The sequence below is a fragment of the Pseudophryne corroboree genome, chromosome 10, assembly GCF_028390025.1.
Source record: "Pseudophryne corroboree isolate aPseCor3 chromosome 10, aPseCor3.hap2, whole genome shotgun sequence".
Classification (NCBI taxonomy): domain Eukaryota; kingdom Metazoa; phylum Chordata; class Amphibia; order Anura; family Myobatrachidae; genus Pseudophryne; species Pseudophryne corroboree.
In genome coordinates this window covers 30,306,940-30,379,028 of record NC_086453.1, presented here as the reverse complement: position 1 = coordinate 30,379,028, position 72,089 = coordinate 30,306,940, and the positions used below count along the sequence as shown (strand labels likewise).

Genomic DNA, 72,089 nt, shown 5'->3' with positions numbered 1-72,089 from the left:
CTGCCAAGGCTTCTACTACATCCATTTTGGCTCGCCGGATTCTCTGGTTATGGTCCTGGTCTGTGGATCTGGACTCTAAGAAAACCCTGGAGGTACTCCCTTTTAAGGGAGACATTCTTTTCGTAGAAGACCTCAACAAGATAGTAGCTGACTTAGCTTCTACTAAACAGCATGTCTACCTAGTACTGCTCCTTCGGTGCCGAAGGCTAAGAGTACTCCCTTTCGCTCCTTTTGTCCTTCAGAGAATACAAAAGGTCAGGCGTACCCGAAACAGGTTCGCACTTCCAAACCCAATAAGCCCAAACCCAAACAGGCCTGGGCTGCCCGTCAGCCTGCTTCCAAAACTGACAAGACTGCCGCATGACGGTGCAAGCCTCCCTCTGGGGGATCCCAGGGTGGGGGGCCGACTTCTAGGGTTTACCCAGGAAGACCACTTCCGATGCCTGGGTACGGGACGTCATCACTAGAGGTTATGCCGTATCCTGCAAGAATCGTCCACCTCATTGATTTTGCCTGACAGACGTCCCTTCGGATCAGGTGAAGGCAAAAACTCTTCATTCGGTGGTACAGTCCCTCCTGGACACAAGAGTGGTAGTACAGGTGCCTCTGGCTCAGAGAGGCAAGGGGTACTATTCACTGCTGTTCCTAGTCCCGAAACCGAATGGGTCCTCCTGGCCCATTCTCAACCTCAAGTCCTTGATCAAATTTGTGAGGGTCTCCAAGTTTTGTATGGAAACTCTTCGCTCTATTGTTCTGGCATTGGAACCTGGGGATTATATGGTCTCCCTGGATATACAGGATGCTTACCTGCATATTCCCATTGCAGTGTCGCATCAGCAGTACCTGAGGTTTGCGGTTGGCAACCTCCATTACCAATTTCGGGTGTAACCTTTTGGTTTGACCATGGCTCCGCGAGTTTTCACCACGGTCATGGTGGTAATTACAGAATAATGAATATAGTTTGCCGCGCTTGTGGAAAAAGCTGCTCAAGTTGTTGTTTGACGTGTATGGAAATTGGACCGAGCGCTTATGTGTGCAAATGTGTAATGTTCTGAGAAAAGTAAAAATTGATATGAAAAAATTGATGTGAAAAAAATTAAAAATATGTATATTGATTTAAAAAAATAGAAATAAAAATAAAAATAAAAATAGAAATAAAATTAAAAATTAAAAATTGAGGATGGGAATCGGATGGGGAAAGGGAAGAAATGCAATGTTTACAGCTCCTTTTTGAAAAATTGTGGAGCTTGTGGACACTTTTATGAGAGGGTACAGTCTGTTCTTTTGTAATGGAAACTTTCCCTGACTTACCCTATTTTGCTGTGCAGATGCGGCTGGAGGCTTTTTGGTCTCTCTGACAGCGTTCAAGTGCTGTAACTCACGATCTCCTCCTCTTAGCCGCACTGTAGCCGCTGCTCCGTTCGTCAAACCGGAAGTTGAGATGTTTACTTCCGGTATTCGGGCGCTGGCGGCAGCTGGCTTCGTGTCCTTGGTGTCCTCGGTGTTTGCTTTGTTCTTCTTATACTCCAACGTGTTTCGAATCGCAGCAGGATTCTTTTTCAAGGAGATAGTACAAATGTTTGACGAACGGAGCAGCGGCTACAGTGCAATCAGTGGAGGCAAACATTACAGGAAAAACACACGGTGGGGTGGAAGAGAGGAAGAAAAAAAACAGGGGGGGGGGATAAACAGTAGCAGGTAACTAGTGGCAGAAGTAAAATTGGGATAACATTATTTTGATAAGATCATAGTATGGGTAGGTATGAGAATGTGGGGGGCATACTCAGAAGCAATGGAGATGACAAGGGGTCAGGATCCTACCGTACCTGGACGACTTGTTGATCCTGGCAAATTCCCCAGAAATTCTCCTACGACATCTGGATCTGACTATCCAGTTTCTGCAAGCCCACGGGTGGCTCATCAACTGGAAGAAATCCTCCCTGGTCCCTGCTCAGAGCATGGTGCACCTGGGGGCGTTGTTGGACACTCACAACCAGCGGTTGTTCTTGTCTCAGGAGCAAGTCCTGAAGCTTCAGGACAGGATTTGATGCTTCCTGTCTCGTCTGCAAGTGTCGATACATTTGGCAAATGCAAGTGCTAGGTCTCATGGTGTCGGCTTTCGACATGGTGGAGTACGCTCAATTCCATTCCCGCCCTCTACAAGCTGATTCTTGCCAAGTGGGATGGCCTGCCTCACCGGATCAGGTCTCAAATGATCTCCTTGTCTCCGGAGGTCCGTCTGTCACTGAGCTGGTGGCTTCAGGACCAACGATTGAGCAGGGGTCGTCCCTTCTGGATCTCCAACTGGGTCCTTCGGACGACGGATGCCAGTCTGAGAGGTTGGGGTGAGGTGTTGGAGCAACACTCCCTTCAGGGTCGGTGGACCAAGGAGGAGTCTCTCCTCCCGATAAACATTCTGGAACTGCGGGCGGTGTTCAATGCTCTGATCTTGGCCCAGCATTTAATACAGAACAGACCTGTTCAAGTACAGTCGGACAACGCCACCATGGTGGCGTACATCAATCATCAAGGCGGCACTCGAAGCCGCATGGCAATGAGGGAAGTATCATGGATTCTTCAGTGGGCAGAACGCCATCTGCCAGCCATATTGGCAGTATTCATCCCGGGGGTCCCAAACTGGGAAGCGGACTTTCTCAGTCGTCAGGACGTACACGCCAGAGAGTGGAGCCTCCATCCAGAAGTGTTTCAACTCCTCGTGGACAGGTGGGGCCTTCCAGATGTGGACCTGATGGCGTCTCGGCACAATCACAAGGTTCCGGTCTTTGGAGCAAGGACAAGGGATCCTCAAGCAGCATTCGTGGACGCACTGGCAATTCCTTGGAACTTTCGGCTGCCATATGTGTTCCCTTCGGTGTCACTCCTGCCCAGAGTAATAAGGAAGTTCAAGCAAGAAGGAGGAACCCTACTTCTGATCGCTCCAGTGTGGCCCAGACGGCACTGGTTCTCAGACCTTCAGGGTCTCTCGATAGAGCATCCCCTTCTACTTCCACAATGCCCAGATCTCCTCGTTCAGGGCCCCTGTGTATATCAGGATTTAGCCCGGTTGGCTTTGACGGCGTGGTTCTTGAAGCTTCCGTCTTGAGGGCCAAAGGATTTTCAGAGGTGGTCATTCAAACTATGTTGAAGGCCCGGAAACCGGCTTCTGCTCGGATTTACCATAGGGTCTGGAATTCTTACTTTTCTTGGTGCGCATCTAACAATCATGATGCTTACAAGTTTAGTACGGCCAAACTTTTGACCTTTCTACAACAGGGCCTGGATTTGGGCCTTCGTCTGGCCTCCATCAAGGTTCATATTTCTGCCTTGTCGGTTTGGTTCCAGAGGAAAATTGCGACGTTACCTGATGTACATACGTTCACTCAGGGTGTGTTGCGGATTCAACCTCCTTATGTCCCGCCTGTGGCCCCTTGGGACTTGTTGGTGGTTTTGGAGGCCTTGCAAGGGTCTCTGTTTGAGCCTCTTGAATCTGCAGACCTTAAGTGGCTTTCTCTTAAGGTGTTGTTTCTGCTGGCTATTGCCTCTGCTAGACGGGTGTCGGATTTGGGTGCCTTATCTTGTAGGTCACCATATCTGATTTTTCACGTGATCGGGCGGTTCTTAGAACACGTCCCGGGTATTTACCTAAGGTGGTGTTTTCTTTCCACCTTAATCAGGAGATTGTGGTTCCGGCCTTTGCCTCTCCTGAATTGTCTTCCAAAGAGCGGCCTTTGGATGTGGTATGGGCTCTCCGTATCTATGTGAAGAGAACTGCCTCCATCAGGAAGTCGGATTCTCTTTTTGTTCTGTTTGGTTTTCACAAACGTGGCTGGCCTGCTCACAAGCAGACCCTAGCCAGATGGATTAGAATGGTGATTGCACATGCTTATGTACAGGCAGGACTTCCAGCTCCTGCTACCTTCAAACCCCATTCTACTCGGTCTGTTGGACCTTCTTGGGCTGCCCACCGTGGTGCGACCCTTGAACAATTGTGCAAGGCGGCAACGTGGTCCTCAGGGAACACGTTTCTAAGGTTCTATGCCTTCGATACTTCCGCCTCCCAGGATGCTTCCTTTGGACGCCGGGTTCTTGTGCGTCCCCTCCCTTAAGGAACTGCTTTAGGACATCCCCAATGTCATTCCCTGTGGAGCCCAGTGTACCCTGCAGCAGAAAACGAGTTTTATGGTAAGAACTTACCGTTGTTAAATCTCTTTCTGCGAGGTACACTGGGCTCCACATGGCGCCCACCATGACGCACTTAACTTCTTTGGGTTGATATGGCATTAGCCGCTGACACTTTCTCCTGTCGTGAGAATGTGGTGTATGTGACTACTAACAGTTGTCGTCTCTTTTACCTGCTACTGCATTGAACTAGTTAATAAAAACTGAGCTCCTGTGCACGGAGGCGGGGTTATAGAGGAGGCGGCGCTAGGCATTCTGGGAAGGAGGTCAAAGCTTTGAGCCTGTTGGTGCCTCGGATCAAGATCCTACTCTACACCCCAATATCATTCCCTGTGGAGCCCAGTGTACCTCGCAGAAAGACATTTAACAACGGAAAGTTCTTACCATAAATCAAGTTATAGCGCATTACCGTTATTACTCAGGTACATTATCATGTATGGATTAGCAGTATTTACTATATTTATTTATCAATGTATATAGTAAGTGTCCATGCACTCTCTATTTGTTAGCCAAGCCTCTGTGGTGGCCTCTATCGGTACAGTAGTCCACTGCTCTACCTACCTCTGTGTCATCAAGTATACTATCCATCCATACCTGTGGTGCATTTTAGTTGTGAGCAGTATATATAGTAGGAGGACAGTGCAGAATTTTGCTGACCACCAGTATATAATATATAGCAGTACGGTACAGTAGTCCACTGCTCTACCTACCTCTGTGTCATCAAGTATACTATCCATCCATACCTGTGGTGCATTTTAGTTGTGTGCAGTATATATAGTAGGAGGACAGTGCAGAATTTTGCTGACCACCAGTATATAATATATAGCAGTACGTTACAGTAGGCCACTGCTCTACCTACCTCTGTGTCATCAAGTATACTGTCCATCCATACCTGTGGTGCATTTTAGTTGTGCGCAGTATATATAGTAGGAGGACAGTGCAGAATTTTGCTGACCACCAGTATATAATATATAGCAATACGGTACAGTAGGCCACTGCTCTACCTACCTCTGTGTCATCAAGTATACTATCCATCCATACCTGTGGTGCATTTTAGTTGTGTGCAGTATATATAGTAGGAGGACAGTGCAGAATTTTGCTGACCACCAGTATATAATATATAGCAGTACGGTACAGAAGGCCACTGTTCTACCTACCTCTGTGTCGTCAAGTATACTATCCATCCATACCTGGGGTGCATTTTAGTTGTGTGCAGTATATATAGTAGGAGGACAGTGAAGAATTTTGCTGACCACCAGTATATAAAATATAGCAGTACGTTACAGTAGGCCACTGCTCTACCTACCTCTGTGTCGTCAAGTATACTATCCATCCATACCTGTGGTGCATTTTAGTTGTGAGCAGTATATATAGTAGGAGGACAGTGCAGAATTTTGCTGACCACCAGAATATAATATATAGCAGTACAGTACAGTAGGCCACTGCTCTACCTACCTCTGTGTCGTCAAGTATACTATCCATCCATACCTGTGGTGCATTTTAGTTGTGTGCAGTATATATAGTAGGAGGACAGTGCAGAATTTTGCTGACCACCAGTATATAATATATAGCAGTGCGGTACAGTAGGAAACTGCTCTACCTACCTCTGTGTCATCAAGTATACTATCCATCCATACCTGTGGTGCATTTTAGTTGTGTGCAGTATATATAGTAGGAGGACAGTGCAGAATTTTGCTGACCACCAGTATATAATATATAGCAGTACGGTACAGTAGTCCACTGCTCTACCTACCTCTGTGTCGTCAAGTATATTATCCATACATACCTGTGGTGCATTTTAGTTGTGTGCAGTATATATAGTAGGAGGACAGTGCAGAATTTTTGCTGACCACCAGTATATAATATATAGCAGTACGTTACAGTAGGCCACTGCTCTACCTACCTTTGTGTCGTCAAGTATACTATCCATCCATACCTGTGGTGCATTTTAGTTGTGTGCAGTATATATAGTAGGAGGACAGTGCAGAATTTTGCTGACCACCAGTATATAATATATAGCAGTACGTTACAGTAGGCCACTGCTCTACCTACCTCTGTGTCATCAAGTATACTGTCCATCCATACCTGTGGTGCATTTTAGTTGTGCGCAGTATATATAGTAGGAGGACAGTGCAGAATTTTGCTGACCACCAGTATATAATATATAGCAATACGGTACAGTAGGCCACTGCTCTACCTACCTCTGTGTCATCAAGTATACTATCCATCCATACCTGTGGTGCATTTTAGTTGTGTGCAGTATATATAGTAGGAGGACAGTGCAGAATTTTGCTGACCACCAGTATATAATATATAGCAGTACGGTACAGAAGGCCACTGTTCTACCTACCTCTGTGTCGTCAAGTATACTATCCATCCATACCTGGGGTGCATTTTAGTTGTGTGCAGTATATATAGTAGGAGGACAGTGAAGAATTTTGCTGACCACCAGTATATAAAATATAGCAGTACGTTACAGTAGGCCACTGCTCTACCTACCTCTGTGTCGTCAAGTATACTATCCATCCATACCTGTGGTGCATTTTAGTTGTGAGCAGTATATATAGTAGGAGGACAGTGCAGAATTTTGCTGACCACCAGAATATAATATATAGCAGTACAGTACAGTAGGCCACTGCTCTACCTACCTCTGTGTCGTCAAGTATACTATCCATCCATACCTGTGGTGCATTTTAGTTGTGTGCAGTATATATAGTAGGAGGACAGTGCAGAATTTTGCTGACCACCAGTATATAATATATAGCAGTGCGGTACAGTAGGAAACTGCTCTACCTACCTCTGTGTCATCAAGTATACTATCCATCCATACCTGTGGTGCATTTTAGTTGTGTGCAGTATATATAGTAGGAGGACAGTGCAGAATTTTGCTGACCACCAGTATATAATATATAGCAGTACGGTACAGTAGTCCACTGCTCTACCTACCTCTGTGTCGTCAAGTATATTATCCATACATACCTGTGGTGCATTTTAGTTGTGTGCAGTATATATAGTAGGAGGACAGTGCAGAATTTTTGCTGACCACCAGTATATAATATATAGCAGTACGTTACAGTAGGCCACTGCTCTACCTACCTTTGTGTCGTCAAGTATACTATCCATCCATACCTGTGGTGCATTTTAGTTGTGTGCAGTATATATAGTAGGAGGACAGTGCAGAATTTTGCTGACCACCAGTATATAATATATAGCAGTACGGTACAGTAGTCCACTGCTCTACCTACCTCTGTGTCATCAAGTATACTATCCATCCATACCTGTGGTGCATTTTAGTTGTGTGCAGTATATATAGTAGGAGGACAAAGCAGAATTTTGCTGACCACCAGTATATAATATATAGCAGTGCAGTACAGTAGGCCATTGCTATTGATATATTACTGGCATATAATTCCACACATTAAAAAATAGAGAACAAAAATGTGGAGGGTAAAATAGGGAAAGATCAAGATCCACTTCCACCTCGTGCTGAAGCTGCTGCCACTAGTCATGGCCGAGATGATGAAATGCTATCAACGTCGTCTGCCAAGGCCGATGCCCAATGTCATAGTAGAGAGCATGTAAAATCCAAAAAACAAAAGTTCAGTAAAATGACCCAAAAATCTAAATTAAAAGCATCTGAGGAGAAGCGTAAACTTGCCAATATGCCATTTACGACACGGAGTGGCAAGGAACAGCTGAGGCCCTCTCCTATGTTCCTCATGAGTAGTGGGTCAGCTTCACATGAGGATGGAAGCACTCATCCTCCCACTAGAAAAATTAAAAGAATTAAGCTGGCAAAAGCACAGCAAAGGACTGTGCATTCTTCTAAATCACAAATCCCCAAGGAGAGTCCAATTGTGTCGGTTGCGATGGGGAAGAGGTGGCGCCTTCCACCATTTGCATGCCCCCTGCAAGTGCTGGAAGGAGCACCCGCAGTCCAGTTCCTGATAGTCAAATTGAAGATGTCACTGTTGAAGTACACCAGGATGAGGATATGGGTGTTGATAGCGCTGAGGAGGAAATTGACAAGGAGGATTCTGATGGTGAGGTGGTTTGTTTAAGTCAGGCACCCGGTGAGAAACCTGTTGTCTGTGGGACGAATATGGCCATTGACATGCCTGGTCAAATTACAAAAAAAATCACCTCGTCGGTGTGGAATTATTTTAACAGAAATGCGGACAACATTTGTCAAGCCGTGTGTTGCCTTTGTCAAGCTGTAATAAGTAGGGGTAAGGACGTTAACCACCTAGGAACATCCTCCCTTATACGTCACCTGGAGCGCATTCATCAGAAGTCATTGACAAGTTCAAAAACTTTGGGTGACAGCGGAAGCAGTCCACTGACAACTAAATCCCTTCCTCTTGTAACCAAGCTCCTGCAAACCACACCACCAACTCCCTCAGTGTCAATTTCCTCCTTAGACAGGAAAGCCATCAGGACTGCAGGCCATGTCACTGTCAAGTCTGACGAGTCCTCTCCTGCCTGTGATTCCTCCGATGCATCCTTGAGTGTAACGCCTACTGATGCTGGCGCTGCTGTTGTTGCTGCTGGGAGTCGATCGTCATCCCAGAGGGGAAGTCGGAAGACCACTTATACTACTTCCAGTAAGCAATTGACTGTCCAACAGTCCTTTGCGAGGAAGATGAAATATCACAGCAGTCATCCTGCTGCAAAGCGGATAACTCAGGCCTTGGCAGCCTGGGTGGTGTTAAACGTGTTTCCGGTATCCACAGGGAACTAGAGAATTGATTGAGGTACTGTGTCCCCGGTACCAAATACCATCTAGGTTCCATTTCTCTAGGCAGGCGATACCGAGAATGTACACAGACGTCTGAAAAAGAGTCACCAGTGTCCTAAAAAATGCAGTTGTACCCAATGTCCACTTAACCACGGACATGTGGACAAGTGGAGCAGGGCAGACTCAGGACTATATGACTGTGACAGCCCACTGGGTAGATGTATTGCCTCCCGCAGCTAGATCAGCAGCGGCGGCACCAGTAGCAGCATCTCGCAAACGCCAACTCGATCCTAGGCAGGCTACGCTTTGTATCACCGCTTTCCATAAGAGGCACACAGCTGCCAACCTCTTACGGAAACTGAGGAACATCATCGCAGAATGGCTTACCCCAATTGGACTCTCCTGGGGATTTGTGACATCGGACAACGCCACCAATATTGGCCCTCATTCCGAGTTGTTCGCTCGCAAGCAGCGTTTAGCAGCATTGCACACGCTAAGCCGCCGCCTACTGGGAGTGAATCTTAGTTTATCAAAATTGCGAACGAAAGATTTGCAATATTGCGAAAAGACTTCTCTGTGCAGTTTCTGAGTAGCTCCAGACTTACTCTTCCAGTGCGATCAGTTCAGTGCTTGTCGTTCCTGGTTTGACGTCACAAACACACCCAGCGTTCGCCCAGACACTCCCCCGTTTCTCCAGCCACTCCCGCGTTTTTCCCAGAAATGGTAGCGTTTTTTCACACACTCCCATAAAATGGCCAGTTTCCGCCCAGAAACACCCACTTCCTGTCAATCACATTACGATCACCAGAACGAAGAAAAAACCTCGTAATGCCGTGAGTAAAATACCTAACTGCATAGCAAATTTACTTGGCGCAGTCGCAGTGCGAACATTGCGCATGCGCAATTAGCGGAAAATCGCTGCGATGCGAAGAAAATTACCGAGCGAACAACTCGGAATGACCACCATTGTGCGTGCATTACATGTGGGCAAATTCCAGCACGTCCCATGTTTTGCACATACATTGAATTTGGTGGTGCAGAATTATTTAAAAAATGGCAGGGGCGTGCAATAGATGCTGTCGGTGGCCCGAAGAATTGCAGGCCACTTTCGGCATTCAGCCACCGCGTGACGAAGACTGGAGCACCAGCAAACACTCCTGAACCTGCCCTGCCATCATCTTAAGCAAGAGGTGGTAACGAGGTGGAATTCAACCCTCTATATGCTTCAGAGGATGAAGGAGCAGCAAAAGGCCATTCAAGCCTATACAGCTACCTACGATATAGGCAAAGGAGGGGCAATGCACAGTGGAGAATGATTTCAACGTTGTGCAAGGTTCTGCAACCCTTTGAACTTGCCACACGTGAAGTCAGTTCAAACACTGCCAGCCTGAGTCAGGTCATTCCCCTCATCAGGCTTTTGCAGAAGAAGCTGGAGAGATTGAAGGAGGAGCTAAGGCATGTGGGACTTGTGGATGGAGCCCTTAATTCGCTTAACCAGGATTTACGGGTGGTCAATCTGTTGAAATCAGAACACTACATTTTGGCCACCGTGCTTGATCCTAGATTTAAAACCTACGTTGTATCTCTCTTTCCGGCAGACACAAGTCTGCAGAAGTTCAAAGACCTGCTGGTAAGAAAATTGTCAAGTCAAGTGGAACGTGACCCAACAACAGCTCCTCCTTCACATTCTCCCGCAACTGGGGCTGCGAGGAAAAGGCTAAGAATTTCCGAGCCCACCCGCTGGTGGTGATGCAGGGCAGTCTGGAGCGTGTGCTGACATCTGGTCCAGACTGAAGGACCTGCCAACGATTACTGACATGTCGTCTACTGTCACTGCATATGATTCTGTCACCATTATAAGAATGATGGAGGATTATATGAGTGACCGCATCCAAGTAGGCACGTCAGACAGTCCGTACGTATGCTGGCAGGAAAAAGAGGCAATTTGGAGGCCCTTGAATAAACTGGCTTTATTTTACCTAAGTTGCCCCCCCTCCAGTGTGTACTCCGAAAGAGTGTTTAGTGCAGCCGTTTAACTTGTCAGCAATCAGCGTACGAAGTTACTTCCAGAAAATGTGGATAAGATGATGTTCATCAAAATGAATTATAATCAATTCCTCCGTGGAGACATTCACCAGCAATTGCCTCCAGAAAGTACACAGGGACCTGAGATGGTGGATTCCAGTGGGGACGAATTAATAATCTGTGAGGAGGGGGATGTACACAGTGAAAGGGGTGAGGAATCGGACGATGAGGAGGAGGTGGACATCTTGCCTCTGTAGAGCCAGTTTGTGCAAGGAGAGATTGATTGCTTCTTTTTTGGTGGGGGCCCAAACCAACCCGTCATTTCAGTCACAGTCGTGTGGCAGACCCTGTCGCTGAAATGATGGGTTTGTTAAAGTGTGCATGTCCTGTTTATACAACATAAGGGTGGGTGGGAGGGCCCAAGGACAATTTCATCTTGCACCTCTTTTTTCTTTCATTTTTCTTTGCATCATGTGCTGTTTGGGGACTATTTTTTGAAGTGCCATTCTGTCTGACACTGCAGTGCCAGTCCTAGATGGGCCAGGTGTTTGTGTCAGCCACTAGGGTCGCTTAGCTTAGTCATCCAGCGACCTTGGTGCACCTCTTTTTTTCTTTGCATCATGTGCTGTTTGGGGAGGGTTTTTTGAAGTGCCATCCTGTCTGACACTGCAGTGCCACTCCTAGATGGGCCAGGTGTTTGTGTCGGCCACTTGGGTCGCTTAGCTTAGTCATCCAGCGGTGCAAATTTTAGGACTAAAAAAAATATTGTGAGGTGTTCAGAATAGACTGGAAATGAGTGGAAATTATGGTTATTGAGGTTAATAATACTATAGGATAAAAATGACCCCCAAATTCTATGATTTAAGCTGTTTTTGAGGTTTTTTTGTAAAAAAACACCCGAATCCAAAACACACCCGAATCCAACAAAAAAATTTCAGGGAGGTTTTGCCAAAACGCGGCCGAATCCAAAACACGGCCGCGGAACTGAATCCAAAACCAAAACACAAAACCCGAAAAATTTCCGGTGCACATCACTAATTTCAGCATTATAGTAATGTTATGACAATACTAGAGATGAGCGGGTTCGGTTTTACTCGGATTTACTCAGTTCTCAAAGCGGCATCTTATTGGCTCACGGATGTCACGTGTTTTGGATAGCCAATAAGAAAAATCCAGATAAAACCGAACTGGCGTTAATTCTGGCGTTACATCCGAACCCGCTCATCTCTACACAATACCAGGCATAAGTACAAAGCACAGCACACTTGCATTGTTTGGCCAGTAGTTCATACAGTGATATAGCATGCACCTGGGTTTAGGTAAAATATTGCCCCTTGTTTCATCACAAGGTACTTTTAACTGTTGTTGCCTAGGCGACTACAGCCCCGTAAGGTATTGGGTGCCATATCGTGGCACATAAAGTACCTTTGGGTGCAAGCTAATGCTGAGTGGGGACAATTTTTCCAAAATGAAACCCAGTATCTCAACAGTCCCTTACTGCCAGTCTCACTGTATGCAAATGGAAGGAAGTAGAAAGCACACAAAGAAAGGTAATTCCTTCCATGTGCTATAGATTCGCCTCATTTATGATCCAACTTGTTTGTGAAGAGCGAGAGGACACTTTTGTACTTTCATAGATGATCTGTGTTGTGGTAGAAAGCTGAGGTAATATCTGGCTGGCCTCAGTCCTTTATATGATCATTACCTTAATCTCCAAAGCTCTGGCCTTGCAGATATAAGTGACTGTTAATACTGTGTGATGGAGAAGGTGACGGTTGTGCGGATGTGACTCCCTGGGAAGTGGCAGGTGCCTCCGTTTGCAGAACATTAAATCTCTTTAATTTCCTACTATTAACCTTCCAGAGAACAATACTTGGCGCAATTTGGACTTTAATGTGTCACAATTTATTTGTCACTGGAAATCATTAAATCAGCAACACATGTTACTGTATAATTTGTAACAAGAATGAATATGACTGGGTGGAACAAGGAGAACATTACATCTGTGATGGACTGCGAGACCTTAATGGTTTAGGTATTCTGGTTTTCTACGTCCATTTTGTTCATCACATCGTCTTATGAGTAAATCTAGTTTAAATGTATGCCGGCCCTGACCAATTTGATGCCCTAGGCAAGATTCTGGCTGGTGACCCCAAATGTGGGCCTTCCCAAATGGGCATAGCCTTGTGACAGTGGGTGTATGGGGAGACAAAGGGTGTCAATGTCTTCAGCCATCAAGTCTCCCCTAACCTTGTGTCTCCAGCCATAAAGTGTCTCCCCCTTGTGTGTCTCCAGCAGCCGTCAAGTCTCCTCCCACCTTGTGTCTCCAGCCATCAAGTCTCCTCCCACCTTGTGTCTCCAGCCATCAAGTCTCCTCCCACATTGTGTCTCCAGCCATCAAGTCTCGTCCCACCTTGTGTCTCCAGCCATCGTCTCTCCCACTTGTGTGTCTCCAGCCATCAATTCTCTCCCCTTGTGTATCTACAGCAGCCATCAAGTCTCCTCCCACCTTGTGTCTCCAGCCATCAATTCTCTCCACCTTGTGTGTCTCCAGCCATCAATTCTCTACCCCTTGTGTGTCTCTAGCAGCCATCAAGTCTCCTCCCACCTTGTGTCTCCAGCCATCAATTCTCTCCACCTTGTGTGTCTCAAGTAGCCATCAAGTCTCCTCCCACCTTGTGTCTCCAGCCATCAATTCTCTCCCCCTTGTTTGTCTCCAGCAGCCATCAAGTCTCCTCCCACCTTGTGTCTCCAGCCATCAATTCTCTCCCCCTTGTGTGTCTCTAGCAGCCATCAAATTTCCTCTCACCTTGTGTCTCAAGCCATCAAGTCTCTTCCTCTTCTGTGACTCTAGCCATCAAGTCTCCTCTCACCTTGTGTCTCCAGCCATTGTCTCTCCCCCTTGTGTGTCTCCAGCCATCCAATCTCTCCCCCCTGTGTGTCTCCAGCAATTCAATCCCCAACCTATCTATTTAACAAGCACTCAGAATTTACATACCTTTGCTATTTTCCTTCTGCTTCTCTCTTCTGTGGTGCTCTCTGCTGTGAATGACTTTGATGTGACCTTAGGTCAAGCCAGCATCACACTGATGGAAGCTGCAGGAGCTGTATGATTGGTGCTGGGCTGTACAGGCTTTCTGCTGATAGGGAATGGAGCAGCAGTGCTTGAAAGACTGTACATTCAATTGGAGGACAGCTCCTGTCAGCAGAGACGTAACTACGTGTGTGCCAGGTGTGCCTGGCACACAGCGCAGTCGCCCTGAGGTCGCAACGGCCAGTGGCTTGTAATGAGTCAAATTGACTCATTACAAGCCGCCTGTGCTGTGCTGTGTGTGCTGCGGCCAGAGGAGAAGAGGAGAGCAGCAGCACCGGAGGCAGGGGAGGAGGAGGAGGGAGGGGGACTGGAGCTGCAGCAGCGCTATGTAATTGGTAGTGGCACCATTGCAGCAGTCCCTCTCCTTCCGCATTGGCTGCCCGGCGCTGCTGTGAATGCTGGGATGCGCTTCCTTCATCCCAGCATTCACAGCGGTGTCGGCCAGCCAATGTGGAAGGAGAGGGACTGCTGCAGCGGTGCCACCACCAATTACACTGCGCTGCTGCGGCTCCAGTCCCCCTCCCTCCTCCTCCTCTTTCCCTGCCCGGGATCTGCTGCATGAAGCCTTCACCGAAGAGCCTGAGCCAGCGGGAAGAGATGGTAAGTATCTATCTGTCTGTCTGTCTGTCTGTCTCTCTATCTCTCTATCTATTCTGTCTGCCGCAATGTGTAAAAAGGGGGACTGGCTGCCGTAATGTGTAAAAAGGGGGACGCTGTCTGCCGTAATGTGTAAAAAGGGGGACGCTGTCTGCCGTAATGTGTAAAAAGGGGGACTGGCTGCCGTAATGTGTAAAAAGGGGGACGCTGTCTGCCGTAATGTGTAAAAAGGGGGAAGCTGTCTGCCGTAATGTGTAAAAGGGGGACGCTGTCTGCCGTAATGTGTAAAAAGGGGGACGCTGTCTGCCGTAATTTGTAAAAAGGGGACGCTGTCTGCCATGATGTGTAAAAAGGGGACGATGTCTGCCGTACAGTGTAAAAAGGGGGACGCTGTCTGCCGTAATGTGTAAAAAGGGGGGACGCTGTCTGCCGTAATGTGTAAAAAGGGGGACTGGCTGCCGTAATGTGTAAAAAGGGGGACTGGCTGCCGTAATGTGTAAAAAGAGGGAAGCTGTCTACCGTAATGTGTAAAAGGGGGACGCTGTCTGCCGTAATGTGTAAAAAGGGGGACGCTGTCTGCCATAATGTGTAAAAAGGGGACGCTGTCTGCTGTGATGTGTAAAAAGGGGACGATGTCTGCCGTACAGTATAAAAAGGGGACGCTGTCTGCCGTAATGTGTAAAAAGGGGACGCTGTCTGCCGTAATGTGTAAAAAGGGGACGCTGTCTGCCGTAATGTGTAAAAAGGGGACGCTGTCTGCCGTAATGTGTAAAAAGGGGACGCTGTCTGCCGTAATGTGTAAAAAGGGGACTCTATCTGCCGTACAGTGTAAAAAGGGGACGCTGTCTGCCGTACAGTGCAAAAAGGGGACGCTGTCTGCCGTACAGTGCAAAAAGGGGACGCTGTCTGCCGGAATGTGTAAAAAGGGGGACTGTCTGCCGTAATGTGTAAAAAGGGGGACGCTGTCTGCCGTAATGTGTAAAAAGGGGGACATTGGCTGCCGTAATGTGTAAAGAGGGGGACGCTGTCTGCCGTAATGTGTAAAAAGGGGACGCTGTCTGCCGTAATGTGTAAAAAGGGGGACTGTCTGCCGTAATGTGTAAAAAGGGGGATGCTGTCTGCCGTAATGTGTAAAAAGGGGGACGCTGTCTGCCGTAATGTGTAAAAAGGGCCGGCTGTGCAGGGAGAGCCAGGCGCCACTGATAACACAATCTCCCTGTGGTGCCAGCACACATCGGGTTAGGTGAGCCGGAGGAGGTGGAACTGCGTTCCGTCTCCAAGTGGAACTGACGGAACGCAGTTCTGCCCCGTTCCGGCTCACTTTAACCTCTGGCGACCGCAATGTAATTAACCGTGGCAGACATTTTTGGGGTGGCGACACGGCATTAGGGGGGGCGAACAGGGATGGACCGGGACCGGTTTCGGGGCGGCTGCGTGAGGTTACACGAAGCTGCTTTAAAAAAATGGCTGCTGACCGTCTGACAGCGCAGCCAGGCTGTGCTGCCGGGGGTCAACCTTAGATCCATTGTTTTCGCAATTAGATTGCGAATGCGTCGGGAGGCCTTACACATGCTGGGCGGCTCTCAGCATGTGCAGAGATGAATGCAGATCTGGCTACGAACTCAGCGACCTGCGTTCATCTCTGAATAACACCCATAGGCCCTCATTCCGAGTTGTTCGCTCGCTAGCTGCTTTTAGCAGCATTGCACACGCTAGGCCGCCGCCCTCTGGGAGTGTATCTTAGCTTAGCAGAATAGCGAACGAAAGATTAGCAGATTTGCTACTACGTAATTCTTAGCAGTTTCTGAGTAGCTCTGGACCTACTCACAGATAGCGATCACTGCAGTCAGTTTAGTTCCTGGTTTGACGTCACAAACACGCCCTGCGTTCGGCCAGCCACTCCCCCGTTTCTCCAGCCGCTCCCGCGTTTTTCCTTGGCATGCCTTCGTTTTTCCGCAAGCGCCGTGAAAACGCTGAGTTGCCGCCCAGAAACACCCACTTCCTGTCAATCACACTACGATCACTCCAGCGTGGAAAAAATGTTGTTCGCTCGTGAGTAAATCTACTAAGTTTTTAGTAAAATTGCTAAGCGCATGCGCTCTGCGTACCATGCACATGCGCATTTTCCACCTATTGTCTACGTTGCAAAAATCGGCAACTAGCGAACAACTCGGAACGAGGGCCATAGTGTACACATTGAATGAAACTGATAAGAGGTGGAGAATCGCCATACGTGATAACGGTGGAATACATTATTAATAAATATATCACTGTACATATACTGTACAAGCAGCTGGTATTTTTGTAAACCTTGGAGTGGCTTGTTCCCGTCCTATGTAAACCATCGAGAACCCACGTTTATTAAGTTAATAATTTACGCTTTAATCTCATGTGTGGGAAAAAGATCTGACTTCAGAAGCCCTGGTAATTCGGAAGACATTGCACCTCACCATGTTCCTCTTGTTGCTGGGAGCTCTGCTGGGAGTTGCAGGTAAGTACTATGGGGAGCTCGCTTCATGAAAATATAATGTATAATACATTTTTGTCAATGGGACCTAAGGATAAAAGGCCAGTTTTACATAAAAGAGGAAGGAGTGTTCCTGTAAGAAGTTATTCACTGGATTGGAATCTAAGGGCCTAATTCAGACCTGATCGCAGCAGCAAATTTGTTAGCAGTTGGGCAAAACCATGTGCAGTGCAGGGGGGCAGATGTAACATGTGCAGAGAGATTTAGATTTGGGTGGGGTGTGTTCAAACTGAAATCTAAATTGCAGTGTTAAAATAAAGCAGCCAGTATTTACCCTGCACAGAAACAAAATAACCCACCCAAATCTAACTCTCTCTGCACATGTTACATCTGCCAAATTCAGTGTACATGGTGGGTAATTCCAAGTTGATCGCAGCAGGAAAATTTTTAGCAGTTGGGCAAAACCATGTGCACTGCAGGGGGGGGGGGGGGGGGGCAGATATAACATTTGCAGAGAGAGTTAGATTTGGGTGGATTATATTGTTTCTGTGCAGGGTAAATACTGGCTGCTTTATTTTTACACTGCAAATTAGATTGCAGATTGAACTCACCACACCCAAATCTAACTCACTCTGCACATGTTATATCTGCCTCCCCCTGCAGTGCACATGGTTTTGCCCAACTGCTAAAAAATTTCCTGCTGCGATCAACTTGGAATTACCCCCATGGTTTTGCCCATTAGCTAACAAATTTGCTGCTCGATCAGGTCTGAATTAGGCCCTATATCAGCAGCAACTATGGCAGCAGCATTATAATATGAAGAGAATTAATTCTTCAAAAAATGCTAATACTCTTCATGAAAAAATGAATTCTATGTCCCAGCGCCAAGCGCTGTTTTACCCAGAACAAAAGTGATTGGCAGCTGGTGACAATGGGAGTAGGACAGAACTCATTGCAGCCTATAACAAATCAGACCGCTTTTCCCAGGACCCATCCAGTATACTGTATCAGAGCGGGATGGATGTTCATTTGTAGTAATAACATATAATAAGCTACATTTATCTCTTTATAAACAATATATAAACAGCGCTTGACAAAATTTCATGTTATCATAATAAAAACATTTTATAAACAATTTCTTTAAAAACAGAATTAATTAACAAAAATTAATAAAAAAGGATGTAGAAATGCAAGTGATGAGAATAATCAATAGGGTTAGTAAAATAATAATATACACATTATTAGTAGAAATACAACAGGGGCACCAAGTGCTAGAAGAATAATCATAGTCTGAGTTACAGTATACAAGTCTTTTGTTTGTAGACATAAGGGTAAATTTACTAAGATAGAGGTAAAAACCGGCAGAGCATAGCAACCAATAAACAACTAGATTTTATCATTTAGGTGCACGTTAAACAACAGAAGCAACTTTCCGATTGGTTTCTGCGGTTTTAGTGCTTATTTGCATCTTTGACCAAAGTTATTGACTAATTGAATAGGTGCAAAGAGGAAGAGGACGAAGGAAGGAATAGCAAAAATAATGAATCAAAAAATGTGAAATCCAGTATCCCCCTTTATACTCCTTGCATGTAGACCGTAATCAGATTCCAGCGGTGACACAGTTCTGCTGTTTGTAGAAGCTCCACATGATTTAAACCTGAGCGTCAACTGTAGACTGCAAATTCACCTCTTCATTGAATGTAAAGCATGTGATAATAATACAGTATTCATGAACAGGTGGACTATAAAAATACCTAAAATATCAGCCACAATGGAGACAAGTCTCCTGCAGGGCATACACCGAGCTGTATAATAAGTCCAAAGTTATTGACTTGGTGTCAGGAACTGGGTCAGATGAATAACAGTGCACCAATTCTTACACAGGGCAGGGGATCAGTCTGCAGCTGAGAGTGGCTGTTCTAAGGGGTCATTCCGAGTTGATTGTAGCTGTGCTAAATTTAGCACAGCTACGATCATTCACACTGACACGTGGGGGGACACCCAGCACAGGGCTAGTCCGCCCCGCATGTCAGTCCGGCCCCCCTCGCAGAAGTGCAAAGGCATCGCACAGCGGCAATGCCTTTGCACTTCACGAGTAGCTCCATACTCATCGCTCCCCGGCCCGCAGCGGCTGCATGTGACATCACGCAGCCGCTGCGGCCCGCCCCCCGTTCGGTCCGGCCACGCCTGCGTTGGCTGGACCAATCCCATGAAACGACGGCCAAACGCTGCCGTTCCGCCCCCTCCTGCCCAGCGATCGACCTCTGCCTGTCAATCAGGCAGAGGCGATCGCATCCCTGCTACGGACTTTGGCCGTCTGTCATGCACCGGTGCACTATGGCGCCAGCGCATGCGCAGCAGGGACCCGTTCGCTCTGCTACGTATAAAACGCAGCGAGCGAACGGGTCAGAATGACCCCCAATGTTTGCTGTAATAAGGGAGAAATGTATCAACCTTATAATGAGTGGACCAGTGGATCTAGCGGTATCCAGTCTATATATCTACACTAAAAAGGTCTACTAATGGTCGACATATATTAGGTCGACAGGCTCAAAAGGGTCAAACACATGTTTTTTTAGTTTTTAAATTTTTACAACGTTTGTTGCATTTACTATCCATGTCACAAACTATTACCTTTAGTAACCTTGTGGCGAGTGAAGCGAAGCGAGCCACCGAACCCGAAGCGCAGGGAGCGAAGCGAGGCCGCAAGTGGACACATTTCATCAAATTGACTATCCGTGTGACAACCTATCACCATTAGTAACCTTGTGGTGAGCGACGCGAGCCACCGCGCCTGAAGTGTGGCGGACGAACGCATTTCAACAAATTAGCGTATAAAATGTTTAAAAACACAAAACAACACCCAAAAATGTTTGTGTGTTGACATTTTGACCCTGTCGATCTTTTGACCCTTTCGATCCTTTGTCGACCTTTTGACCCTGTCGGCATTTTGGCTGTCGACCTTTTACTGTCGACCTTATGACTGTCTATCTTTTTAATGTCTATCTTCTGTATCACAACCGGACCCAGCCAGTGTCGGACTGGGGCATGAAGGGCCCACCGGGTGAATGCAGTGATAGGGGCCCATACTTAAGGGTGTGGCAAGCCTACAAAGGGGGTGTGGCCAGCCTCCACAAAGTCTTGAAATACACAATAGTCTAGTGCAGTGTAATGCAACATAGCTACCATGTATAATACAACTGCACAGTCTGGAACCTGATCCCTAGAGGAAGGAGTGGGCACTCAGGCAGTGGGGCCTACCGGTGGTTTCCCTGATACCCCTGTGGGCCAGTCCGACCCTGGACCCAGCAACCACAGTGGTATGCATCCAGTATCACATATACTATGCGGTACATCTTGTTTCCCATCGTATGCAAATCCGGCATTTAATAATGGCGGTATGTATGAATACTTACTTACCCCCTGAGACAGCTCTTCCCAGGCCAAGTTCTGACTTTCGGATTAATCACCTAGGAGTCCCATTGCACGTGCACGGCTGTTGGATTGCACATGTGCAGGCCGTGGGGGACACGGAGAGAGAGCTTTCGGGTCCTTTTCTGAGGAAGAGTCAAGTAAAGCATCCCGTAGGCTGCAATAGGCAGTAGTTGCTCTTTCCAGAGCTTTCTGCATATGGGCACATCACTGCCCCATAGAATTATATTGGGATTGCTGCACCAGTGGTCTGTAGCCGATAACTCCGATATCTGCTGCAGGGATGGTATTGATATCCCGGCAGTCACCATCCTGGTGGTCAAAATCCCCACAGAACCCGGTAACTATTTTAATCCTTACCCTAATCCTAACAGCCCCCTCCCACAGCCTAACCCTAACTGTCCCCCCCTGCAACCTAGTCGTCCTAACCGTTCCGTCCCCCCCACAGCCTAACCCTATCCCACGCCTCCCACAGCCTAATCCTAGCCACCCCCTCCCGCAGCCTAACCCTAATTGTCCCCTCCCACAGCCTAACTCTAACCCACCCCTCCCGCAGCCTAACCCTAATTGTCCCCTCCCACAGCTTAACCCTAACCCACCCCTCCCGCAGCCTAACCCTAGCTATCCTCTCCCGAGCCTAACCCTAATTGTCCCCTCTCACAGCCTAACTCTAACCCACCCCTCCCGCAGCCTAACCCTAATTGTCCCCTCCCACAGCTTAACCCTAACCCACCCCTCCCGCAGCCTAACCCTAGCTATCCCCTCCCGCAGCCTAACCCTAATTGTCCCCTCCTACAGCTTAACCCTAACCCACTCCTCCCGCAGCCTAACCCTAATTGTCCCCTCCCACAGCCTAACTCTAACCCACCCCTCCCGCAGTCTAACCCTAGCCATCCCCTCCCGCAGCCTAACCCTAACTGTCCCCTCCCTCAGCTTAACCCTAACCCACCCCTCCCGCAGCCTAACCCTAGCTATCCCCTCCCGCAGCCTAACCCTAATTGTCCCCTCCTACAGCTTAACCCTAACCCACTCCTCCCGCAGCCTAACCCTAATTGTCCACTCCCACAACCTAACTCTAACCCACCCCTCCCTCAGTCTAACCCTAGCCATCCCCTCCCGCAGCCTAACCCTAACCCACCCCTCCCTCAGCTTAACCCTAACCCACCCCTCCTGCAGCCTAACCCACCTCTCTCACAGCCTAACCCTAGCCATCCCCTCCCGCAGCCTAACCCAAACTGTCCCCTCCCACAGCCTAACTCTAACCCACCCCTCCCGCAGCCTAACCCTAATTGTCCCCTCCTACAGCTTAACCCAAACTGTCCCCTCCCACAGCCTAACCCTAATTGTCCCCTCCTACAGCTTTACCCTAACCCACCCCTCCCGCAGCCTAACCCACCTCTCTCACAGCCTAACCCTAGCCATCCCCTCCCGCAGCCTAACCCAAACTGTCCCTTCCCACGGCCTTGCCCTAACCTTCCTCCTGCAGCCTAACCCTAACACTGTTCCAAATGTGGTCTAAACAGTATTACTGTATTTGCTGTGATTAAAGTTCTGCCCTCGTCTAAATATCTGATCAAAGGGTGTAGTATGAATTGCCGGTGCTTGGGATCAGGGCATCCAGCATACCGGCGCCGGGATCCTGATCGCTGGAATGCCGGCAGCGGTGTGAGCGCAAAAGAGCCCCTTGCGGGCTCGTTGCACTCGCCACACTGTGGGCATGGTGGCACGCTACACTCGCCATGCTTTTTATTCTCCCTCCAAGGGTGACGTGGACACCCCAAGAGGAAGATTAGTTGTCAGTAAACCAGCGGTCGGGATTCTGGCGCCGGTATACTGAGCACAGGGATCCCGACAGCGGGCATATCAAATGCCACCCGTCTCCCACAGTCCATGCACAGGTGTACACATTACTGACTCATTTTAAAGACCCACAGCTGGTACTAACACTTGTGATTCTGTGTGGACACCTAGAAAACATGCGCTCAGGGCCGTCTTTTTGTATGGGCTCAATGGGCACTTGACCAAGGGCCCCAGGAGTATAAGGGCCCTAGGCTGATAGCTGAGGGTCCCCTCTTTCCAGGGGTACCAGATTTTTGAAAATCGGCCATGGGGAACCAGAGATATCTGACTTCAAAGCAGTGGTCCCCATCCAAGACTGTTATTTACTCTTCCTAGCCATATATATCGGGTTCTTTCTGACTTTGAGTTTTTCTGAGGATATTCTCCAGAAGCTGGGACTTTCCTCTTTCAGTGGACCATGGCAGTTTGTCTTTACTATGCCCAGAACCGGAGATATAAGCCTTCAAGCAGCTGGTCCCTGCTCCAGCTCCACACGCCTGGTATGCAGTTTTATATTTTCACCAGTGGATTGCTCTGGGTCTTGAACTCTGAGCCCCAAGTCCCCAGTACCTCCTGAAGGGTGGGACTTTCTAGTTTTTATCCCATTCAAAGCTAAGAAAACTATTTCCAAGAACAGGATATATCTGCAGTTAAGCAAGCTGCCCTCCCATCGGAAAATGATGAATATTAAGCCCACTCCACTTTTCACCCCTCCCCTGTGTATTAAACACCCCCTGCCACCCTGGAAGTACCGTGAGCCTTTCATTCAGCTCAATGCACCTTCTACAGTTTAGTGTTCTTCTCCCTCCCCATCTTCCACCATCTGTGCAGTAAAGGAGTAATGAGCAGAAGTTACTGCTCCAGGTCCTACATGCTGAGTGGAAGACAGATCACCTCCCACTGCCCGCGGGATATCAAAGCTGCTGCTGATAGCATCCCCCATCCCTACCGCTGGAGAATGGAAAGGGGGTCCAGTGCATTGCTGTTCCCAGGGGCCTACACTGCTGTTAAGATGGCCCTGCATGCGCTGCTAGGATTCTCTGCTGGCTGGAGTTGGGAAATGCTGTATTACTCCTTCATACAGATTGCTGATCAGTATTTGTGCATACAGTGTTTATACAAGAGTTTACGTCACAAATATGGGTCACAAGGTAACACAGTTGTTGCTTTGTATTTGTGTAAATAAGTATGTGGCATTTCAGATTGTGCATTCTGATACAATACCAACACTTTGCTGCAATTACATTTGTACAAATATAAGATTGCAGAAATTGTACAGGTATTTAGTAAACTTTGTCAGGCAGTTTCGGCTCAATACAAACTGATTATAATATTCTAAGCACAGGAGTGATTAAAGGGCCACATTACCATGCTCGAACGAGACTAAGACGTGGGGTCATTCCTGAAATACAATGGACATATAGGGGCTGATGCAGAGGTGAATGCAACTTGGTTTTTGGAGGTATCTTGCGTATTTCTGCACTGCGCACGCTCCGGAGTTGTGTGTATGTAACTACTAGTAATGCAATACGGGATGTACGCATATAGGCCACGCTCAGTGTGGGTGTGTGAATGGAATTGCTGGCTGCGCAGAGGGTTGGTTCTAAATCGGAGTGGGAGAAGGGACCTTCTGATGTTACTAGGGGAGGAGACACGTCACCAGGGGGAGGTGCTATGGCCGAACAGGATACCCGAAAAGTACCCTCGTGGGCTCGCTTCGCTCTCCACGCTTCGGGCTCGGTGGCTCGATTCGCTCGCCACCTGATTACTAAAGGTAATAGTTGGTGGCGTGGATAGTAGAGGAACTATCCGCTGGCCTAGCTCCTCCCCCTTGTGTCATGGCTCCTTTCCCTGACGTAAAAGGTCCCTTAGGCCACTTGAATCTAGCATCTACCCTCCGCAGAGTCATGTGTGCTCGTAATTACCAGGTAAAATAGAGTAAAAATAGGGGCATGGCTTCTTCATGGGGAAGGGGCTTGTGCCCCCCTGTAGCTGTGCCCAGAGTAGATTTTCCCCCAGTAGTTGTGCCCCCAGTAGTTGTGCCCCCAGTAGCTGTACCCCCAGTAGTTGTTACCCCTGTTGCCGTGCCCCAGTAGTTGTGCCCCCAGTAGTTGTGCACCCTGTAGTTGTGCCCCCGTAGCTGTGCATCCTGTAGTTGTGCCCCCAGTAGCTGTACCCCCGGTAGTTGTGACCCCTGTTGCCGTGCCCCAGTAGTTGTGCCCCCAGTAGTTGTGCACCCTGTAGTTGTGCCCCCAGTAGTTGTGACCCCTGTTGCCGTGCCCCAGTAGTTGTGCCCCCAGTAGTTGTGCACCCTGTAGTTGTGCCCCCAGTAGTTGTGCCCCCAGTAGTTGTGCCCCCTGTAGTTGTGCCCCCAGTAGTTGTGCCCCCAGTAGTTGTGCCCCCAGTAGTTGTGCACCCTGTAGTTGTGCCCCCAGTAGTTATGCACCCTGTAGTTGTGCACCCTGTAGTTGTGCCCCCAGTAGTTGTGCACCCTGTAGTTGTGCCCCCAGTAGCTGTGCCCCCTGTAGCAGTACCCCCTGTAACTGTGACCCCAGTAGCTGTGCCCCCAGTAGTTGTGACCCCAGTAGCTGTGCCCCCAGTAGTTGTGCCCCCTGTAGCAGTGCCCCCAGTAGCTGTGCCCCCAGTAGTTGTGCCCCCTGTAGCAGTGCCCCATGTAGCTGTGCCCCAGTAGCGCTGCTTACAAACACACAAAAACCCCCAAAAATACAGTACTTACCAGCCCCGCTCCTGCTGCGCTGCCCTCCATCTCTGGCCGCCAGCTCCTCTCTATGGGAGAGACGTCATGACAGACACTAGAGGTCAATTATGGCCTGTGGCGTCTGTCAGTGGCATCTGCTGCAGCCGGGGAGCGGGGATCAGGAATAGCGGCTCTTGCCACGGCGGTGGCAGCGCCCTCGGGACAGCGGCGCCCCGGGCAAAAAGCCTGCTTGCCCGTGGCAAGATCCGCTACTGGGTACACATGAAGAAGATGGTCGTGTAACACTAGTAAGGATATGGCAAGCCTTTCTCTGTGGCAGAAGAATATGCAGATACAATCTACAGTCTGCATGCCAGTTATCTAGTGATGTAATGGATACATTGTATAGAAAACATACGGTATAAATAGTAATAATATATACCAAGAATGTAGTCAGTGAGATGTAACAATGTGATACGTGTGTTACACAATTCTTTGAATTCTTTAAATAAGTATGCTTTTGATCAGACGTAGGCGACACGGCAGGATAATGGCGGCATACACACTCATTTATAAACAATGGCGGCCACAACAACTAGACACAACCTTCCATTTTTTCCACTTACACTCAAAGATCCTGATTGGGGGTGTGGAGGAGGCGGTACGGGCGGCGTGGCGATGTGATCACATCATCGTAACCCTTCCCCCACATTACCGGCATTGCAAAGCAGTGGGTGGGGCTACGAAGATGCGATTTAGATTTAGTGTGAATTGCGTCAACCCCCCCCTTCCCCTCTTCCTGTGTGTGATGGGATGACGTGGGAATCGAGTGGCAGTGAGTTGGGGGGGGGGGGGGGGGGAAGAAAGCGGAATGCGGGAGACTTGCCCACTTCCCTGTTGGGCGGGTCATGAGGAGCCTCCCATCCTTTCTAAGCAAGTAGGCAATATGACCAAATGGGTCCTGTGATATCGCTCAATCCCCCCCTTAGCTACATATGATTGACTTGCTGCAGTGTTTGAGCGGTGGAGGCAGGGTCTGTATTGCAAACAGAGGCATGTCATCCCCATTTTGTACACATTCCGGGCCCAGGGTCTGTGTCGATGGATCTGGTGGCCAGTCTGAATACCTGGTTGACTGGATCTGATGGCCAGTCTGAATACCTGGTTGACTGGATCTGATGGCCAGTCTGAATACCTGGTTGACTGGATCTTATGGCCAGTGTGAATACCTGGTTGACTGGATCTGATGGCCAGTGTGAATACCTGGTTGACTGGATCTGATGGCCAGTGTGAATACCTGGTTGACTGGATCTGATGGCCAGTGTGAATACCTGGTTGACTGGATCTGATGGCCAGTCTGAATACCGATGGCCAGTCTGTGACCGAGGTCTGCTATCATTGTGACTAGTGACCTAAGGCTGTGATGGTGATCCAGTACCATGTCCTCAGAAACAGCACTCGGATCTCTCAGTTGCACGCACGAGGCACCTATCTCCTCCTGCTGCATTCACATTTTATTTGTACGGTATTGTACAGACGCTCTGCGATTTGCTTACAAATGAGAATCAGGCCCAAAGTTCTGTTTATTATTAATTTGTTTGTTTTATACTATGATATTGTATACTGCAATACTTTCTTGTACCTGATAACAGTATAGCGTGGCAGTGTCGCGCTTACGGTAAGTCTAGAAACATTAAGTGCTTATTTATTTTTGTTGTTGTGAGTTTTGTTTTGTAAACTGATTTTTAGTTTGCTTGGCCTCCAGTTTGGTGAACTCTCATTGTCTCCCAGTTAAAGGGCAAAGTTCTAACCGTATTATTGGCGGTTACGAGTGTGTGCCGAACTCTCAGCCGTGGCAAGTCAGCCTGCAGCACTTCAGCCGCCACGTCTGTGGTGGAGTCTTGATAGATGAAAACTGGGTCCTAACAGCCGCACACTGCCAACTCACGTAAGTGTTACAGTCTGTGTTATAGTGCAAAACCTTTACTCAAACACTTCCCGTCCCCAGCTGTTCAGTGAGTGTTAAAATAATCAGCTCTTCATTGTTTTTCATGGCAATCCTGTCACCAGTTAATCAATTATTACACTCAACTGGTGAGTGGGGGAAGGGGTCTTGGACTTCACACCCTAATTTTAAACATAATGAGAGGTGCTACCATGCTGAGATTTGTAGTTTCACACAGAAAAAAATAGAAAATGCAGGTGCACACTCTAAATACTAAACACTGCTAATCATAACAATTAGGATTCTGCAATATAAGTACATTTGAGGTGCTTAGCATACTGTTGCCCAACTATGGGCCTACCAAACGTGACCAGGTGACCTCATCAGGCAACACTATGGTTCAAGCCTGGGGAAGGGGGTTAGGGTATTTAAATCCTACAGACCACCTTGAGATAACAAGTCATGGAGGCTACTTCTAATTGCTCACAGACTGCAGACCATTTAAAGTAGTGATTGAAGAGATTTGTAATACTATCGCACTGTTTCAGAATGCAGATCCTGGTGGCACCACTAAGGAGCGCACTGTCAGGGAATACTCAGAGTAAGGGGCATATTTATCAGGGTAAATTTGCGGATAATCCATTCTCCATCTGTCAAAAACAGCCGTCATTCTTTCTGTGGAGGCTGCTAACTTGTGAAATTTATTGTATTGTGAAAATGTAATATATAACTGTGAATATTACTTTAGATGGCATTAGCCACTGAAGCCTGAGCAAAGCATTATTTCTAATTTTCCAGTAATCTCTGCTTACACACGTGCAGTCTGATTAGCATGTATACGCAGACGCCGTGCCGCGATTCTAATCTGGAAGTATAGTGTTCGGATCAGTGATCATTTTACTTTTCACACATCACAGGGGGCCCCTGATCCTGCATGTGGTTTTTGGTTAATTCTGTTGGTGCCTAATTACTTATTGTTGAGATAAGAAATTAGATTAATGTATGGCCCCTATTCTTGAACATTGGTAAATATACCCCTAACTGATAATGCTGCTGTAACCCAAAAACTGTTAATACAAATTAAATAAAATCCCTCTGTAGGGACCATTAAAGGCCAAAATAGACATTTTCAGATATGAATCATGAAGATGCTAAGTAACAAATTGTAAGATTTTATATTATAACCTCATGTATGGATTACATTAATTGTGAGATTGACAGAAGACCCTGCCTTATTTTCCTGTACATCTGTTATCTTCCCACATGTAGAAGTTCAGTGATACACAATAATCACATGATAATAGTAAAACATAACTTTTGTTTCTGTAATACACAGAGCTTGATGTAATTGGGTGAATTGTTGCTCTGTAACCAGCTGTGAGAACGGTAAAAAGTGCCCAATATCTTGCTTACGGATGAGCAAAACCCCAGACTGATTTGCAATATTCGTCCGGAAATTAGATTTTTTTGCAATTCAAATTGTAAATCTTTTCTATGCGATTAAAGCATAAGTGACACTTAAAGAAATCATTTGTATATATTGTTGTTTTTTGACTTTTTAAATAAACAAATTTAAAAAAATGTTTAAAAAAACAATTTTAAATTATAATTTTGGTAAATAATGTCTGTTTGAAAAGTGAACGATGTTTTCATTTTTGGCAACCTAGGGCCCTCATTCCGAGTTGATCGCTCACTAGCTGCTTTTAGCAGCAGTGCAAACGCTAGGCCGCCACCCTCTGGGAATGTATCTTAGCTTAGCAGAATAGCGAACGAAAGATTAGCAGAATTGCTACTAAATAATTCCCTGCAGTTTCTGAGTAGCTCCAGACCTACTCCTAGATTGCGATCACCTCAGTCCGTTTAGATCCTGGTTTGACGTCACAAACACACCCTGCATTCGGCCAGCCACTCCACCGTTTCTTCAGCCACTCCTACGTTTTTCCCTGGCACGCCTGCATTTTTTAGCACACTCCTGGAAAACCCTCAGTTACCTCCCAGAAACGCCCCTTTCCTGTCAATCACTCACCGATCTGCAGTGCGACTGAAAAGCGCCGCACGAACACCAGCAAATCTACTAAGTTTTGTGTTAAATAACTAAGCGCATGCGCGCTGCATACCATGTGCACGCGCATTTTCCACCTAATCGCTGCGTTGCAAAAAACGGCAACAAGCGAACAACTCGGAATGACCACCAAGAAACACTGTGGAAAGTTGGAAACATCCCATTTCTGTGTAACTTCTCCATTCATGTACACAACTTTCTTTCATTTGATTTAGGAATCTTCAGATCCGCCTGGGGGAACACAACTTAAACTCTTACGAGGAGAGAGAGCAGTTCACCTACGCTGACAAAATATGCCCTCATAAAGGATTTAACAGTGTTTCGTATGACAATGACATCATGCTTCTGAAAATTGCCTCACCAGCCAATCTGAATGCATACGTCCAAACTATCCCCATTGGCTGCCCTCCACCCTCTGCGGGAACCAGCTGCCTTGTGTCAGGATGGGGGACCACCACCAGCCCTGAAGGTAATAAAATAAATATACTGATCATGTAATGACATTTCTGAAAAGCACAGAAAGAAGACCGAAAGATAAAGTAATGTTTTACAAAAATTGCTTTGCTCTTATGGGGTCTACATATCAGTCAGGTATTGTGGCTGTTCCCCAGTTGGCGGATAATTGGGAAGGGTCATCGGCAAAATTCAACATGTAGGAAATCCTAATTTTGACGATTACGAACCCAAAAATTATCAGAATCGGTTAGTTGGCAGAACAGGGGGCTTCGGCAGAACAGGGAATCGGCTTGTAGATGTATGGCCCGCATTGCACACATCAGTAAATGATCTGTGACCAACCCAAAAAACTAGGGGGGAAATTTACTAAGATGGGAGTTCTATTTGAGATGGGATGTTGCCCATAGCAACCAATCAGATTTCAGGTATTATCTTCTAGAAGGTACTAGATAAATGAGAAGTAGAACCTGATTGGTTGCTATGGGCAACATCCCATCTCAAATAGAACTCCCATCTTAGTAAATTTACCCCTAGGTGGAGTACAATGAGAACAAAGCAATAGTTACCTCAAAGTTTTTCTCGCTCCAAGGACCTCATTCCGAGTTGTTCACTCGCAAGCTGCTTTTAGCAGCATTGCACACGCTAAGCCGCCGCCTACTGGGAGTGAATCTTAGCTTATCAAAATTGCGAACGAAAGATTCTCAAAATTGCGAATAGAAATTTCTTTGCAGTTTCTGAGTAGCTCGAGACTTACTCTGCCATTGCGATCAGTTCTGTCAGTTTCGTTCCTGGTTTGACGTCACAAACACACCCAGCGTTCGCCCAGACACTCCCCCGTTTCTTCAGACACTCCCGCGTTTTTCCCAGAAACGGTAGCGTTTTTTCACACACTCCCATAAAACGGCCAGTTTCCGCCCAGAATCACCCACTTCCTGTCAATCACATTACGATCACCAGAACGAAGAAAAACCTTGTAATGCCGTGAGTAAAATACCTAACTGCATAGCAAATTTACTTGGCGCAGTCGCACTGCGGACATTGCGCATGCGCATTAGCGACTAATCGCTCCGTTGCGAAAAAAAATAACGAGCGATCAACTCGGAATGACCACCCAAGTTCCGTTGTGCTTCATCTACGACTCTGTATGTGTTTAAAAGTAATTACTGTGCTGTTAAAGGCACAGCCTGGCGTCTGTAGTATACTGTGAGTGGTGTTTTGTGGCATCTGAAATGTGACTAAGACGCAAAAGTAAAAGAAACTGCACTGCACACTTCACGTCATATGCCGCCTAGACACTGGGTGTATGAGGAGAGGACACATCTGTATAAATTAAGCACAGAATAATTTTTCTCTGTTTATTCTGATATTACTGATAAAAAAAATGATGATGAAATGCCAGTGCAAAAATCTTTCTTGTTGAGGGCATAGTCCGAGCTACCTATGTGGTTGCATTGGGCTCCAATGGTTATGGGCCTCCTAGAACTTTGAGTGCTCCACATTGAGGGCTGGCTGCTGACATGGAGAAGATTTGTGAGGCTGCTCTTCCTCAGTGTCAGTGCTATGCTGGCATTGGGGCTCGTGGCTTTGTCATCACTGCCCGGTTATATATTCCAGGACTGAGGATGCTGCTTCCAGACCCAGATAAGGTATGAAGCATCATGGTGTAACCCCTGAGGGAGGAGTGTGCCAGGTCTGAATTTGGGAGGAGAATTACATGTGGAACCCACCAAACTTGTGGCGGCACCTCTAATTCAGTGGTTCTCAAACTCTGTCCTCAGGACCCCCAACAGCTCACGTTTCCCAGTTCACCCAGCAGCTGCATGACTGTATGACCAACTGCCACATCTTAAAGGTCCACAGGGGTCCTGGAAACCATGAGCTGTTTGAGGTCCTGAGGACGGAGTTTGAGAACCACTGCTCTAATTGCACTGGCCTGTTCTTCCAAAGTGTAAAGATTTCTGGAGTAAGAGCATGCCATATGCGGAGGGCCAGAAGTTTGCGCAAGACAGTGGCAAACGCAGGATTTCTAGAGGGGGGGGTTCCAAATATGCTGTACAATCTCCCACTCTTCGGAACATTGGAGCAAGTGCGGGAGTTTGGGGAAGCAGTAGATGATCCTAGTAATGACCTGGACATTAATGTAAACATTTGTCTTTTTATACAATGGATACTGTATGGAAGACAGTATTAATATTTAACACTATATATGGTCTATACTAGTATAGGCTGTGTCAAACATTTACATAATATAAATAAATGGTCAGGAAAATGTTAAACATACCATAATAAATACACAAACATAATAAAACCAGTACTGCACTTCTAAGCACACATTCTCCCACCTCATGGTAAGGCTCCTGTCTCTTCTTCCTGGCAGCTGCTCTCTGGTCCAGAGCACTGATTGAGGACTCAGATCCACACACACAGCAAACTTGGTAGAAGAAGCTGCTACCACTGGGCACGTGCAGCAGCTTTGCTCTGTCCCTTACACTGCATGATGTGTGGCAGCTCTAGTAATCTCATTACATACCATTGCTATTGTCATAATTTGAGCCACTTGCCAAGAGGAGGGGGGTTTACGGGAAACCAGAAACCCCCCCTGCGTTTGCCTATGCAAGACAATGGCAGGAGTTGGGCAGAGCGAGCTTTGATAAATTTCCCCCATAGTTCAGTAATGCTGCCGAGGGTGAAACAAAAATTGTGATGTTACAAAACATAGATACCAGTATGGATCTCTCACGCACCCTGTATCTGTGCAGAGAACTACCCGCCTGCACTGCAATGTGTGAACGTGGAGACAGTCTCTGACTCTTCTTGCCGAGAATCTTACCCGACTGATGAGATAACGGAGAGCATGCTGTGTGCCGGAGTACCGGAAGGGGGGAAAGACTCCTGTCAGGTAACACTTACCAAAACGTCACCTATATGTTCCATGTCTTAGACCATCGTTTCCCAAACTCGGACCTCAAAGAACCCTAGCAGTCCAGGTTTTAAGGATTTCCATACTTGTGCACAGGTGGTGTAGTCAAATGGACTGAGGTACTAATTAAGTCACCTGACCTTAGGCATATATATCCTTTCAAGCGGAACTGTTAGGGAGGCTTAAGGACCAAGGGCCTAATTCAGAGCTGATCGTAGGTGTGTGAAAAAATGCACATCTACAATTAAATCTCTGACGTGCTGGGGAACACGCGGCACAGAGCTAGTCCGCCCAGCACGCCAGGCTCTACCCCCACCCCACAGACATGCGAAAACATCGCACAATGCTGATGCTTTTGCACCTGGCGAGTAGCTCCCTGCAGACCGGCCCTAACCAATATGATGCCCTAGGCAAGATTTTGGCTGGTGCCCCCTAGCACCACCGCTAGTTCCGCCTCTGACCCTGCACCCCTTTCCCAGCTCCATCACCCCCCACCCATAGCAGTCCTTTTTTTGTTTTCCTACCCCCTGTAATTTAAATAAGAACAGTGTGCACATTCGGCGCACAGCCCAAAAAGGTATGTGTTTTTGTTGGCAAGGGGCATGGCCACACAATAGTACCCCCAATTCAAAGTATGCCTCACAGTAGTGCAACTTTATTCACAATTTATCATGCGATAATGTCCCTTATTCACATTACATCACACAGTAGTACCAATTTTCCTTATATACATTACTTCTCACAGTAGTGCCCCTCATGCACATAACATCATACTGAATTGCTCCTTATTCACATTACACCACACTGCTCTTTATTCTCATTACACTACACCATATTGCTCCTTATTCACATTACACCACATATTCACATTACACCACACCATATTGCTCTTTATTCACATTAGACCACACAGTAGTGCCCTTTCTATACGTTACGCCACACAGTAGAGCAACTTCTATACATAATGCCACACATTGGTAATGTATTTATACACATAATACCACACAGTAATGCCCCTTACACATATGACACACATTATTAATGTCCTTATAAACACAGTGTGCCTTACACATTATGCCAACCCTTGTTAATGCCCTTATACACATAATTTCCCTTACACATATGCCGCACATTATTAGTGCCCTTATACACATAATGACACACATAGTGCCCCTTACACATATGTTACACATTATTAATGCCCTTATACAAATAATGACACATATAGTTCCTGGCGTAAGTCAACTGGCAGCTCTGCTAACGTCGGGTGCCTATTTTTTATGAAAATGCATCTTATTTGCATTGCTATGTGGCTAGGATGCACAAGCAGCTTCTGCTGATTAAAATGATATGCAGCATTCCTACATGTGTGTGACTGTGGCTGCTTCTGCATACGAAATGCTGCACACAGAATATAGGCATGCTGCATATCATTTTAATCAGCAGAAGCTGCTTGTGCCCCTAGGCTTACCAGATGCCCTAGGCAATTGCCTAGTTTGCCTATGCCTAAGGCCGGCTCTGCGTAGCTGCGAAGGCAGGTGGCTATCCGGCATGTTGTTGGCCGTAGCGGCTGCGTGTGATGTCACGCAGCCACCGCGGCCCGCCCTGCAAACGGTCCGGACACGCCTATGCTGCCCTTACTGCGCCACCCCAATGCCGCCGACACGCCCCAGGACCACCTCTGCCTGTCAGTCAGGCCGAGGCGATCGCACCAGTGAGATGCCTTTGCATCTCAGGTGTGCGCCTGCGCAGTGCCGCTGCTGCACGTGAGCACACAGCACAGGGCTTCAGACTGCGAACACTGCCGCTGCAGCGTTCCAGTCTGAATTAGGCCCCGTTTGGGAACCACTGCCGCAAACTATGACAGAGAGAATATTCATTTATAAACACCTTCCCGCAGGACTAGTGAAATAAGTCTAAAGAGTTTTTTTTTTAAAATTGCCATTATTATTTCTACCTACAGATGGGTCCATGTTTATCTTGACCTTTAATAGGATTATCTGAGACTGGGCAGCCGGACTTCATCCCCTGCTGTAATGACTTAATCCCCTGCTGTATTGTTCTCTGTATTGTATTGCAGCTGAGAACAATAGATGAATTGTTTATCTTAATAAACCATGTTGTGCCTAGGCGCAGCAAACTAGCCAAGATAACTGTGGGCCCATCTGTATATTCAATAAGCAGTTTAGTCTGTGCCAAAAAGCATGGTATGCCGCAGAGAGCAAGATAAGAAGACAATGCAATAATAAAAAATAGAATATACAATACATAATATATATATATATATATATATATATATATACAGTAGGAGGTATATAGAGGAGAGACAATTCCTTTTATCTGGGTCATAGAACTCTAAGGGCCGGAGATAAAGGGGCGATGTTCAAATGTCCCCCGTTTTTGTCCCTATCACGCCCAGTACAGTCGGGTTTAGATGCGCAAAGTACCTACACCCGACTAAAATAATGGGCGTGATGATGAAAAGACCCGTTTGGGTGCCCAAAACATGGGTAACATTAGAATACTGTCGGTGGGCGCGATTGCGGCCGGGTGGGGGGAGAGCACATTTGAATTAGAGATGTGCACTTGAAATTTTTCGGGTTTTGTGTTTTGGTTTTGGGTTCGGTTCCGCGGCCGTGTTTTGGGTTCGACCGCGTTTTGGCAAAACCTCACCGAATTTTTTTTGTCGGATTCGGGTGTGTTTTGGATTCGGGTGTTTTTTTCAAAAAACCCTAAAAAACAGCTTAAATCATAGAATTTGGGGGTCATTTTGATCCCAAAGTATTATTAACCTCAAAAACCATAATTTCCCCTCATTTTCAGTCTATTCTGAACACCTCACACCTCACAATATTATTTTTAGTCCTAAAATTTGCACCGAGGTCGCTGGATGACTAAGCTAAGCGACCCTAGTGGCCGACACAAACACCTGGCCCATCTAGGAGTGGCACTGCAGTGTCACGCAGGATGGCCCTTCCAAAAAACACTCCCCAAACAGCACATGACGCAAAAAAAAAAAGAGGCGCAATGAGGTAGCTGTGTGAGTAAGCTAAGCGACCCTAGTGGCCGACACAAACACCTGGCCCATCTAGGAGTGGCACTGCAGTGTCACGCAGGATGGCCCTTCCAAAAAACACTCCCCAAACAGCACATGACGCAAAGAAAAATGAAAGAAAAAAAGAGGTGCAAGATGGAATTGTCCTTGGGCCCTCCCACCCACCCTTATGTTGTATAAACAGGACATGCACACTTTAACCAACCCATCATTTCAGTGACAGGGTCTGCCACACGACTGTGACTGAAATGACGGGTTGGTTTCGACCCCCACCGAAAAAGAAGCAATTAATCTCTCCTTGCACAAACTGGCTCTACAGAGGCAAGATGTCCACCTCATCATCATCCTCCGATATATCACCGTGTACATCCCGCTCCTCACAGATTATCAATTCGTCCCCACTGGAATCCACCATCTCAGCTCCCTGTGTACTTTGTGGAGGCAATTGCTGCTGGTCAATGTCTCCACGGAGGAATTGATTATAATTCATTTTAATGAACATCATCTTCTCCACATTTTCTGGAAGTAACCTCGTACGCCGATTGCTGACAAGGTGAGCGGTGGCACTAAACACTCTTTCGGAGTACACACTTGTGGGAGGGCAACTTAGGTAGAATAAAGCCAGTTTGTGCAAGGGCCTCCAAATTGCCTCTTTTTCCTGCCAGTATAAGTACGGACTGTCTGACGTGCCTACTTGGATGCGGTCACTCATATAATCCTCCACCATTCTTTCAATGGGGAGAGAATCATATGCAGTGCCAGTAGACGACATGGCCGTAATCGTTGGCAGGTCCTTCAGTCCGGACCAGATGTCAGCATCAGCAGTCGCTCCAGACTGCCCTGCATCACCGCCAGCGGGTGGGCTCGGAATTCTGAGCCTTTTCCTCGCACCCCCAGTTGCGGGAGAATGTGAAGGAGGAGATGTTGACAGGTCGCGTTCCGCTTGACTTGACAATTTTGTCACCAGCAGGTCTTTGAACCCCAGCAGACTTGTGTGTGCCGGAAAGAGAGATCCAAGGTAGGTTTTAAATCTAGGATCGAGCACGGTGGCCAAAATGTAGTGCTCTGATTTCAACAGATTGACCACCCGTGAATCCTTGTTAAGCGAATTAAGGGCTCCATCCACAAGTCCCACATGCCTAGCGGTATCGCTCTGTGTTAGCTCCTCCTTCAATGTCTCCAGCTTCTTCTGCAAAAGCCTGATGAGGGGAATGACCTGACTCAGGCTGGCAGTGTCTGAACTGACTTCACGTGTGGCAAGTTCAAAGGGCAGCAGAACCTTGCACAACGTTGAAATCATTCTCCACTGCGCTTGAGACAGGTGCATTCCACCTCCTATATCGTGCTCAATTGTATAGGCTTGAATGGCCTTTTGCTGCTCCTCCAACCTCTGAAGCATATATAGGGTTGAATTCCACCTCGTTACCACTTCTTGCTTCAGATGATGGCAGGGCAGGTTCAGGCATTTTTGGTGGTGCTCCAGTCTTCTGTACGTGGTGCCTGTACGCCGAAAGTGTCCCGCAATTCTTCTGGCCACCGACAGCATCTCTTGCACGCCCCTCTCGTTTTTTAAATAATTCTGCACCACCAAATTCAAGGTATGTGCAAAACATGGGACGTGCTGGAATTTGCCCATATTTAATGCACACACAATATTGCTGGCGTTGTCCGATGCCACAAATCCACAGGGGAGTCCAATTGGGGTAAGCCATTCCGCGATGATCTTCCTCAGTTGCCGTAAGAGGTTTTCAGCTGTGTGCGTATTCTGGAAAGCGGTGATACAAAGCGTAGCCTGCCTAGGAAAGAGTTGGCGTTTGCGAGATGCTGCTACTGGTGCCGCCGCTGCTGTTCTTGCGGCGGGAGTCCATACATCTACCCAGTGGGCTGTCACAGTCATATAGTCCTGACCCTGCCCTGCTCCACTTGTCCACATGTCCGTGGTTAAGTGGACATTGGGTACAGCTGCATTTTTTAGGACACTGGTGAGTCTTTTTCTGAGGTCTGTGTACATTTTCGGTATCGCCTGCCTAGAGAAATGGAACCTAGATGGTATTTGGTACCGGGGACACAGTACCTCCAACAAGTCTCTAGTTGGCTCTGCAGTAATGATGGATACCGGAACCACGTTTATCACCACCCAGGATGCCAAGGCCTCAGTTATCCGCTTTGCAGCAGGATGACTGCTGTGATATTTCATCTTCCTCGCAAAGGACTGTTGGACAGTCAATTGCTTGGTGGAAGTAGTAAAAGTGGTCTTACGACTTCCCCTCTGGGATGACCATCGACTCCCAGCAGCAACAACAGCAGCGCCAGCAGCAGTAGGCGTTACACGCAAGGATGCATCGGAGGAATCCCAGGCAGGAGAGGACTCGTCAGAATTGCCAGTGACATGGCCTGCAGGACTATTGGCATTCCTGGGGAAGGAGGAAATTGACACTGAGGGAGTTGGTGGGGTGGTTTGCGTGAGCTTGGTTACAAGAGGAAGGGATTTACTGGTCAGTGGACTGCTTCCGCTGTCGCCCAAAGTTTTTGAACTTGTCACTGACTTATTATGAATGTGCTGCAGGAGACGTATAAGGGAGGATGTTCCGAGGTGGTTAACGTCCTTACCCCTACTTATTACAGCTTGACAAAGGCAACACACGGCTTGACAAATGTTGTCCGCATTTCTGTTGAAATACTTCCACACTGAAGAGCTGATTTTTTTGGTATTTTCACCAGGCATGTCAATGGCCATATTCCTCCCACGGACAACAGGTGTCTCCCCGGGTGCCTGACTTAAACAAACCACCTCACCATCAGAATCCTCCTGGTCAATTTCCTCCCCAGCACCAGCAACACCCATATCCTCCTCATCCTGGTGTACTTCAACACTGACATCTTCAATCTGACTATCAGGAACTGGACTGCGGGTGCTCCTTCCAGCACTTGCAGGGGGCGTGCAAATGGTGGAAGGCGCATGCTCTTCACGTCCAGTGTTGGGAAGGTCAGGCATCGCAACCGACACAATTGGACTCTCCTTGTGGATTTGGGATTTTGAAGAACGCACAGTTCTTTGCTGTGCTTTTGCCAGCTTGAGTCTTTTCATTTTTCTAGAGAGAGGCTGAGTACTTCCATCCTCATGTGAAGCTGAACCACTAGCCATGAACATAGGCCAGGGCCTCAGCCGTTCCTTGCCACTCCGTGTGGTAAATGGCATATTGGCAAGTTTACGCTTCTCCTCCGACAATTTTATTTTAGATTTTTGAGTCCTTTTTTTACTGATATTTGGTGTTTTGGATTTTACATGCTCTGTACTATGACATTGGGCATCGGCCTTGGCAGACGACGTTGATGGCATTTCATCGTCTCGGCCATGACTAGTGGCAGCAGCTTCAGCACGAGGTGGAAGTCGATCTTGATCTTTCACTATGTTTGGAACCTCAACATTTTTGTTCTCCATATTTTAATAGGCACAACTAAAAGGCACCTCAGGTAAACAATGGAGATGGATGGATACTAGTATACTTATGGATGACGAGCGACTGCCGACACAGAGGTAGCTACAGCCGTGGACTACCGTACTGTGTCTGCTGCTAATATAGACTGGATGATAATGAGATAAAATTAAAATATATATATATATCACACTAGTACTGCAGCCGGACAGGTATATATTATGTAATGACGGACCTGCTGGACACTGTCTGTCAGACTCAGCACTGCAGACTCCTAAAGTAAGCTACTAGTATCAAGAAGATAGAAAAGAAAAAAAAACCACGGGTAGGTGGTATACAATTATGGATGGATGAGCGACTGCCGACACAGAAGTAGCTACAGCCGTGGACTACCGTACTGTGTCTGCTGCTAATATAGACTGGATGATAATGAGATAAAATTAAAATATATATATATATCACACTAGTACTGCAGCCGGACAGGTATATATTATGTAATGACGGACCTGCTGGACACTGTCTGTCAGACTCAGCACTGCAGACTCCTAAAGTAAGCTACTAGTATCAAGAAGATAGAAAAGAAAAAAAAACCACGGGTAGGTGGTATACAATTATGGATGGACGAGCGACTGCCGACACAGAGGTAACTACAGCCGTGGACTACCGTACTGTGTCTGCTGCTAATATAGACTGGATGATAATGAGATAAAATTAAAATATATATATATATCACACTAGTACTGCAGCCGGACAGGTATATATTATGTAATGACGGACCTGCTGGACACTGTCTGTCAGACTCAGCACTGCAGACTCCTAAAGTAAGCTACAAGTATCAAGAAGATAGAAAAAAAAAACACGGGTAGGTGGTATACAATTATGGATGGACGAGCGACTGCCGACACAGAGGTAGCTACAGCCGTGGACTACCGTACTGTGTCTGCTGCTAATATAGACTGGATGATAATGAGATAAAATTAAAATATATATATATATATATCACACTAGTACTGCAGCCGGACAGGTATATATTATGTAATAACGGACCTGCTGGACACTGTCTGTCAGACTCAGCACTGCAGACTCCTAAAGTAAGCTACTAGTATCAAGAAGATAGAAAAGAAAAAAAACCACGGGTAGGTGGTATACAATTATGGATGGACGAGCGACTGCCGACACAGAGGTAGTTACAGCCGTGGACTACCGTACTGTGTCTGCTGCTAATATAGACTGGATGATAATGAGATAAAATTAAAATATATATATATCACACTAGTACTGCAGACGGACAGGTATATATTATGTAATGACGGACTTGCTGGACACTGTCTGCAGAATGCGTTTATAAAAACACCACACGACGAGTGTTTAACTTTTTCAGGCAGACAATCACAATATACTGGTGGTCAGCAGACAATCACAATACTGGTGGTCAGTGGTCACTGGTCAGTCACACTGGCAGTGGCACTCTGGCAGCAAAAGTGTGCACTGTACTTAAAATATGTACTCCTGCTATAACTGCTCCCCAGTCTCCCCCACAATTAAGCTGTGTGAGCAGTGAGCACTCAGCAGTCAGATAATGATATACAGTATATGATGCAGCACACTGGGCTGAGCACAGATATGGTATGTGACTGTGTCACACTGTGTATCGTTTTTTTTCAGGCAGAGAACGGATTAATTAAACTGGTGGTCATTGGTCACTGGTCACACTATCAGCAGCAAGTAGTACTCCTCCTAATAATATGCTCCCCAAAATTAGTGTCTCTCTCTAGTACTCTAGTCTAAACGGAGAGGACGCCAGCCACGTCCTCTCCCTATCAATCTCAATGCACGTGTGAAAATGGCGGCGACGCGCGGCTCCTTATATAGAATCCGAGTCTCGCGATAGAATCCGAGCCTCGCGAGAATCCGACAGCGGGATGATGACGTTCGGGCGCGCTCGGGTTAACCGAGCAAGGCGGGAAGATCCGAGTCGCTCGGCCCCGTGTAAAAAAACCTGAAGTTCGGGCGGGTTCGGATTCCGAGGAACCGAACCCGCTCATCACTAATTTGAATAGGACCCTAATAATCTTATATGTTGCAGCGGGAAGCCGTGTACCTGTCCCACCTTTGTGCTATCTGAAAAGATTCTATTTCAGGCTCCTGCATTGGGATGTACTAAGCCTTGGAGAGAAATAAAGTGGAGAGAGATTAAGTACCAGCCAACCAGCTCCTAACTGCCGTGTTACAGGCTGTGTTTGAAAAATTACAGGAGCTGATCGGTTGGTACTTTTGCCCAGATTTATCAAGTTTTGGAAAGTGATAAATTGCACGGTGATAAAGGACCAGCCAATCAGCTCCTAACTGTCATTTTTCAAACAGATGACCAGATTTATCAAGCCCTGAAAAGTGATAAATAGCACGGTGATAAAGTACCAATAGCCAATCAGCTCCTAACTGTCATTTTCCAAACACAGCCTGTAACACGGCAGTTAGGAACTGGCCGGCTGGTGCATTATCCCCGTGAAATTCATCACTCTCCAAGGCTTGATAAATCTGGGCCTATATCTCCACAAACTTTATTGGTGGTCATTCTGAGTTGATCGCTAGCTGCATTTTATTCGCTGTGCAGCGATGAGGCAAAAAAAGGCACTCCTGCGCATGCGTATGCGGCGCAATGCGCACGCACGTTGTACTATTACAACGAACGATGTCGTTTCACACAGGGTCTAGCGAAGCTTTTCAGTCGCACTGCTGACCGCAGAGTGATTGACATGAAGTGGGCGTTTCTGGGTGTCAACTGACCGTTTTCAGGGACTGATCGTAAAAATGCAGACGTGCCAGGAAAAATGCAGGCGTGGCTGGGCGAACGCTGGGCATGTTTGTGACGTCATAACAGGAACTGAACAGTCTGAAGTGATCGCAAGCGCTGAGTAGGTTTGAAGCTACTCTGAAACTGCACAAAAAACTTTGTAGCCTCTCTGCGATCCTTTCATTCACACTTCTGCTAAGCTAAAATACACTCCCAGTGGGCGGCGGCATAGCGTTTGCACGGCTGCTAAAAATTGCTAGCGAGCGATCAACTTGGAATGACCACCATAGACCCATGTATCGTGTGTGTCTTTTTTTTTTTAGTATAGATAGCAAATCTAGCGCAGAAAGACAGGGTGAAGGAGAGAAGCCGTAAGTTTTGTTCAAGTGCAGAAATATTATTGTTGTAACACTCTGGAAATATTGAGAAATCTCCTCACGTGGCCCTCATTCCGAGTTGATCACACGTAGCAACTTTTTGCTGCTGGTGCGATCAACTAATCTCCGCCTAAGGGGGTCATTCCGAGTTGATCGCTAGCTGCCGTTGTTCGCAGTGCAGCGATCAGGCTAAAAATCGGCACTTCTGCGCATGTGTATGGCACGCAGTGCGCACGCGCGTCGTACTTTCACAAATGCCATTGCAGTTTTACACAGGGTCTAGCGACGCTTTTCAGTCGCACTGCTGGCCGCAGAGTGATTGACAGGAAGTGGGTGTTTCTGGGTGGTAACTGACCGTTTTCGGGGAGTGTAAAAATAAACCGCAGGTGTGCCAAATAAAAACGGAGGCGTGGCCGGCCGAATGCAGTGCGTGTTTGTGACGTCAAAACAGGAAATAAACAGACTGAAGTGATCGTTAGCTAGGAGTAGGTCTGGAGCTACTCTGAAACTGCAGTTTTTTTTGTAGCCGCTCTGCGATCCTTTCGTTCGCACTTCTGCTAAGCTAAGATACACTCACAGAGGGCGGCGGCCTAGCGTGTGCACTGCTGCTAAAAGCAGCTAGTGAGCGAACAACTCGGAATGAGGGCCTATGGGGGAGTGTATTTTAGCATAGCAGGGCTGCGATCGCTTGTGCAGCCCTGCTATGCTAAAAATTTTTCACTCAAAACAAGACCAGCCCTGGACCTACTGACCCTGTGCGACGGATCCAGCGATGAAGGTCCCGGATGTGACGTCAGACATCCGCCCTCCATTCTCCTGGACACACCTGTCTTTTTCTTACCACTCCCCGGAAATGGCTGGAAACGGTGTGTATCCGCCCCAAAACTCCTCCTGCCTGTCCATCTTCTTGCGATCGCCGCTGCGATCACATTTGTCATTGGCGGTGACGACGTGCGTGCATAAAGCGACCGCCACACATGCGCATTTCTGACCCGTTCGCACCGCAGTGAAGAACCGATGTGTGCGAACGGGTTGGAATGACCCCCATGGACCCTGTAGTAAATGTATTCTGATTCGCACACAATGCCGATATTCATACTAATTGTTACTGTTTTTCAACTGCGCTAAAAAGTCACACAGAGCAAGCCTGCCATAGTGTGAGACGCAGATACCACAGATATGTGCGGTACCTGAGGCATCTGGGAAGTGTACTGAGCGGAGTCTGGGAGGTGGCTAGTCAGATGCACATAGATGGTCACGGTTGTGTCAGGGGAGTGTCATGGCGTGTTATGGGAGTGTCAGGGGAGTGTCATGGCGTGTTATGGGAGTGTCAGTAGTGTGTTATGGGAGTGTCAGGGATGTGTTATGGGAGTGTCAGGGGCCTGTGTTATGGGAGTGTCAGGGCGTGTTATGGGAGTGTCAGGGGAGTGTCATGGCGTGTTATGGGAGTGTCATGGCGTGTTATGGGAGTGTCATGGCGTGTTATGGGAGTGTTATGGCGTGTTATGGGAGTGTCAGTAGTGTGTTATGGGAGTGTCAGGGATGTGTTATGGGAGTGTCAGGGGCGTGTTATGGGAGTGTCAGGGGCGTGTTATGGGAGTGTCTGGGATGTGTTATGGGAGTGTCAGGGATGTGTTATGGGAGTGTCAGGGGCATGTTATGGGAGTGTCAGGGGCATGTTATGGGAGTGTCAGGGGCGTGTTATGGGAGTGACAGGGGCATGTTATGGGAGTGTCAGGGATGTGTTATGGGAGTGTCAGGGATGTGTTATGGGAGTGTCAGGGGCATGTTATGGGAGTGTCAGGGGCGTGTTATGGGAGTGTCAGGGATATGTTATGGGAGTGTCAGGGGCATGTTATGGGAGTGTCAGGGGTGAGTTATCGGAGTGTCAGGGGCATGTTATGGGAGTGTCAGGGGCTTGTTATGGGAGTATCAGGGGACTTTAATGGGAGTGTCAGGGGTGAGTTATTGGAGTGTCAGAGCATGTTATGGGAGTGTCAGGGACGTGTTATGGGAGTGACAGGGGCATGTTATGGGAGTGTCAGGGCATGTTATGGGAGTGTCAGGGACGTGTTATGGGAGTGTCAGGGCATGTTATGGGAGTGTCAGGGACGTGTTATGGGAGTGTCAGGGACCTGTTATGGGAGTGTCAGGGCATGTTATGGGAGTGTCAGGGATGTGTTATGGGAGTGTCAGGGGCCTGTGTTATGAGAGTGTCAGGGCGTGTTATGGGAGTGTCAGGGCCCTGTGATGGGTGTGTCAGGGGCTTGTTATGGGAGTGTCAGGGGTGAGTTATTGGAGTGTCAGGGGCCTTTAATGGGATTGTCAGGGGTGAGTTATTGGAGTGTCAGGAGCATGTTATGGGAGTGTCAGGGGTGAGTTATTGGAGTGTCAGGGGTGAGTTATTGGAGTGTCCGGGGCGTGCTATGATAGTGTCAGGGGTGAGTTATGGGAGTGTCAGGGGTGAGTTATGGGAGTGTCAGTGGCGTGTTATGATAGTGTCAGGGGTGAGTTATGGGAGTGTCAGGGACGTGTTATGGGAGTGTCAGGGGCATGTTATGGGAGTGTCAGGAGTGAGTTATTGGAGTGTCAGGAGCGTGTTATGGGAGTGTCAGGGGTGAGTTATGGGAGTGTCCGGGGCGTGTTATGATAGTGTCAGGGGTGAGTTATGGGAGTGTCAGGGACGTGTTATGGGAGTGTCAGGGGCGTGTTATGGGAGTGTCAGGGGTGAGTTATTGGAGTGTCAGGGGTGAGTTATTGGAGTGTCAGGAGCATGTTATGGGAGTGTCAGGGGTGAGTTTTTGAAGTGTCAGGAGCGTGTTATGGGAGTGTCAGGGGTGAGTTATTGGAGTGTCCGGGGCGTGTTATGATAGTGTCAGGGGTGAGTTATGGGAGTGTCAGGGGTGAGATATGGGAGTGTCAGGGGTGAGTTATGGGAGTGTCAGTGGCGTGTTATGATAGTGTCAGGGGTGAGTTATGGGAGTGTCAGGGACGTGTTATGGGAGTGTCAGGGGCGTGTTATGGGAGTGTCAGGGGTGAGTTATGGGAGTGTCAGGGACGTGTTATGGGAGTGTCAGTGGCGTGTTATGGGAGTGTCAGGGGCGTGTTATGGGAGTGTCAGGGGCATGTTATGGGAGTGTCAGGGGCGTGTTATGGGAGTGTCAGGGATGTGTTATGGGAGTGTCAGGGATGTGTTATGGGAGTGTCAGGGGCCTGTGTTATGGGAGTGTCAGGGCGTGTTATGGGAGTGTCAGGGCCCTGTGATGGGTGTGTCAGGGGCTTGTTATGGGAGCATCAGGGGCCTTTAATGGGAGTGTCAGGGGTGAGTTATGGGAGTGTCAGGGGCATGTTATGGGAGTGTCAGGGGCTTGTTATGGGAGTATCAGGGGACTTTAATGGGAGTGTCAGGGGTGAGTTATTGGAGTGTCAGGAGCATGTTATGGAAGTGTCAGGGGTGAGTTATTGGAGTGTCAGGGGTGAGTTATTGGAGTGTCCGGGGCGTGTTATGGGAGTGTCGGGGGTGAGTTATGGGAGTGTCAGTGGTGAGTTATTGGAGTGTCAGGGGTGAGTTATTGGAGTGTCCGGGGCGTGTTATGGGAGTGTCGGGGGTGAGTTATGGGAGTGTCAGTGGTGTGTTATGATAGTGTCAGGGGTGAGTTATGGGAGTGTCAGGGACGTGTTATGGGAGTGTCAGTGGCGTGTTATGGGAGTGTCAGGGACGTGTTATGGGAGTGTCAGTGGCGTGTTATGGGAGTGTCAGGGGTGTGTTATGGGAGTGTCAGTGGCGTGTTATGGGAGTGTCAGGGGCGTGTTATGGGAGTGTCAGGGGCGTGTTATGGGAGTGTCAGGGGCATGTTATGGGAGTGTCAGTGGCGTGTTATGGGAGTGTCAGGGGTGTGTTATGGGAGTGTCCGGGGCGTGTTATGGGAGTGTCGGGGGTGAGTTATGGGAGTGTCAGTGGTGAGTTATTGGAGTGTCAGGGGTGAGTTATTGGAGTGTCCGGGGCGTGTTATGGGAGTGTCGGGGGTGAGTTATGGGAGTGTCAGTGGTGTGTTATGATAGTGTCAGGGGTGAGTTATGGGAGTGTCAGGGACGTGTTATGGGAGTGTCAGTGGCGTGTTATGGGAGTGTCAGGGGTGTGTTATGGGAGTGTCCGGGGCGTGTTATGGGAGTGTCAGGGGTGTGTTATGGGAGTGTCAGTGGCGTGTTATGGGAGTGTCAGGGGCGTGTTATGGGAGTGTCAGGGGCGTGTTATGGGAGTGTCAGTGGCGTGTTATGGGAGTGTCAGGGGCGTGTTATGGGAGTGTCAGGGGCGTGTTATGGGAGTGTCAGGTTCGTGTCGCTGATAGTGGCAGCAAAATTTACTGTGCTACGTATGAAATTGCTTCTTCAGCAGCCTCTCTCCCCTGCACATGGTGCTGTGTGCTGGGCTGGGGAGAAAGACTGTGCAGAAGCAGTCAGTCCTCTCTCTCCTTGCGTGATGTGCCCTTCGCCCACCAGATCTGCCAGCAGCGCACCCCTGTGCAGCATACACAGCCACACGGCGCCCCTGGCATTATTAGCATAAAGTCACACAGGCTACACTGGCAAATGTCACACAGCATCTGACTCAGAATCAGCGCCATTATTTTTAAGACAAGGGATGTGCACTGGCGCTATTTGCCCTAGTCTCATGGCACACACACACACACACACACACACACACACACACACACACACACACACACACACACACACACTCACACACTCACACATAGGGGTAAATTTACTAAGGTGGGAGATTTTTAGAACTTGTGATGTTGCCCATGGCAACCAATCAGATTCTACTTACCATTTATCTAGCTGCTTCTAGCAGATAATAGATATAATCTGATTGGTTGCTATGGGCAACATCACTAGTTCTAAAAATCTCCCACCTTAGTAAATTTACCCCATACAGTTAGTAAGGAATCGCCCTTCTGTGTATTTGTTTCCATAAGCTGTAATACTAAAGCTGAGTTGCTTTGTAACTTTAGCAAAAGTAATTAGCCCCAGCTTCTGTTTCCTTAAAATAAATCAACCATAAGTTTTTATGCCTTTACTAATATGATGGTGGTCTTACAGGGAGACTCTGGCGGACCCTTGGTGTGTAACTCTAAGCTGTACGGTATCACGTCCTGGGGCAACGTTCCCTGCGCTGAGGCCAATCGTCCAGGAATATACACTAAAGTGTGCAACTACCTGGACTGGATCCAAGACACAATTTCAAACGGCGACTGCCTACCCTAATGAAGATCCTTTCATTTCTGTAGTGGATGTCAAAACGTTGACAATGTTCCATCCATCCATCCATCCATCCATCCAAGCTGCGTGATTTTCAAATTAAAGCGTGAAAAGCTTATTGTCATGAGAACTCTAAATAGGAGAATCTGCTGAATAGTGCCACCCTGCAACTCTGTTATAGCTTATCCTCTGTATACCTCTCAACGTATTATAGAAAACGAATGATGACATACACTGGCCATCTAGGGGCAGATTTAATTAGGAACAGGGCTTATTTTGTCGCTGCAGCTCCCAGGTTTAACACCCGTAGCTATTCATTTGCCAGTTTCCATGTGTGTTAAGCCTGCGGATAATGGGGGTTATTCAGAGTTGATCGCAGCAGCAAATTTGGGCAAAACCATGTGCACTGCAGGGGAGGCAGATGGGTGTAGTATAGCTGACCGGCAGTCAGGAGACCACTGGTCAGCATACAGACGCCGGGATCCCGGCGGGGATGGGAGAGTGCAGCAAACCCCTGTGGGCTCGGTGGCAACCTGTGGGCCCCTCCGAGTGGAAATAGTCCCTGTTGGTCGGCATGCTGACCATCGGGATAGTAAGGGGGCGGGATGCTGGTCGAGGTCATGTGACCGTCGGTCTTCCACCCGCCGGTCACATGAATACCAACCGTAGCAGATATAACATGTGCAGAGAGAGTTAGATTTGGGTGGGTTATATCGTTTCTGTGCAGGGTAAATACTGGCTGCTTTATTTTAACACTGCAATTTAGATTTCAGTTTGAACACACCCCACCCAAATCGAACTCTCTCTGCACATGTTACATCTGCCCCACCTGGTTTTGCCCAACTGCTAACAAATTTGCTGCTGCGATCAGGTCTGAATTAGGCCCAATGTGCATTAACTCAAGTGCCCACAGATGTGGAATTACCCCATGTGGTAAGCCCCAAAGGATGCATTAAGGGAAAATTTACTGAACATTGGAGAGTGATAAAGTGGAGAGAGATAAAGTACCAGCCAATCAGCTCCTAACTGCCAAAATGACAGTTAAGAGTTGATTGGCTGGTACTTTATCTCTCTCCAACTCTTAGTACATCAGCATCATTATGTGGAATTTTTCCTCCTGATGCTGCAAGGAAAGTGCTCACTTAGGGATTCCCATGTAAGTAGTGGCAGAGCTGTAGCCGCACAGTAAGTCCAACTGCTAACTGAATCTGCCCCCACCCCTACAGTCATCCAACTAATATTACCTTTTTAATTCAGACTATGCCTCTGGAATTGGGAATTTGGTTTTATTGTTATTAAATATTCAGCATATGAACAATCAATGAAATATCGATGTAAGCACAAACAAACACCACAGAATATGTATACCACAAGGGAACAATACCATAAAATATTTAAAAAGTCACAAAAACACAGGTAAACACATAGGGGTCATTCCGAGATGATCGTAGCTGTGCTAAATTTAGCACAGCTACAATCATTCACACCAACATGCGGGGTGGTGGTAGTGGGGGTGTGCCCAGCACAGGGCTAGTCCGCCCCGCATGTCAGTGCCGCCCCCCCCCCCCCCCCCCCGCAGAAGTGCGATGCCTTTGCACTTCAAGAGTAGCTCCCTGCCAGCACAGCTTTAGTGTGCTGGCCGGGAGCTACTCATCGGCCCCTGGCCCGCAGCGGCTGCGTGTGACGTCACGCAGCCGCTGCGGCCCGCCCCCCATTCGGTCCGGCCACGCCTGCGTTGGCCGGACCGCTCCCACGAAACGGCGGCCAAACGCTGCTGTTCCGCCCCCTCCCGCCCAGTGATCTCCTCTGCCTGTCAATCAGGCAGAGGCGATCGCAGCTCTGCTACGGCCTTCGGCCATCTGGCATGCGCCGGCGCACTACGGCACCGGCGCATGCACAGTAGGGACCCGTTTGATCGGCTGCGACAAAAAGCAACGAGCGAACGGGTCATAATGACCCCCATAGACAGGTACAACAGTCCTATCTACATTTAGAACCATTAAGCATAGTGATTGCTTTAGGGAAGAAGCTATCTTTCAGCCGGCTGGTCTTACACAATAGTGTAACGTGAGTTGGAAGGAAGCAAAACAAACACCCCATAATTAGGATGAGTTGCATCACCCAGTATACTTTCTAACCTTCACAAGGAGCCTTTTCCCTTTTCTCATAAACAGACTGGATGCTGGGCAGTTGTACACCAATTATCCTGCCCCTACATCTACATCAATATATACCATACTTACCTACTTTGCTGCCTCCTCCTCCGGGAGGAGGCAGCGTTGTAGGTGCATGGGGGCGTGGCCGGCAGCAGGATGGGCTGTTCAGGGCGTGGCCAGCATCAGGATGGGCGGTCCGTGGGCGTGGCATCAGGGTCGCGTCATCGTGACTCCACCCCCCGCTGTGCTTTGCCGAGAAACGAGGCGCTACATAGCGGGGGCGGAGCTACGATGACGCGATTCAGCACGAATCGCATCATCGGACCTCCTCGGGCCGCCCACTTGTTCTCTGCTGCGGGCGGCCGAGGGGGAAAGCGGGTGGCTTGCCCACCTTTCCGGGGGGCCGGGAGGGTCACCCGATTTTCGGGAGCCTCCCGGCCATTCCGGGAGGGTAGGCAAGTATGATATATACAGTATATAAATGTAACAAATTACTGTAGCAGTGCAAGATAAGATATATAATAATATTATTGTACACCTGCTCTGATCTTCTATGGTAATTTGTTACTTTGTGTTGATGTTTGAGCAATCAGATCTCCCTGTATTAGGAGCTGCATACATGTAACAGAATAATCACATTTGTGCACAGCTTTATTTTTCTTATATTGAATCAGAACTGACCCAAAATAAAATTTGTTGGGTGTCTGTGTGTTTACAGATCACTAAAGATGGTTTTGGTTACTTATGCGAAGTAGATGCAAATGAAATAGCTTAGAATTACAATTATAAACAGAATGTTCTCTTAAGTAGTAGAACTCAATAGAAAGAAAATAATAATAATAATAATAAAAACAACATTATGAAGTACAGTACATGTATCCATTACATGTATCCATTTCTTTTAAATCTACCGATTTGTCAGCACGCGAGATCTGGGCGACTCGACTACAACACGGGTCCTTCTCAATCAAAATGTGACTCTTATACCCCTTTTCCACTTGTAGCACGGGTCGCAGCCAGGAGCCTGACATGGCTGCGACCCGTGCTACAGCCCCCTTCTACACTAGCTCACTCAACGCGGCATATTGCTGGGTTGGTGACGCTGCTGGTGACACGGCAAGCGTGGCGCTGGGAGATCACATGATCTCCCAGCACCGCCCTTCCATACACTGTGAACGGGAGCCATGTCGCATCGACACGGCTCCCGTTCACACTACACAGCTTACCGGGTTGAACACGTGTTCAACCCGGCTAGCTACCCGGGTAGGATTCTCGGATCACTTGATCCGGGAATTTGCAGGGGGGGCCATTTCCACTTGAAAAAAAACACGGGTAAATATGCGCCCCCGCACATTTACCCGCGTTTTTAGAGCTAGTGGAAAAGGGGTATAAGTCACATAAATAAAACTACTATGCCAGTTTGCACTGATCAGTGTGATGTGTGACATTTGGTGTTTGTTAGTCTGAAACTATATATGAAGTGTTACACTGTAGCGGATGTCGCTTTTCTCACTCCAAGTTCCATTGTGCTTCATCTGCAACTTTGTATACATGTAAAAGTAATTCCTGAGCGGATGTAGGGACTTATTCAGGTTACAAAGCGGATCGTTGCTGAGCAATGTATTTAATGAAGAATCCAGTCATACAGCCCATCACAAGAAGATTGACAGGAAGAAGGCGTTTGTGGGTGTCAACTGACCGTTTTCTGGGAGTGTTTGGAAAAACGCAGGCGTGTCCAGGCGTTTGCAGGGCGGGTGTCTGACGTCAATTCCGGCCACGAACAGGCTGAAGTGATCGCAGCGGCTGAGTAAGTCCTGTGCTACTCAGAATCTGCACAAAATTTTTTGCAGAGCTCGGCTGCACATGCGATCGCACACTTGCAAAGCGAAAATACACTCCCCCGTGGGCGGCGACTATGCGTTTGCACGGCTGCTAAAAACAGCTAGCAAGCGATCAACTGGGAATTACCCCCCATGTGCACTGCAGGTGGGGCAGATGTAACATGTGCAGAGAGAGTTAGATTTGGATGGGGTCTGTTCAAACTGAAATCTAAATTGCAGTGTAAAAATAAAGCAGCCAGTATTTACCCTGCACAGAAACAATATAACCCACCCAAATCTAACTCTCTCTGCACATGTTACATCTGCCCCACCTGCAGTGCTACATGGTTTTGCCCAATTGCTAACTTTTTTTGTTTGCTAACCAACTTGAATAACCCCCTATATTTGCAGTCCAGTGTCTCTGGTATTCTGTGATTGGTGTTTTGGTGCATCCAAGAAGTGAATAATTGTATGCTACACCTCTCAGAGCGACTCAGACATACCAGGTGTCTCACACCTTGTAGCGTACAGATGGACGGTTTTATTGTTTGTTTAATGAAACATATTTGAATAATGTAATTGGCTTAAACTTTATTACAGACAGCGGGAAATGCTATCGATAATTATTTCAACTCTTCTTTTAATATTTTCATCTATTTACACCAATAGGGGAGCCAGTGGCTAATGATCTGATGTACCACTCTGGATAATAGTTTCCTTTCGGTAATGCTAGTTTTTCTTTATCCGAAATGCTTTTTGTATAGCTTATTATAGTAGCTGTTTGTGTGTCTGTTGCTACAGATATTTATAAAGGGTTTGGCCTGTGGATGTATATGGGCACCAGTTAGTTGCTGTTTTAATGTCTTCCGGAGAGAAATACCCACAACAGTATTACCATTATTATCCTTTCTGTATATGGCGCCCCAAGGTGTATGCAGCGCCTTAGCTAGTGCATTATCCTTAGTAGTGGAGGTGAAAACATGATATAAAATGCAAATATAATGCAAAACAATGCAGAGCATAGGAGTATGCAAGTAATAGGGGATGTAATTAAGATCCCGACAGTCACAATGCCAATGGATCCCGAAGGTGAGCATTAATGTTAGTTTTAAAGACAGGGTTAGGCACTTGTGGGAGGGACAGTTTTGTTTAGGCTGTGTGAGGAGACGGTTAGGGTTAGGTTGCAGGTGGGGACTAGAGATGAGCGCCTGAAATTTTTCGGGTTTTGTGTTTTGGTTTTGGGTTCGGTTCCGCGGCCGTGTTTTGGGTCCGAACGCGTTTTGGCAAAACCTCACCGAATTTTTTTTGTCGGATTCGGGTGTGTTTTGGATTCGGGTGTTTTTTTCAAAAAACACTAAAAAACAGCTTAAATCATAGAATTTGGGGGTCATTTTGATCCCAAAGTATTATTAACCTCAAAAACCATAATTTACACTCATTTTCAGTCTATTCTGAATACCTCACACCTCACAATATTATTTTTAGTCCTAAAATTTGCACCGAGGTCGCTGTGTGAGTAAGATAAGCGACCCTAGTGGCCGACACAAACACCGGGCCCATCTAGGAGTGGCACTGCAGTGTCACGCAGGATGTCCCTTCCAAAAAACCCTCCCCAAACAGCACATGACGCAAAGAAAAAAAGAGGCGCAATGAGGTAGCTGTGTGAGTAAGATTAGCGACCCTAGTGGCCGACACAAACACCGGGCCCATCTAGGAGTGGCACTGCAGTGTCACGCAGGATGGCCCTTCCAAAAAACCCTCCCCAAACAGCACATGACGCAAAGAAAAAAAGAGGCGCAATGAGGTAGCTGTGTGAGTAAGATTAGCGACCCTAGTGGCCGACACAAACACCGGGCCCATCTAGGAGTGGCACTGCAGTGTCACGCAGGATGTCCCTTCCAAAAAACCCTCCCCAAACAGCACATGACGCAAAGAAAAAAAGAGGCGCAATGAGGTAGCTGTGTGAGTAATATTAGCGACCCTAGTGGCCGACACAAACACCGGGCCCATCTAGGAGTGGCACTGCAGTGTCACGCAGGATGTCCCTTCCAAAAAACCCTCCCCAAACAGCACATGACGCAAAGAAAAAAAGAGGCGCAATGAGGTAGCTGACTGTGTGAGTAAGATTAGCGACCCTAGTGGCCGACACAAACACCGGGCCCATCTAGGAGTGGCACTGCAGTGTCACGCAGGATGTCCCTTCCAAAAAACCCTCCCCAATCAGCACATGATGCAAAGAAAAAGAAAAGAAAAAAGAGGTGCAAGATGGAATTGTCCTTGGGCCCTCCCACCCACCCTTATGTTGTATAAACAAAACAGGACATGCACACTTTAACCAACCCATCATTTCAGTGACAGGGTCTGCCACACGACTGTGACTGATATGACGGGTTGGTTTGGACCCCCCCCAAAAAAGAAGCAATTAATCTCTCCTTGCACAAACTGGCTCTACAGAGGCAAGATGTCCACCTCATCTTCACCCTCCGATATATCACCGTGTACATCCCCCTCCTCACAGATTATCAATTCGTCCCCACTGGAATCCACCATCTCAGCTCCCTGTGTACTTTGTGGAGGCAATTGCTGCTGGTCAATGTCTCCGCGGAGGAATTGATTATAATTCATTTTAATGAACATCATCTTCTCCACATTTTCTGGATGTAACCTCGTACGCCGATTGCTGACAAGGTGAGCGGCGGCACTAAACACTCTTTCGGAGTACACACTTGTGGGAGGGCAACTTAGGTAGAATAAAGCCAGTTTGTGCAAGGGCATCCAAATTGCCTCTTTTTCCTGCCAGTATAAGTACGGACTGTGTGACGTGCCTACTTGGATGCGGTCACTCATATAATCCTCCACCATTCTATCAATGTTGAGAGAATCATATGCAGTGACAGTAGACGACATGTCCGTAATCGTTGTCAGGTCCTTCAGTCCGGACCAGATGTCAGCATCAGCAGTCGCTCCAGACTGCCCTGCATCACCGCCAGCGGGTGGGCTCGGAATTCTGAGCCTTTTCCTCGCACCCCCAGTTGCGGGAGAATGTGAAGGAGGAGATGTTGACAGGTCGCGTTCCGCTTGACTTGACAATTTTGTCACCAGCAGGTCTTTCAACCCCAGCAGACCTGTGTCTGCCGGAAAGAGAGATCCAAGGTAGGCTTTAAATCTAGGATCGAGCACGGTGGCCAAAATGTAGTGCTCTGATTTCAACAGATTGACCACCCGTGAATCCTTGTTAAGCGAATTAAGGGCTGCATCCACAAGTCCCACATGCCTAGCGGAATCACTCCCTTTTAGCTCCTTCTTCAATGCCTCCAGCTTCTTCTGCAAAAGCCTGATGAGGGGAATGACCTGACTCAGGCTGGCAGTGTCTGAACTGACTTCACGTGTGGCAAGTTCAAAGGGCATCAGAACCTTGCACAACGTTGAAATCATTCTCCACTGCACTTGAGACAGGTGCATTCCACCTACTATATCGTGCTCAATTGTATAGGCTTGAATGGCCTTTTGCTGCTCCTCCAACCTCTGAAGCATATAGAGGGTTGAATTCCACCTCGTTACCACTTCTTGCTTCAGATGATGGCAGGGCAGGTTCAGTAGATTTTGGTGGTGCTCCAGTCTTCTGTACGTGGTGCCTGTACGCCGAAAGTGTCCCGCAATTTTTCTGGCCACCGACAGCATCTCTTGCACGCCCCTGTCGTTTTTTAAAAAATTCTGCACCACCAAATTCAAGGTATGTGCAAAACATGGGACGTGCTGGAATTTGCCCATATTTAATGCACACACAATATTGCTGGCGTTGTCCGATGCCACAAATCCACAGGAGAGTCCAATTGGGGTAAGCCATTCCGCGATGATCTTCCTCAGTTGCCGTAAGAGGTTTTCAGCTGTGTGCGTATTCTGGAAAGCGGTGATACAAAGCGTAGCCTGCCTAGGAAAGAGTTGGCGTTTGCGAGATGCTGCTACTGGTGCCGCCGCTGCTGTTCTTGCGGCGGGAGTCCATACATCTACCCAGTGGGCTGTCACAGTCATATAGTCCTGACCCTGCCCTGCTCCACTTGTCCACATGTCCGTGGTTAAGTGGACATTGGGTACAACTGCATTTTTTAGGACACTGGTGAGTCTTTTTCTGACGTCCGTGTACATTCTCGGTATCGCCTGCCTAGAGAAGTGGAACCTAGATGGTATTTGGTAACGGGGGCACACTGCCTCAATAAATTGTCTAGTTCCCTGTGAACTAACGGCGGATACCGGACGCACGTCTAACACCAACATAGTTGTCAAGGACTCAGTTATCCGCTTTGCAGTAGGATGACTGCTGTGATATTTCATCTTCCTCGCAAAGGACTGTTGAACAGTCAATTGCTTACTGGAAGTAGTACAAGTGGGCTTACGACTTCCCCTCTGGGATGACCATCGACTCCCAGCGGCAACAACAGCAGCGCCAGCAGCAGTAGGCGTTACACGCAAGGATGCATCGGAGGAATCCCAGGCAGGAGAGGACTCGTCAGAATTGCCAGTGACATGGCCTGCAGGACTATTGGCATTCCTGGGGAAGGAGGAAATTGACACTGAGGGAGTTGGTGGGGTGGTTTGCGTGAGCTTGGTTACAAGAGGAAGGGATTTACTGGTCAGTGGACTGCTTCCGCTGTCACCCAAAGTTTTTGAACTTGTCACTGACTTATTATGAATGCGCTGCAGGTGACGTATAAGGGAGGATGTTCCGAGGTGGTTAACGTCCTTACCCCTACTTATTACAGCTTGACAAAGGGAACACACGGCTTGACACCTGTTGTCCGCATTTCTGGTGAAATACCTCCACACCGAAGAGCTGATTTTTTTGGTATTTTCACCTGGCATGTCAACGGCCATATTCCTCCCACGGACAACAGGTGTCTCCCCGGGTGCCTGACTTAAACAAACCACCTCACCATCAGAATCCTCCTGGTCAATTTCCTCCCCAGCGCCAGCAACACCCATATCCTCCTCATCCTGGTGTACTTCAACACTGACATCTTCAATCTGACTATCAGGAACTGGACTGCGGGTGCTCCTTCCAGCACTTGCAGGGGGCGTGCAAATGGTGGAAGGCGCATGCTCTTCACGTCCAGTGTTGGGAAGGTCAGGCATCGCAACCGACACAATTGGACTCTCCTTGTGGATTTGGGATTTCAAAGAACGCACAGTTCTTTGCGGTGCTTTTGCCAGCTTGAGTCTTTTCAGTTTTCTAGCGAGAGGCTGAGTGCTTCCATCCTCATGTGAAGCTGAACCACTAGCCATGAACATAGGCCAGGGCCTCAGCCGTTCCTTGCCACTCCGTGTGGTAAATGGCATATTGGCAAGTTTACGCTTCTCCTCCGACAATTTTATTTTAGGTTTTGGAGTCCTTTTTTTACTGATATTTGGTGTTTTGGTTTTGACATGCTCTGTACTATGCCATTGGGCATCGGCCTTGGCAGACGACGTTGCTGGCATTTCATCGTCTCGGCCATGACTAGTGGCAGCAGCTTCAGCACGAGGTGGAAGTGGATCTTGATCTTTCCCTAATTTTGGAACCTCAACATTTTTGTTCTCCATATTTTAATAGGCACAACTAAAAGGCACCTCAGGTAAACAATGGAGATGGATGGATTGGATACTAGTATACAATTATGGACGGGCTGCCGAGTGCCGACACAGAGGTAGCCACAGCCGTGAACTACCGCACTGTACTGTGTCTGCTGCTAATATATAGACTGGTTGATAAAGAGATAGTATACTCGTAACTAGTATGTATGTATAAAGAAAGAAAAAAAAACCACGGTTAGGTGGTATATACAATTATGGACGGGCTGCCGAGTGCCGACACAGAGGTAGCCACAGCCGTGAACTACCGCACTGTACTGTGTCTGCTGCTAATATATAGACTGGTTGATAAAGAGATAGTATACTCGTAACTAGTATGTATGTATAAAGAAAGAAAAAAAAACCACGGTTAGGTGGTATATACAATTATGGACGGGCTGCCGAGTGCCGACACAGAGGTAGCCACAGCCGTGAACTACCGCACTGTACTGTGTCTGCTGCTAATATATAGACTGGTTGATAAAGAGATAGTATACTCGTAACTAGTATGTATGTATAAAGAAAGAAAAAAAAACCACGGTTAGGTGGTATATACAATTATGGACGGGCTGCCGAGTGCCGACACAGAGGTAGCCACAGCCGTGAACTACCGCACTGTACTGTGTCTGCTGCTAATATATAGACTGGTTGATAAAGAGATAGTATACTCGTAACTAGTATGTATGTATAAAGAAAGAAAAAAAAACCACGGTTAGGTGGTATATACAATTATGGACGGGCTGCCGAGTGCTGACACAGAGGTAGCCACAGCCGTGAACTACCGCACTGTACTGTGTCTGCTGCTAATATATAGACTGGTTGATAAAGAGATAGTATACTCGTAACTAGTATGTATGTATAAAGAAAGAAAAAAAAACCACGGTTAGGTGGTATATACAATTATGGACGGGCTGCCGAGTGCCGACACAGAGGTAGCCACAGCCGTGAACTACCGCACTGTACTGTGTCTGCTGCTAATATATAGACTGGTTGATAAAGAGATAGTATACTCGTAACTAGTATGTATGTATAAAGAAAGAAAAAAAAACCACGGTTAGGTGGTATATACAATTATGGACGGGCTGCCGAGTGCCGACACAGAGGTAGCCACAGCCGTGAACTACCGCACTGTACTGTGTCTGCTGCTAATATATAGACTGGTTGATAAAGAGATAGTATACTCGTAACTAGTATGTATGTATAAAGAAAGAAAAAAAAACCACGGTTAGGTGGTATATACAATTATGGACGGGCTGCCGAGTGCCGACACAGAGGTAGCCACAGCCGTGAACTACCGCACTGTACTGTGTCTGCTGCTAATATATAGACTGGTTGATAAAGAGATAGTATACTCGTAACTAGTATGTATGTATAAAGAAAGAAAAAAAAACCACGGTTAGGTGGTATATACAATTATGGACGGGCTGCCGAGTGCCGACACAGAGGTAGCCACAGCCGTGAACTACCGCACTGTACTGTGTCTGCTGCTAATATATAGACTGGTTGATAAAGAGATAGTATACTCGTAACTAGTATGTATGTATAAAGAAAGAAAAAAAAACCACGGTTAGGTGGTATATACAATTATGGACGGGCTGCCGAGTGCCGACACAGAGGTAGCCACAGCCGTGAACTCCCGCACTGTACTGTGTCTGCTGCTAATATAGACTGGTTGATAAAGAGATAGTATACTCGTAACTAGTATGTATGTATAAAGAAAGAAAAAAAAACCACGGTTAGGTGGTATATACAATTATGGACGGGCTGCCGAGTGCCGACACAGAGGTAGCCACAGCCGTGAACTACCGCACTGTACTGTGTCTGCTGCTAATATAGACTGGTTGGTAAAGAGATAGTATACTACTAATATTATATATACTGGTGGTCAGGTCACTGGTCACTAGTCACACTGGCAGTGGCACTCCTGCAGCAAAAGTGTGCACTGTTTTAATATAATATTATGTACTCCTGGCTCCTGCTATAACCTATAACTGGCACTGCAGTAGTGCTCCCCAGTCTCCCCCACAATTATAAGCTGTGTGAGCTGAGCAGTCAGACAGATATATAATATATATAGATGATGCAGCACACTGGCCTGAGCCTGAGCAGTGCACACAGATATGGTATGTGACTGACTGAGTCACTGTGTGTATCGCTTTTTTCAGGCAGAGAACGGATATATTAAATAAACTGCACTGTGTGTCTGGTGGTCACTCACTATATAATATATTATGTACTCCTGGCTCCTGCTATAACCTATAACTGGCACTGCAGTAGTGCTCCCCAGTCTCCCCCACAATTATAAGCTGTGTGAGCTGAGCAGTCAGACAGATAATCAGATATATATAATATTATATATAGATAATAGATGATGCAGCACACTGGCCTGAGCCTGAGCAGTGCACACAGATATGGTATGTGACTGAGTCACTGTGTGCTGTGTATCGCTTTTTTCAGGCAGAGAACGGATTATAAATAAAACTGGTGGTCACTATCAGCAAAACTCTGCACTGTACTGAGTACTCCTAATGCTCCCCAAAATTAGTAAATCAAGTGTCTCTCTAATCTATTCTAAACGGAGAGGACGCCAGCCACGTCCTCTCCCTATCAATCTCAATGCACGTGTGAAAATGGCGGCGACGCGCGGCTCCTTATATAGAATCCGAGTCTCGCGATAGAATCCGAGCCTCGCGAGAATCCGACAGCGTCATGATGACGTTCGGGCGCGCTCGGGTTAACCGAGCAAGGCGGGAAGATCCGAGTCGCTCGGACCCGTGAAAAAAAACATGAAGTTCGTGCGGGTTCGGATTCAGAGAAACCGAACCCGCTCATCTCTAGTGGGGACAGTTGAGGTTAGGTTGTGGGGGGGGGGAGGTTAGGGTTAGGCTGCGGGAGGGGAGGATTAGGTTTAGGTTGCGGGAGGGGAGGGTTAGGGTTGGGGTTAGGCTGCAGGAGGAGATGGTTAGGGTTAGGCTGCAGGAGAGGATGGTTAAGGTTAGGTTGTGGGGAGGGGACAGTTAGGTTTAGGCTGCGGGACGGGACAGTTAAGTTTAGGCCGTTGGATGGGTGGTTTAGGGTTAGGTTGTGGGAGGGGAGAATTAGGGTTAGGCAGGAGGAGACAATTAGGGTTAGGCTGCAGGAGGGGAGGTTAGGGTTAGGCTGGAGGAGGGGGAGGTTAGTGTTAGGCTAAAGGAGGGGAGAATTAGGGTTAGGCAGGAGGAGACGATTAGGGTTAGGCTGGAGGAGGGGGAGGTTAGTGTTAGGCTGGAGGAGGGGGAGGTTAGGGTTAGGCTGCAGGAGGGGAGGTTAGGGTTAGGCTGGAGGAGGAGATGATTAGGGTTAGGCTGGAGGAGGGGGAGGTTAGTGTTAGGCTGAAGGAGGGGGAGGTTAGGGTTAGGCTGGAGGAGGGGGAGGTTAGGGTTAGGCTGGAGGAGGGGGAGGTTAGGGTTAGGCTGGAGGAGGGGGAGGTTAGGGTTAGGCTGTAGGAGGGGGAGGTTAGGGTTAGGCTGGAGGAGGGGGAGGTTAGTGTTAGGCTAAAGGAGGGGAGAATTAGGGTTAGGCAGGAGGAGACGATTAGGGTTAGGCTGGAGGAGGGGGAGGTTAGTGTTAGGCTGGAGGAGGGGGAGGTTAGGGTTAGGCTGGAGGAGGGGGAGGTTAGTGTTAGGCTGGAGGAGGGGGAGGTAAGTGTTAGGCTGGAGGAGGGGGAGGTTAGTGTTAGGCTGGAGGAGGGGGAGGTTAGTGTTAGGCTGGAGGAGGGGGAGGTTAGTGTTAGGCTGGAGGAGGGGGAGGTTAGTGTTAGGCTGGAGGAGGGGGAGGTTAGGGTTAGGCTGGAGGAGGGGGAGGTTAGGGTTAGGCAGGAGGAGGGGGAGGTTAGAGTTAGGCTGCAGGAGAGGCAGGTTAGAGTTAGGCTGCAGGAGAGGCAGGTTAGGGTTAGGCTGCAGGAGGGGAGGTTAGGGTTAGGCTGCAGGAGAGGCAGGTTAGGCTGCAGGAGAGGCAGGTTAGGCTGCAGGAGAGGCAGGTTAGGGTTAGGCTGCAGGGGGGGAGGTTAGGGTTAGGCTGGAGGAGGAGGAGGTTAGGGTTAGGCTGGAGGAGGGGGAGGAGGGGGAGGTTAGGGTTAGGCTGGAGGAGGAGGAGGTTAGTGTTAGGCTGGAGGAGGGGGAGGTTAGGGTTAGGCTGCGGGAGGGGCAGGTTAGAATTAGGCTGCAGGAGGGGAGGTTAGGGTTAGGCTGCAGGAGGAGGAGGTTAGGGTTAGACTGGAGGAGGGGGAGGTTAGGGTTAGGCTGGAGGAGGGGAGGTTAGGGTTAGGCTGGAGGAGGGGGAGGTTAGGGTTAGGCTGGAGGAGGGGGAGGTTAGGGTTAGGCTGGAGGAGGGGGAGGTTAGGGTTAGGCTGGAGGAGGGGGAGGTTAGGGTTAGGCTGGAGGAGGGGGAGGTTAGGGTTAGGCTGGAGGAGGGGAGGTTAGGGTTAGGCTGGAGGAGGGGGAGGAGGGGAAGGTTAGGGTTAGGCTGGCGGAGGAGGAGGTTAGGGTTAGGCTGGAGGAGGGGGAGGAAGGGGAGGTTAGGGTTAGGCTGGAGGAGGAGGAGGTTAGTGTTAGGCTGTAGGAGGGGGAGGTTAGGGTTAGGCTGCGGGAGGGGCAGGTTAGAATTAGGCTGCAGGAGGGGAGGTTAGGGTTAGGCTGCAGGAGGAGGAGGAGGTTAGGGTTAGGCTGGAGGAGGGGGAGGTTAGGGTTAGGCTGGAGGAGGGGAGGTTAGGGTTAGGCTGGAGGAGGGGGAGGTTAGGGTTAGGCTGGAGGAGGGGGAGGTTAGGGTTAGGCTGGAGGAGGGGGAGGTTAGGGTTAGGCTGGAGGAGGGGGAGGTTATGGTTAGGCTGGAGGAGGGGGAGGTTAGGGTTAGGCTGGAGGATGTTAGGGTTAGGCTGGAGGAGGTTAGGGTTAGGCTGGAGGAGGTTAGGGTTAGGCTGGAGGAGGGGAGGTTAGGGTTAGGCTGGGGGAGGGGAGGTTAGGGTTAGGCTGGAGGAGGGGGAGGTTAGGGTTAGGCTGGAGGAGGGGGAGGTTAGGGTTAGGCTGGAGGAGGGGGAGGTTAGGGTTAGGCTGGAGGAGGTTAGGGTTAGGCTGGAGGAGGGGGAGGTTAGGGTTAGGCTGCAGGAGAGGCAGGTTAGAATTAGGCTGTGGGAGGGGAGGGTTAGGCTGCAGGAGAGGCAGGTTAGGGTTAGGCTGCAGGAGGGGAGGGTTAAGGTTAGGCTGCAGGAGGGGAGGGTTAAGGTTAGGCTGCAGGAGAGGCAGGTTAGGGTTAGGCTGCAGGAGAGGCAGGTTAGGATCAGGCTGCAGGAGAGGCAGGTTAGGATCAGGCTGCAGGAGAGGCAGGTTAGGATCAAAACACAATAGTACTAAAAGTACTGATACAGTGCTAAAAATAAATCTATGCAGACAGGTGGAAAGGATCAATCAACAATTTAATAAAAATTGAAAAATAAAAAATGGGTATAATAATGTCTAGATGACAATGCACATGGAGAGCAGTTAAAAGACCATGGCTCGTTTAAAAAGCGAAATAGAATCAGCAACAGGACAGGGATTTTCTAATATCCAGTGGTTGGTGGACCTCAATTTTCCTTTAACCATAAAAGATGTACGTCTCTCCACAAATAGTTACCAATCCTGGAGGTACAAATGCAGGCTTCCCTGATGATATCTCAGCAAATGAGGATGTAAGTACATCAGTTGAAGGGAAATGGGTTAGTCCTCCATTAGCAGTAGGATGGTTGTGGAAGAATGGTTCCAAGCTTCTTTAAAGGTCCACCGTCCAAATGATCCTGGATGATATGTGTCCCAGTGTCCAGCAAGTAGGTCCTTACGCGTTTCGCTGTCTTCAGGGGGCAACTTTATCAAAGGTCGTTGCAGGTTAGGATCAGGCTGCAGGAAAGGCAGGTTAGGATCAGGCTGCAAGAGAGGCAGGTTAGGGTTAGGCTGCAGGAGAGGCAGGTTAGGGTTAGGCTGCAGGAGAGGTAGGTTAGGGTTAGGCTGCAGGAGAGGCAGGTTAGGGTTAGGCTGCAGGAGAGGTAGGTTAGGATTAGGCTGCAGGAGAGGCAGGTTAGGGTGTGGGAGGGGGCAGTTAGGTTTAGGCTGTGGGAGGGATGGCTTAGGGCTAGGTTTAGGGTCCATTTGCATCGGGATTTGTTTGCATTATGACCATCAGGATTCCGTCCATCGAGATAATGACCACCGGCATGCCATACCCAACCCACCCATAGTTTCAGCACTGCTGTTGGGAGATGGTATAAGTGAATAACGGTAGAGGATCTGGTTATGAGAGCGTACAATCTATAGGTGGAGAGTCTGATTGGGAGAGGCAGAGACTTCTAGAAGTGATGAACAGCATAGGTGAAAACATAAATGCGGCAGTGGAATGAGGTACAGTAACCTGTTAGAAACAGTTGTTAGCAGAGTGAGGTGTGCAGGCAGGAGTGTGGAGGGAGAAAAAGGGACGATGGCTTAATAAGTAAGTGTGAGCCATTTAAAGTATAAGAAGAGGAGCCTAATAAAAGTCTGAGCTTAACCTTTCAGATCACAATAACCGTACGGTGCTACAGCGACACTTTTTGAAAGTCGCTTCAGTGGTTTCTTAATTTTAATTAATCAATCAGTTTCCTAAGTTTGTTGATTTTATTTTTACATAGTTTGAATCCACAATGAAATTCCGAAGGAGAACTCGACTTCGACTAATTTTACAGTGAATAAGTTTCCATCTATGTAATCTGTATGAGCTGAAAATCAAACTACAGTTCTACTAATCGTCATGTCGTTGGCTGAGGAAGCGTTGGCACAATCAGTGGGTGGCACTGCCGTCTTAAAATACGGGACTTAAGCTGTGTTGTCTTCTGCCCAAGTAGACAGAATCACAGCTCAAAGCCCTATAAAAACACAACAGCGTTCAGGTCTGAATTGAGCACTTAATGTATAGGGTCACTTCTGTTGTCCTGGCTGCAGCTACACCCCCTGATTGTGAGCAACAGAACCGCGTCAAGGTCCTTCCTGCATCTGTTGAAAAATATTCTTGGAGCTCTGCTCTGCTCCTTGTCCTGCGTGAGGACGCCTTTCATCATGGGATGAAACAATCTGCATACGTCCAACATTAATTACAATAATGAACAATGTTATAATAGGTACAGGTTATGTAGACTGAGTACAGTACTTACCAACAGTTCTTAGGTTTGGATTTTGATTGGACATATCGGGCCAGATTTATCAAGTCTTGGAGAATGATAAATTGCATGGTGGTAAAGTACCAGCCAATCAGCTCCTAACTGTCATGTTACAGGCTGGGTTTGAAAAATGGCAGTTAGGAGATGATTGTTTGGTGCTTTATCACCGTGCTATGGCCCTCATTCCGAGTTGTTCGCTCGCTAGCTGATTTTAGCAGCATTGCACACACTAGGCCGCCGCCTTCTGGGAGTGTATCTTCGCTTAGCAGAATTGCGAACGAAAGATTAGCAGAATTGCAAATAGAAAATTCTTAGCAGTTTCTGAGTAGCTTGAGACTTACTCCTACACTGCGATCAGCTCAGCCCGTTTCGTTCCTGGTTTGACGTCACAAACACGCCCTGCGTTTGGCCAGCCACTCCCCCATTTCTCCAGACACTCCCGCGTTTTATCCTGGCACGTCTGCGTTTTTCCGCACACTCCCAGAAAACTGTCAGTTTCCGCCCAAAAACACCCACTTCCTGTCAATCACACTCCGATCACTTCAACGATGAAAATTCTTCGTTCGGACGTGAGTAAATCTAAGTTTTGTGCTAAAATACTTAGCACTTGCGCACTGCGTACCATGCGCATGCACATTTTCGCCTTAATCGCTCCGTTGCGAAAATCGGAATGACCCCCTATGTATCACTCTGCAAGGCTTGATAAATCTAGGCCTTTTACTCCTAACCTTTATCTTTCCATTCTGTGAGGCTTTGGTTATTTCTTGTCACTTGTTTGATGCAATGTGATATTATCGGTAGCATCTTGTACTAAACACCGCACTATAGATAATACGAATACAGGTTGAGTATCCCATATCCAAATATTCCGAAATACGGAATATTCCGAAATACGGACTTTTTTGAGTGAGAGTGAGATAGTGAAACCTTTATTTTTTGATGGCTCAATGTACACAAACTTTGTTTACTACACAAAGTTATAAAAAATATTGTATTAAATGACCTTGAGGCTGTGTGTATAAGGTGTATATGAAACATAATTGAATTGTGTGAATGTAGACACACTTTGTTTAATGCACAAAGTTATAAAAAATATTGGCTAAAATGACCTTCAGGCTGTGTGTATAAGGTGTATATGTAACATAAATGCATTCTGTGCTTAGATTTAGGTCCCATCACCATGATATCTCATTATGGTATGCAATTATTCCAAAATACGGAAAAATCCCATATCCAAAATACCTCTGGTCCCAAGCATTTTGGATAAGGGAGACTCAACCTGTAGTAAACTGCAACACTTTGATAACTACAGCAAATCCTACATCCTGCTGTAACTGTAGAAAAAAAAAAGTAAATACAATTAAATTTACTATGTAACCTATTAAAAGCATAAGGCCACATGAATTGCAGTTTTATGGCAAAGTTATCAAAACATGTTCAAAACCAATGTATAAAGGTAAAATATGTTATTCTGCCCAATGTCCATTCATATAAACACCAGCCAAATGTAATGTGACGTATTTAATCCGCTGTCTGAACGACAAATCTTTCATTTCAGAGTAACCATATAAACACAATCTACAAATGAAAATCAATACGGTATATAATGCTTTTATAAATATAGTTGCTGTGAAGGTGTAATGTAATCTAATATGTTTTATTAAATTAATATATTAATTACAAATCCTGAGTGATATAATTTACAATGCATTGCTTGTTTCCTACTGTACTTGTCTGTGGTTCAGACTAGCCTATCACATTCCAGAACCACCCACATAGCCTTCAGTGCTTCCCTATCTAATTACATCCTCTCTGTACAGTACACATAACATCACATATCTTGTCTTTCTTTCCTCTCACACCCTCCTGACCCTTGGCCAATATTGCCAGACCCTCCAACATGACCCGCCCCACTAGGTACAAAATGCTCTGTTTCTGGACTTCCCTCTTAATTTATGATTTCCATCACCTGTGTTGAACTAGTTAATGGATAAGAAAGCTGTTTCTTCACAGGTGATGACAATAATAAATTAAGAGGGAAGTCCAGAAACAGAGTATTTTGTACCTAGTGGGGCGGGTCATGTTGGAGGGTATGCATTGCTGGGTGATCATATCATACAACCCATTAAGAACCTAGCAATCTGGTGGACCATTACGCAATAGGTAGCATCTATCCTTGTGTATCAATGCCTATTTCCCTATAGAGTGTAAGCTTGCGAGCAGGGCCTTCCTACCTCTATGTCTGTCTGCTTTTACCCAGTTTTGTTCCATTACTGTTGCTCTAATTGTAAAGCGCAACAGAATATGCTGCGCTATATAAGAAACTGTTAATAAATAACTAATAATAATAATAATAATAATAATAATAATAAATACCCGGGATGCTACTGACATCTTCAAGATGTAGCATGTCCACTCGGAAACCTGGGGATATATTTACTAAAGTGCGGGTTTTTAGATGTGGAGATATTGCCTATAGCAACCAATTAAATTTTACATATAATTTATCTAGCACCTTCTAGAAGATAGTAGCTAGAATCTGATTGGTTGCTGCTGTCAAAATCTCCTCTTCTGAAAACCACACTTTAGAAAATATACCCCTTAGAGTCCAGTTAAATGGAAGTTACATGGTGACAGTGTATTGTTGATGACTGGTCATAGATCACTTGGGATTTTGCAGTATCCAATACTAAAGGCAGTGGCATTTCTATAATGGTTCCAGTGTGTGCGGTGCACACAGGCCCCTGATCCAGAGGGGCCCACCTCACGCACACTGCGCCTTTCCAGAGTCCTGACTCAGTGCTGTAGCTGCTGCAAAAAAATCACTGGAAAAATGGGCTCCGCATATGCTCAGTAGCGTTTAGTCACCGGAACATGGTGAGTGCCATGCTTCTGGAGACCTGCACATGCGAAGTATACGCTAGCATAATTCCAGGTCTGGCATGGAAATCACATGATCGCCATGACCCAGAAGATGCAGCAGTCAACATGGTTAACGACAAAATTATGGCTGCCGACCATATCATAGCCGACCCGTGAGGAGATGCCAAGTTTATTCGTTTTTGAAGTTATTTCTTCCTGCTTCTAAAACTAGTTATAATAATTACACATTAGACCAAACAAATATGCAGATCCTAAGGGCCTAATTCAAAGTTGATTGTAAAATAAAATTTCCCTCTAATGGGCAAAACCATGTGCACTGCAGGTGGGGCAGATATAACATGTGCAGAGAGAGTTAGATTTGGGTGGAGTGTGTTCAAACTGAAATCTAATTTGCAGTGTAAAAATAAAGCAGCCAGTATTTACCCTGTACAGAAACAAAATAACCCACCCAAATCTAACTCTCTCTGCACATGTTACATCTGCCCCACCTGCAGTGCATATGGTTTTGCCCATTAGTGGAAAAAGTTATTTTGCAATCAACCTTGAATTAGGCCCCATGTTCCAATGAGTGCCACCATAAAAGAAACATTGGATATAGCATAATTTTATTTAGTACTATTTTTTTATTTTTATTATACACAGTAGATCATAAATTTCATGGCAACTATCAAGAAAACCTTCATGGTGCATTAAATAGCCTGAAGATAATCTTTAAATAAAACAATCTGTTTTGTGTATGATAATACTGAATCCTTTGCTATAAACATGCCAGTATATTAATAGAAAGCACATGGATTTGAGACATTATTCTAAAATATTACAGAATTATGGCATATGGCAAAAGTACAATATTGGAGACAAAACAAAAATGCAATAGTTACCGCACAACTCTTAATTTTATATCTATCAATGACATAATTTTCAAATTTAAAATGAATGATTTAAAAACTCTATTTAAAAAAAATGATGCTTAATAAAATAAAAGGGGGGATTCAATTGGGTATAAGCTTTTACCTGCAAATAAACCTTGTGCTCAGTTTTGGATTGCCGCTGGTATATGCTCTCCTGACACCCACGGTGTCCAATTAAAATAAATGCATATCGGGTTTTCTGCTTAGAAAACCCTGCAGCGCAAGAAAATAAAAAGATACTTACTGGTCCGGTGGTCTCTGTTGGTCTACACGGTTCCTGCTGATCTCCCCTCCTTCTCACTTGGGCCTGGGCTACCGGAAGGCAAGGGGCTGCTGGAAGATGTGGTTTTCCCTGCTGCCACCTCCAGGACAGGCGGGGGTCACACACACGGGGGGGGGGGGGGGGGGGGGGCTGTCCCACGCTGATTATTATACACACACACACATATATTTAAACACACACGGGTTGTAGTCATGTGACCGGCGGTCAGGGAACCGCCGGTCACAATACCTCCCCCTACATCCCACCCCCTTAGAATCCCGTCAGTCGGCATGCCGAATAGCAGGGACTATTCCCACTCGTGGGTGTCCACAATACACAAAGAGTGGGAATAGAACCTGTGGGGAGCGCAGCATGGCGAGAGCAGTGGCCCCACAAGAGTCTTGTTGCACTCGCACCCCCCCGGTGGTCTCCGCATACCCAATCTGCGCTTCGGAAAGGTGAGTAATTAATTACTAACTAATTAAGCTGCAGGGTTTTTCAAATCTGCCGCGCATAATTTAATATGCTCCAAAGACTTCATAAACATACATACAGTAGCATGTCATCCTGTGTACACTAAAAATCTATATAAATATTTTATGAGATTAGCTGGTGACGAAAAAATTTTAAAACACTTTTTAAGTCCCAATCGCAGTAATGTCGCGGACCGAATAGCGCATGAAAGATGCAAGTAAAAAAACACACGACGGAGAATTTTAGTTATGGATGGAACTTTGCAAGTTCAAACTATTCTATTTTTTTTACACCTATTTTTGCAAGAGTGCAATGTAATGTACGTATACCAGGAAAACATAGTGAAAGCTGCATGCCTTTGATAAAATGGTCGCCGGGGAATTCTGTGGCCAAATAAAAGCACAAGGCCGCATAAAATGTAGTTTGAGGACATAGAAATGAAAACATGTTGTGCAAAAACTGTGTATTCAGGTAACACACGCCCTGATGTGATATTTTTCATCTGATGTGCAAATATCAAATGTCTGTCGAGTGAATATAGAAACACAAATAGAAATTGAAAATCAACAATAATATACCTGAATTTAAGCAGAATGAATCAGCTATTTTATATGTAAAATACTTTCAAATCTTTTCCTCAATAAAAAACTTTTGAACGACAAACTGATTATATTCAGCTTTCTGTCTTTAATGACTTCGTCGTTGTATACTCAGCAGCAAAAATCATTTACAATTTCCGAGTGGCTTTTTATTGATATTTGTTAATTTATAGAGATTTTTTTTAAGTAGTGTAATTGAGTTGGATATTTTAGTGTATTCATAGATTACTGGATTATACTGTATTTTTATATTGGTGGTGTTACCATAAATAATTGTTTTTCAGAAAAACATAGTTACAGTGAAGGTGTGATGTAATGTCATCTAATCTGCTTTATTTAACTATTATGTTTCTACAAATCATGTGTGATTTATTTCTAAAAGGAACACATCAACTACTGTACCTAAGATCCCATTGACATCCTCTGGAAGTAGCTTGTCCACTCGGAAAACCCAGCGTCCATTAAAGTTGACGTTACTTGTGGACGATATATTGATGATGGCCGGTGTTAGGGAATTTGGAATCTTGTAATAGCCAATACTATAACCGCTGTTTAAACCAGCCTAAAACATATAAACTGTTATAAATATATGATATAATAATAAATATATGATATAATAAGTCTGCAATAAATAGCATAAATTATTTGTATTTGTGGTAGCACATCAAAGACCTGGGACAACAGTTGTCATGTTTCATCTAAGAAAATATTAAGAAGTTGTATTTTGAAACATTTACTGGTAGCAAACTCTGAATATAACATGCAGAACTGAAACAGGACAGCAATTAAAAAATGAATAAATAAATACGCCTATATGCTGGACACATGATTTTATGCATACGGCCCTGTTGCGGCTACCATAAGCTTGCCATATAAATTCAATTAGGCTAGTTTGATTGAATCAACCCTAAATATGTTGAAATCAATGACTTGGCTGAGATACAACACACTGAGCTGCCGATAACATCGGAAAGCTTTGTTTGGATCTCCCCTTCCCACTTAGGGGTCGATGTACTAAGCCTTGAAGAGAGATAAAGTAGACGGAGATAAAGTACCAACCAACCAGCTCCTGTAATTTTTCAAATACAGCCTGTAAGGAGCTGATTGGCTGGTACAGGTTGAGTATCCCTTATCCAAAACGCTTGGGACCAGAAGAATTTTGGATATCGGATTTTTCCGTATTTTGGAATAATTGCATACCATAATGAGATAACATGGTGATGGGACCCAAGTCTAAGCACAGAATGCATTTATGTTTTATATACACCTTCTACACACAGCCTGAAGGTCATTTTAGACAATATTTTTTAATAACGTGTGTATTAAACAAAGTTTGTGTACATTGAGCCATCAGAAAACAAAGGTTTCATTATCTCACTCTCGCTCAAAAAATTCCGTATTTCGGAATATTTAGATATGGGATACTCAACCTGTACTGTACCTCCGTCCACTTTATCTTTCTCCAAGGCATAGTACAAAGACCCCAATAGTTCCTTGTCTGTGTGTGACTAGTTAGAAAAATGAATGCAGTATGTGCTCTCACCCTAGTACTTAAGAAGTGTTACTACAATTTACCCCAACTCCTTTAGGGGTCTATTTACGAAGCCTTGGATGGAGATTAAGTGGACGGATATAAAGTAGCAGTCAATTAGCTCCTAAATGCCACGACACAAGCTGGGTAGATAGTACCCCCCCCCCCTCTTAGCGCCACTGCTAACATATATTAATGAGTTACAGGAGATTCCAAAATGACTGTTCTTGCTGGAGAGTCTTAATGATATCACACATATTTTTGAATTTATATTACCATATAATAATTAACTGTTCATTAATGCTGATTGAATGTTTGAAGCATTGTTAGGCAGTGCTAACATACTGTGCAGACATGCACTATAATGGGGTAACCCCAGGTGAAAACTCTCATGAACTTTTGTTCCTGTATATCAAAGAGATGTATTATTATTATTATTATTATTATTATTATATTATTCAATATAGAAACAACAACAACAAAAAAGACAAGAGATTTAGGGGTCTACAGACTTGGACGAAGATAAAGTGGACGGAGATAACTGACATTTTTCAAACCCAGCATGTGACATGGCAGCTAGGAGCCGATTGGCTGGGACTTTATCTCCCTAAACTTTATCTCCATGCAAGGCTTAGTAAATAGACCCCTAAAACTAGTTGATCCCAGGTTCTTTGCCTGTTTCTTTATGCTCATCATTTTCATGTTTGAGATAGATCTCTTATGTTTGAGTTCTTTCTCTACATTCCACTGACTCTACCATTATTTCAAAGTGGAAGTTATTCAACCAAGTCCCAATCATTTTTGCCACACTCTTCTCTTCACTTCCTTCCCCAAAAATATTGCGCCCACTAATATCTTACCAGAGCTGGGGTCCCTCCAGTTCCTTTACTGTTTCCCCCACTGGCTGTACCTGTTGTCCATAGAATGCTGGCGTAGTTGAACATAGTGAAGGTAAGATTTCCATTGGACACCAGGACAACTTGAAATGTGTTCACCTGCAGATCATGAAGGGTGTTCAACAGATTATTAGTCCAGTCTGACATATTTAGGGCTGACATTTTATATAGACTTCTTGGTACAGTCTTATTAATATCAACTGCAGAACATTGTGTCAACATTTATATACCATGTGGAGCTACTTTAATAGATAGTTCTCCCAAGTGGTCTTTATTAGAGTGTTTCTGTACACAGTGACCACACATCTTCTGCAACCACTATTATTGGCGGACACTAATTGAACTACAGCCACACCATGCTGTCTGTTATCATTACAG

The 72,089-nt window shown here is 46.9% G+C and overlaps 1 protein-coding gene across 1 annotated transcript; it reads left to right on the top strand.

Annotated features, from left to right (window-relative positions):
• The first annotated feature begins 17,084 nt into the window (after positions 1 to 17,084).
• Positions 17,085 to 47,454, top strand: LOC134966927 (trypsin-like). Its single transcript, XM_063943943.1, has 5 exons — positions 17,085 to 17,124; positions 26,861 to 27,017; positions 29,292 to 29,545; positions 32,292 to 32,431; positions 47,219 to 47,454. The coding sequence occupies exons 1-5, from the start codon at positions 17,085 to 17,087 to the stop codon at positions 47,381 to 47,383; spliced, it is 756 nt and encodes a 251-aa protein (XP_063800013.1). The 3' UTR covers positions 47,384 to 47,454.
• Positions 47,455 to 72,089: the final 24,635 nt, after the last annotated feature.

Bases quoted from the DNA above. Each gene is read 5' to 3' on its own strand.
- LOC134966927 (XM_063943943.1), top strand. From the start codon at position 17,085: ATGTTCCTCTTGTTGCTGGGAGCTCTGCTGGGAGTTGCAG. The intron at 17,125-26,860 runs GTAAGTACTATG...ATTGTCTCCCAG, and splicing joins AGCTCTGCTGGGAGTTGCAG to TTAAAGGGCAAAGTTCTAAC. The intron at 27,018-29,291 runs GTAAGTGTTACA...CATTTGATTTAG, and splicing joins GCCGCACACTGCCAACTCAC to GAATCTTCAGATCCGCCTGG.